At 43.4% G+C, this 72,089-nt stretch overlaps 1 protein-coding gene across 1 annotated transcript; it reads right to left on the reverse strand.

Annotated features, from left to right (window-relative positions):
- Positions 1-14,706: 14,706 nt before the first annotated feature.
- Positions 14,707-28,400, reverse strand: mgat3a (beta-1,4-mannosyl-glycoprotein 4-beta-N-acetylglucosaminyltransferase a). The gene is made up of 3 exons (XM_084184417.1): positions 28,218-28,400; positions 16,839-17,109; positions 14,707-16,728 (listed from the first exon to the last, which is right to left on the reverse strand). The coding sequence occupies exons 1-3, from the start codon at positions 28,241-28,243 to the stop codon at positions 15,412-15,414; spliced, it is 1,614 nt and encodes a 537-aa protein (XP_084040543.1). The 5' UTR covers positions 28,244-28,400; the 3' UTR covers positions 14,707-15,411.
- Positions 28,401-72,089: the final 43,689 nt, after the last annotated feature.

Here is a 72,089-nt window from a genome sequence, read left to right on the forward strand (position 1 = left end):
ACTTGGGAAGGTTGAACACCAGACGGGCTGCGGCATTCTGGATGAGTTGTAGGGGTTTAATGGCACAGGCAGGGAGCCCAGCCAACAGCGAGTTGCAGTAATCCAGACGGGAGATGACAAGTGCCTGGATTAGGACCTGTGCCGCTTCCTGTGTAAGGCAGGGTCTTACTCTCCGAATGTTGTAGAGCATGAACCTACAGGATCGGGTCACCGCCTTGATGTTAACGGAGAACGACAGGGTGTTGTCCAGGGTCACGCCAAGGCTCTTCGCACTCTGGGAGGAGGACACAACGGAGTTGTCAACCGTGATGGCGAGATCATGGAACGGCAGTCCTTCCCCGGCAGTCCTTCCCCTGTAGATGTTATAACCATGTATTTCTACCACTGTATCATCAAATATATTATCTAATTGAGTTTCAGAGAAAGTCAGAATATGAATGTCATATGTTACTAGAAAATTATTGATTTCATGAACCTTGTTTCTTAAGCTACATATGTTAACGTGGGCTATTTTTAGCACTTTTCTGGGATGCTTGATCATTTTCATTGCTTTACTGGGAAGCTTAGCAGAAGTAGACATGCTCATGTTATTTATGTTAGTGCACGGTGAGCTGCACACAGCGGACTTCCTACTAGGGCACACCACCTCAGTGCTAACAGTATAACTCTGGTTCATAGCCACAAAGCTGGGACTGAGAGACTGAAAAACAGCTTCTATCTCAAGGCCATCAGACAGTTAAAGAGCCATCACTAGCCGGCTTCCACCCGGTTACGCAACCCTGCACCTTAGAGGCTGCTGCCCTATATACATTGACTTGGAATCACTGGCCACTTTAATAATGGAACACTAGTCACTTTAATAATGTTTACATACTGCTTTTCTCATCTCATCTGTATATACTATATTCTATTCTACTGTATTTTTGTCAATGCCACTCCGACAATGCTCAATCTAATATTCATACAGTATATTTCTTAATTCCATTCTTTTACTTTAGATTTGTGTGTATTGTTGTGAATTGTTAGATACTAATGCACTGTTGGAACTAGGAACACAAGCATTTCGCTACACCCACAATAACATCTGCTAAATATGTGTATGTGACCAATAAAATTTGATTTGATTTGACATGGTTACTGCATACAATAGCTGTTGGATCAGCAGAGGCATTTAGGGCAGTAAGAGGGACATGAATTAGGTTACTTAAGTTGTGTCTTCCAACGCCCCTGGGATAATGTACATTTGCTGTAGCATTATGACAACTCAGCGACACAATGGTAGGGATTAACTGAGCTGGGCTTGGGTCATTGATAAGTAATTGTATCAACGCAGCCTTATAATGCTGTGAAAGGATCCAGGAAACCAAAGGATTTGGGTGGATCCCATCCTCCTGATAAACCAAGCTTTGTTTCCAGAAGGTATCAAAATTGTCAATAAATGTTACACCCACAGAGCTGCAATAGACTCGTAGCCAGTTATGGAGGGCTAAAAGTCTGCTGAAACGTTCAATGCCACGATTTAGGGAGTGTTTGAAGGGAGTGTTTGAATAAAACATTTGATAATGTCTATATAGGCCTTCTGTGACACTTTGAGCAATTATTTTCAATGATGTGTGTCATTGTTGATTTATGGCAAGGAGGTGTTTATTCTGCAGCACAAACAACAAAGTGAATGGGATAGGGCTATGAGTAACTTTTTTTTTTTTCATGATGTTATTGTTAATCCTTTCTTAGGGATAGTGGAGTATCAACTGTATACGACCCAATATCCAAAGCACCATGTTAAAAATGTCATATCAAGAATAAACATTTGGCTTTCTTCCTCAAATAATCCACCAGAAGTATTTCTTCAAATTCAGATTTTGCTTCTAGACTGCCATCTAGAGTTCAGGCATGGTAATAGGCATCCAGTCTCGCTCTACAGTACTTCATGAAAGACAGACTTAACCTAACCAGAGTCACTGGCAGTGTGGTATTTCTCTCTAGACCAGGGGTGTCAAACGTCCGGCCCGCGGGCCGGATCAGGCCCGCAAACGGGTTTAATCCGGCCTGCGAGATGATTTTGTAAAGTATAAAAATTAGCTGCAATTTTTCAATAAAATAAACTGCTGTTCCAATTGTGTCCACTGGATGGCGCAATAGCAATTGTGTTAAGCAAGCAAACTGTTTATACCGGGGCAGAGCAAATAGGTCAAGCAAGTGCAGCCAGTCCGGATGAGCTACTTTGTTTTGCCCGCGATATTTATTACGGCTTCTACTTTTAACATTATGTGCTTTGGCACCCTCATTGCCCCAATATGTCTCTGTCAAAAAAGAGAAAAGTGGACGCAGAGTGCAGAGTGTTCCAAGAAAAATTGTCATCCTTCTATTTATTCACGGAATTGAATGGGAAAGCTGTATGTTTGGTGTGTTCACAGCATGTTGCAGTGCTGAAAGAATATATCCTTCATCGCCACTATGTGAGTCTTCATGCCGACAAATATGACAACTTTCAAGGACAGCGGAGAAGAGAGAAGGTGAATGAACTGTTGGTGGGTCTGAAGAAACAGCAGTCTGTGTTTACTCACAGCCGAGACATCAGTGACGCTGCAGTGAAAGCTAGCTACCTCATTGCTAATGAAATCGCAGTGGCTTCAAAACCATTTAGTGAGGGTGAATTTGTAAAAACATGCATGATGAAGGCAGCAGAGATTGTGTGCCCTGAAAAGCACCAGGCTTTTGCAAATATCAGCCTGACAAGAAACACAGTTGCAGACAGGATTTCCGATCTTTCAGTGGATTTGGACAGCCAGTTGAAGCAAAAAGTAAAGTCATTTATTGCGTTTTCGGTTGCAATTGATGAAAGCACGGACATTACAGATGTTGCACAACTGGCCATTTTCATCCGCGGAGTTGATGACACATTGACCGTCACCGAGGAGTTCGTGGAGTTGGTGCCGATGACAGATACAAGGACAGCAGCTGATATTTTCACTGCACTCGTCGGCGCGCTGGACAGGGTCGGAGTGGACTGGTCCCGCGCTGTCAGCCTGGCTACAGATGGTGCGCCCTCAATTATCGGGAAAAAAGCAGGCGTTGTGACAAAGTTCAGAGAGAAAGTGCAATCTGCAAATGGAGGACGTGATTTTTGGACTTTTCACTGTATTTTGCACCAGGAGGCTTTGTGTTACAAGTCATTAAAGATGGATAACGTCATGAAGGTGGTCATCCAAACTGTTAATTTCATCCGATCCAGAAGCCTGAATCACCGTCAGTTTGACAGCCTTCTCAGAGAGAAAGACCACATCTATGGCCTGCCATACCACACTGAGGTAAGATGGTTAAGCCGAGGTGCTGTGCTGAGGCGTTTCTTTGATTTACGAGAAGAAATTGAACAGTTCATGGAAGAAAAGGGCAAACCAGTGTTAGAATTTAATTCCGCAGAATGGATGCAGGACCTTGCATTTATGGTGGATGTTACAGAGCACCTGAATAACTTGAACAAACAGCTGCAAGGGCGCAACAAAGTTGCCACGCAGTATTATGACAGCATACGTTCTTTCAAGTTGAAGCTGTCATTGTGGGAGATGCAACTCGCCGGTGGTGATGCAGCTCACTTCCCCTGTCTGAAAAATGTGTGCGCGACCCAACATGTGGCAGACATGAAGCGGTTCAAAGATAAAATAACGGGACTGTTAAGGGAGTTTGAGCAACGCTTTCAGATTTTTGGTGAACTGGAGAAAGACTTCAAAGTTTTTTGTTCGCCATTCACCGTGAATCCCTCTGATCTGCCCGTCAGCATCCAACTTGAAATAATAGACTTGCAGTGTGACTCGGATTTGAAGGGCAAATTTGCCGCAGCTGGCTTGGACACATTTTATCAGAATCTCTTGCCAGGTTACCCCAACTTGACAGCCCTCGCTGCAAAACTGTTGTGCATGTTTGGAACCACATATCTTTGTGAGCAAGTTCTCTGTAATGAGCATAAATAAAACAAAGCTGCGCTCAAGGCTCATGCACAAGCACTTGAATCACATCCTGAAGTTGGCTGCCACTCAGGATGTGACGCCTGATATTGATGCGCTGGTGAAAGCTAAAAGATGCCAGGTATCAGGAGTCAAATAAACTATGCAACCCCACTTAAAGTGCTGCATGAGACACCCTAATATAGTTCTGTGATCTGTGATATACTTCTGTGAATCACTGAGGCATTGTGTGTTGTTTGTCCTCAGAATTTCAAATAACTTGAGGTGTTTTATGATTAATAGTGATGTTGTGCTTTTGGACACACTGTCCTCAGGCTCCAGCTTTATGTTTATATGTTTTTATGTTGATGTGCTATTGTTTTTAATTTATTTTATTTTATTTGTATATTTAACCTATTCTTGACTCTGTGGTTCTTGCACTTGTTTGGGGAACAGGATTTCATTATTTGTATCTACATTTCTGCCTGAGAAATGACACCCTGATATAGTTCTGTGATCTGTGAAACAGTTATGTGAATCACTGAAGCATTGTGTGTTTGTGTGTTCTTTTTCTTTAGAATTTTCAAATAAACTTGAGGTGTTTTATGATTAATAGTGATGTTGTGCTTGTACTATTTTGGACACACTGTCCTCAGGCTCCAGCTTTATGTTTTATGTTGATAGTATTAAAACAAAGAAAACAATCTGAAGTTGTTGTTTTTAAGTTATATATACCATGATTTTACCGGTCCGGCCCACTTGGGAATAGATTTTCCTCCATGTGGCCCCTGAGCTAAAATGAGTTTGACACCCCTGCTCCAGACTCTAAATGTAACTTAATAATGCCTTTCCTGATAATCACTTGTTGGCATGAAACAAGTTGGTGAAACAAATAGTGTCCTTAATTAATACCTGTGTCTTTACATGGTCGTTAGGCAGGCACAGTGTAATTACAGTGTAGTAAAAAATAATAATAACATGTTTTATTGTCACATACACCAGATAGGTGCATTGAAATGTGTTGTTTTACAGGGTCAGCCATATTAGTACGGCACCCCTGGAGCAAATTGGTGTTAAGTGCTCAAGGACACATCGACAGATTTTTCACCTTGTCAGCTCAAGTATTCAAATCAGCAACCTATCAGTTACTGGCCCAACAATCGAACTTCGGCATATCTATTTATTATTGCCATCGAGATGTTAGCTATTAAAATCAGATCCAACAATAATATCAAGGGATTAGAAATCCAGGGCTTAAAAACAAAGGTGTCATTGTACGCTGATGATTCATGTTTTCTTTTAAATCCACAACTTGAATCCCTCCACAGCCTCATAGAGGATCTAGATACATTTTCTAACCTCTCTGGATTACAAACAAATTATGAAAAATGTACTAAATTACATATTGGATCACTAAAAAATACCATTTTTACATTACCATGTAGTTTACCAATAAAATGGTCTGATGGTGATGTGGATATACTCGGAATACATATCCCAAATGAAATAAATGATCTCACTCCAATACATTTTAATAGAAAGTTAGCAAAAATAGATAAGATCTTGCTACCAAATATATTGGAGTGAGATCATTTATTTCATTTGGGATATGTATACCTGTCAATTTGTGGAAAAATCACCCAGATTAACTCTATAGTATTATCCCAGTTTACCTATTTGCTTATGGTCTTGCCCTACGCCTAGTGAACATTTTTTTAAATTATATGAGAAAAAATTATTCCATTTTATTTGGAACGGCAAGCCAGACAAAATTAAACGGGCCTATTTATATAATGACTATGAATTAGGAGGACATAAATGATTAAATATTAAAGCATTAGACCTATCACTAAAAGCTTCAGTCATACAAAAGTTATACTTAAATCCAAACTGGTTCTCTAGCAAATTAGTAAGATTGTCAACCAATGTTCAAGAATGGCCTTTTTCCCTTTATTCAGATTACAACCTCTCACTTTCAGTTATTTGAAAAGGAAATCATCTCCCAAATATCACTATTTCTAAAACAAACCATAGAAAGTTGGTTGCAATTTCAATTTAATCCTACAGAAACGACAGAACAAATAATGCAACAAATATTGTGGTTAAACTCAAATATACTAATTGATAAAAAAAAAACATTATTTTTTGGTGGAGTTATGTCGCACATGCAGCTAACAAAAACATATGGAAATGTCTGCTCTACCCAAAATTACAACCAAATAATTGCAGCATTACCGCAAAAATGGAAGAGAAAAGTGGAAGGGGGAAAAAGTAAGGAACTTGTCTGTCGGCCCTGCATTACAGAACATAATTGGTTAAAGACAATTGTGATAAATAAAAAAGTATACCAGTTTCATTTAAGCACCAAAGGATTGACAGCCGTCCCATATAGATTGCAAAATAGTTGGGAAGAGATTTTTGACGTACCGATTCCATGGCATAGTGTTTATGAACTGATACGCAAACGTATAATTTTTCGATGTTGTCAAGGTGTGCTGTAGGTGCAGTGGCGGAATCAAACGCAGGACGCAGACGGATAATCCAACAGACTTGTATTAAGCCGAAACACGGCAAACGGACAACACTTGCCCGAAGGCGAAATACGCACGAAGGCGACAAAGAAACAAAACAGCGCACAAACAGGTGCGTAAACTCCAGCGCAGTGGAGAGAAGCTCAACCGAGCGAAAACACGTCTGACACAATCAATAATACACAACACCTGACAAACACAACGGGAACTAAATAGGACACTAATGACACTAAATGAAAACAGGTGTGACAACACTCAGACAAAAGCAAACGAACATGAAACATACAACGGTGGCAGCTAGTATTCCGGAGACAACGAACGCCGAAGCCTGCCCGAACAAGGGAGAGAGGCAGCCTCGGCCGAAACCGTGACAGTACCCACCCCTTGACGCGCGGCTCCAGACGTGCGCTGACTCCGGCCTCGGGGACGACCCGGAGGACACGTCAGGAGAGACGGGTCCAAAATGTCTCTCCTCGGCACCCAGCACCGCTCCTCCGGACCGTACCCCTCCCACTCCACTAGATACTGGAGACCCCCCATCCGACGTCTCGAATCCAAGATGGACCTCACGGAGTACGCCGGTGCCCCCTCGATGTCCAATGGGGGCGGAGGAGTCTCCCTGATCTCACTGTCTTGGAGTGGGCCAGCTACCACCGGCCTGAGAAGGGACACATGGAACGAGGGGTTAATACTTTTATATTCAACAGGTAGCTGTAATTTATAACACACCTCGTTCAACCTCCCCAGGAATTTAAATGGCCCTACAAACCGCCGACCCAGTTTCCGACAGGGCAGGCGGAGGGGCAGGTTCCTGGTAGAGAGCCAGACTCGATCACCAGGTGCGTACACCGGTCCCTCACTGCGGTGGAGATCAGCGCTCGCCTTATGACGTCGGAGGGCCCGCTGCAGGTGGACGTGTGCAGCGTTCCATGTCTCCTCTGAGCGCCTCACCCACTCATCCACCGCAGGAGCCTCGATCTGGCTCTGCTGCCAGGGTGCCAGAACCGGCTGGTAACCTAACACACATTGGAAAGGGGTTAGGTTAGTGGAGGAATGGCGTAGGGAATTCTGGGCCATTTCGGCCCAGGGAACGTACCTTGCCCACTCCTCCGGCCGGTCCTGGCAGTATGTTCTAAGAAACCTGCCCACATCCTGGTTTACACGTTCCACCTGCCCATTACTCTCCGGGTGGTAACCCGAGGTGAGGCTCACCGAGACCCCCAACCGCTCCATAAAGGCCCTCCAGACTCTGGAGGTAAATTGGGGACCCCGATCAGACTAAATATCCTCGGGTACCCCGTAGTGCCGGAACACATGGGTGAATAGGGCTTCGGCAGTTTGCAGGGCGGTAGGAAGGCCCGGCATGGGGAGCAAACGACAGGCCTTAGAAAACCGGTCCACAACGACCAGTATAGTGGTATTCCCCTGTGAAGGAGGAAGGTCAGTAAGGAAATCCACCGAGAGGTGGGACCATGGTCGTTGTGGCACGGGCAGGGGTAGTAACTTACCCCTAGGCAGATGTCTAGGCGCCTTACACTGGGCGCACACCGAGCAGGAGGAAACATAAACCCTCACATCCCTTGCCAACGTGGGCCACCAGTACTTGGCACTAAGACAGTGCACTGTCCGGCCGATACCCGGATGTCCAGAGGAGGGTGACGTGTGAGCCCAATAGATCAATCGATCCCGAACCTCGAGCGGAACGTACTTCCGACCCTCCGGGCACTGTGGTGGACTAGGGTCGGTGCGTAACGCCCGCTCGAGTTCAGCATCGACCTCCCACACTACTGGTGCCACCAGACACGACTCCGGCAGTATGGGAGTGGGCTCCACGGACCTCTCCTCCGTGTCATACCGCCGAGACAGCGCATCTGCCTTACCATTCTGTGACCCAGGGATGTACGTGATCTTAAAAGTAAACCTGGTCAAGAACATATTCCATCTTGCCTGGCGAGGGTTCAGCCTCCTCGCTGCCCGGATGTACTCCAGGTTACGGTGGTCCGTCAAAATGAGGAAAGGGTGTTGAGCCCCCTCAAGCCAGTGCCTCCACACCTTTAGGGCCTGTACCACGGCTAACAGCTCCCTGTCCCCTACATCATAGTTCCGCTCCGCCGGACTGAGCTTCTTAGAATAAAAGGCACAGGGGCGGAGTTTAGGTGGCGCGCCAGACCGTTGTGAAAGCACGGCTCCTAGACCGGCCTCTGACGCGTCCACCTCTACCTGGAACGGCAAAGAGGGATCCGGATGCGCCAGCACCGGGGCCGAGGTAAACAGGTCCTTCAGCCTCCCAAACGCCCTGTCCGCCTCGGCCGACCACTGCAGACCCCCCGGACCCCCCTTCAAAAGAGACGTGATGGGAGCTGCCACCTGTCCAAAACCCCGGATAAACCTCCGGTAGTAATTCGCAAACCCCAAAAACTGCTGCACCTCCTTCACAGTGGTTGGTGTTTGCCAATTACGCACGGCCGACACCCGGTCTACCTCCATCTTCACCCCTGACGCAGACAACTGATACCCCAAAAAGGAGACAGACTCCTGGAAAAACAGACACTTCTCTGCCTTCACATACAGGTCGTGCTCCACCAGCCTCCGCAACACTCTACGCACCAGGGCCACATGCTCGACACGGGTAGGCGAGTACACGAGAATGTCATCAATGTACACAACCACCCCCTGCCCCTGCATGTCCCTGAAGATCTCATCCACGAATGATTGGAAAACTGACGGAGCGTTCATCAACCCGTATGGCATGACCAGATACTCGTAATGGCCCGAGGTGGTACTAAAGGCTGTCTTCCATTCATCGCCCTCCCTGATGCGCACCAAGTTGTACGCGCTCCTGAGATCTAATTTAGTGAAGAAACGCGCCCCATGCAACGACTCAGTCATGGTCGCAATCAGCGGGAGTGGATAACTGTACTTCACCGTAATCTGATTGAGACCACGGTAATCGATGCACGGGCGCAAACCACCATCCTTTTTCTTCACAAAAAAGAAACTCGAGGACGCAGGGGAAGTGGAAGGCCGTATGTATCCTTGTCTCAGAGATTCTTCTATGTAAGTCTCCATAGCTTTCTTCTCCTCTTGAGACAGAGGATACACATGGCTCCGTGGGAGCGCAGCTCCTGCCTGGAGGTCTATCGCACAATCTCCCTGCCTATGGGGCGGCAACTGCGTCGCCCTCACCTTACTAAACGCAATAGCCAAATCCCCATACTCAGGGGGAACGTGCAATGCGGGCACCTGGTTTGGACTCTCCACCGAGGTAGCCCCTACGGAAACGCCCAAACATCTACCCACACACTGAGCAGACCACTCCATCAGAGCCCTCTCCTGCCACGAAATGGATGGGTTATGGGTACTCAACCAGGGCATGCCCAGCACCACCGGATACGCAGAAGAGTCAATCAGAAATAGCTGAATCATCTCCTGATGACCCCCCTGCGCACACATCCTAAATGGCGCCGTGACCTCCCTGATCAAGCCCGTACCCAACGGACGGCTATCTAGGGCATGAACGGGGAAAGGAACATCAACAGGAAGAAGGGGAATCCCTAACGCTAAACAAAACTTTTTATCAATAAAATTCCCAGCCGCGCCTGAATCTACCAGCGCCTTATGCTGGGAATGAGGTGCTACCTGTGGAAAACGCACAGGCATACAAAAATGTGCAACAGAGAGCTCTGGGTGAGTGGGGCGCCTACTCACCTGGAGGGAATCCCCAGTGCGGGACCTGTCGTCCTCTCCCCTAGGAGGCCATCCCCAGCACCTAGCCGCGGTGTGTCCTCCCCGACCACAGTTGGTGCAAGGGATGGACCCCCTAGTAAGCCGACCCCTCCTCTCTCTAGCGCCAGCGCCCCCGAGCTCCATGGGGCACGGCTCGGAAGCGCTGGAGGGTGAAATGGACGGACCCCCCTCGGAACGCCCGCGGGTAGCTAGCAGGTTATCCAGCCTGATGGACATGTCGACCAACTGGTCGAACGTGAGGCTGGTGTCCCTACAGGCCAGCTCCCGACGGACGTCCTCTCGTAGACTACACCTGTAGTGATCGACGAGGGCCCGATCATTCCACCCTGCATCTGCCGCTAGAGTACGGAATTCGAGGGCGAACTCCTGAGCACTCCTCCTCCCCTGCCGGAGGAAGACCAGACGCTCCCCCGCCGCTTTCCCCTCCGGGGGATGGTCAAACACCGCCTTGAAGCGGCGGGAGAACTCGTTGTACGTTATGGTGTCCGCGTCGATCCTCCTCCACTCCGCGTTGGCCCATTCCAACGCCTTCCCGGACAGGCAGGAGATCAGGGCGAACACGCTCTCATGTCCCGAGGGCGCCGGATGCACGGTGGCCAGGTACAGCTCCACCTGGAGAAGGAAACCCTGGCACCCGGCCGCGGTCCCATCGTAAGCCCTCGGGAGCGAGAGTCGGACTCCTCGGGGTTCTGGTGCGGGAATAGGCTGACTGGCCGATGGTGCTGGCACGGAGGGTGGCGGTGGAGGCGTCCCCCAGCCTCGGATGGTGGTGATCACCTCCTGCAGTGCGGTCCCCATCTGCAGGATCTGGTCCCCTTGCTCCCGGACCCTGTCCTCCAGAGTCGCCTGGGCTGCTGCGGCTCCTGCTGATTCCATTGAGGTGTATTATTCTGTCAAGGTGTGCTGTAGGTGCAGTGGCGGAATCAAACGCAGGACGCAGACGGATAATCCAACAGACTTGTATTAAGCCGAAACACGGCAAACGGACAACACTTGCCCGAAGGCGAAATACGCACGAAGGCGACAAAGAAACAAAACAGCGCACAAACAGGTGCGTAAACTCCAGCGCAGTGGAGAGAAGCTCAACCGAGCGAAAACACGTCTGACACAATCAATAATACACAACACCTGACAAACACAACGGGAACTAAATAGGACACTAATGACACTAAATGAAAACAGGTGTGACAACACTCAGACAAAAGCAAACGAACATGAAACATACAACGGTGGCAGCTAGTATTCCGGAGACAACGAACGCCGAAGCCTGCCCGAACAAGGGAGAGAGGCAGCCTCGGCCGAAACCGTGACAGATGTAAATTATTATATATAATTCTTGCTACAAATAGAATGTTATTTATATGGGGGATACAATCTTCCCAGATCTGCAGATTTTGCTGCGAAGAGACAGAATCATTAAATAATTTGTTTTGGTACTGTCCATTTGTAGCTTGTTTTTGGACACAGGTCCAGGAATAGCTAAAGGATTAAATATTTACCTGGAGCTAACCCTGCATATAGCACTACTGGGTGATCTGAAAAGTCATAGTCAATCGATCAATAATATAATAATATGTTTATTTTCAATTTACAATCTGTAGAAACAATGAGAATATAAGGGTTCAGAACTTTTGTAAAACATCACTGTACAGTTGAAAATTATATGGCAAATAGAAATCGAATATGGATGGTGTTAAGAGAGATGGGTGGTGTTGAATGGAGTTGAAGGATGGGACTAATAACAACTAACAACAACTAATAACAACAAGATAACTAATGTAAAGCATACTGTGTCCATAATAAGTATATAGGTTATAGGTTGAGAGCTTTTGTGAAAGAGCACAGTTAGACAGATATGGCATACAGTGAGGGAAAAAAGTATTTGATCCCCTGCTGATTTTGTACGTTTGCCTACTGACAAAGAAATTATCAGTCTATAATTTTAATGCTAGGTTTATTTGAACAGTGAGAGACAGAATAACAACAAAGAAATCCAGAAAAACGCATGTCAAAAATGTTATAAATTGATTTGCATTTTAATGAGGGAAATAAGTATTTGACCCCCTCTCAATCAGAAAGATTTCTGGTTCCCAGGTGTCTTTTATACAGGAAACGAGCTGAGATTAGGAGCACACTCTTAAAGGGAGTGCTCCTAATCTCAGCTTGTTACCTGTATAAAAGACACCTGTCCACAGAATCAATCAATCAATCAGATTCCAAACTCTCCACCATGGCCAAGACCAAAGAGCTCTCCAAGGATGTCAGGGACAAGATTGTAGACCTACACAAGGCTGGAATGGGCTACAAGACCATCGCCAAGCAGCTTAGTGAGAAGGTGACAACAGTTGGTGCGATTATTCCCAAATGGAAGAAACACAAAATAACTGTCAATCTCCCTCGACCTGGGGCTCCATGCAAGATCTCACCTCGTGGAGTTGCAATGATCAAGAGAACGGTGAGGAATCAGCCCAGAAGTACACGGGAGGATCTTGTCAATGATCTCAAGGCAGCTGGGACCATAGTCACCAAGAAAACAATTGGTAACACACTACGCTGTGAAGGACTGAAATCCTGCAGCGCCCGCAAGGTCCCCCTGCTCAAGAAAGCACATATACAGGCCCGTCTGAAGTTTGCCAATGAACATCTGAATGATTCAGAGGAGAACTGGGTGAAAGTGTTGTAGTCAGATGAGACCAAAATCGAGCTCTTTGGCATCAACTCAACTCACCGTGTTTGGAGGAGGAGGAATGCTGCCTATGACCCCAAGAACACCATCCCCACCATCAAACATGGAGGTGGAAACATTATGTTTTGGGGGTGTTTTTCTGCTAAGGGGACAGGACAACTTCACCGCATCAAAGGGATGATGGACGGGGCCATGTACCGTCAAATCTTGGGTGAGAACCTCCTTCCCTCAGCCAGGGCATTGAAAATGGGTCGTGGATAGGTATTCCAGCATGACAATGACCCAAAACACACGGCCAAGGCAACAAAGGAGTGGCCTAGCCAGTCTCCAGACCTTAATCCCACAGAAAATCTGTGGAGGGAGCTGAAGGTTCGAGTTGCCAAACGTCAGCCTTGAAACCTTAATGACTTGGAGAAGATCTGCAAAGAGGAGTGGGACAAAATCCCTCCTGAGATATGTGCAATCCTGGTGGCCAACTACAAGAAACGTCTGACCTCTGTGATTGCCAACAAGGGTTTTGCCACCAAGTACTAAGTCATGTTTTGCAGAGGGGTCAAATACTTATTTCCCTCATTAAAATGCAAATCAATTTATAAAATTTTTGACATTCGTTTTTCTGGATTTTTTATTTATTTATTTAAACAATCTGGTAATGAAGTTAGAACACAGAAGCTGTACCTCATAGTTGCACAAAAATTATTGGACACCATCCAGAAATTATAAATTACAAAAGACCATGCAGATGTCTAAATCCCCCTAAAAAAGCAAAGTCAACAACATCCAAGGCCTTTTTTTGTTAATGTAAACATGCTGCAGCATTGAACAACCGTGTAGTCTCTATAGTTTGGATGCCATTCTCTAAGATTCCTGAGATTCTGGCCTTTAAATGTAGCCACTGTGGTAAGTCCCCCTTTTCATCCTGTGGACTCCAGATAGAAAAGTTATCGAAAAGTGGCACCTTTACAATAATTTCGAACAAGATAGATAAAATAAACATTCCACACACACACACACACACACACACACACACACACACACATAAATAAGGCAGAATAAGTTTAAGGGTTGAGAGCACAAATAGTCAAAACAGTGATTGAGGAATGAGAGGTGTTGAGAAAGTTCAGAGGAGGTAGTTTTAAAGGCCATGAGAGAATGTGTGCAAACTGCAAGTCAGAGCATCAATCAACATGCATCAGATTCCCAAGAGAATCATCATCAATAACCAATAAATGATTATTATCCCCTTATTCCCAAAGTCATTCTCCCAAGCCAAAGTAGCGCTAATGCTAATTATTAACAAAAGTGTCCACATTGACATGTGGTCAGGATCATGGCTTCAAATAATAGAGTCTAAGATTTAACAACAGTAAACAGCAGTCTTAACCTTCCTAATATTGTATATTTATCTGGAGATAAATAGACAGTGCTTGACTTCGACTGAAATAGATTCCGGTACTAATTTTGTATGCTGGCACTGTTTATATTTAGGTGCAGGAGCTCCACAATACTTTTGAGCTAATATTCTATCAGAGGAATAGGAGCTCAAGCAGTAGAACATTTGAGGTGCTGGGACTCAGCTCTGGTGAGCTCCTGCCCAAGCCAAGCACTGTGAATAGAGGCATGTAACTACAAATATGCTAATAATTAGCTAAAAAAAGTAATACATGACTTATTTTTGTGCACTTTTGTCTGTCTTTATGTTGTCCTGTTACTGCTGTTACTGCTAGTAGGTTTGGATTCATGTAGCTACTCAACAAAACAATGTCTACAGTGCGAAACAAGAATGAACTAAGATATTCATAACATCATTCATTTTTGTTTGTATTGTTGACTCACTGGTTTCCATTGAATAAGCCTCTCAGTCTACTCTATTGTCATTCAGGCAGAAACAAATGACTTGCGTCATATCGAAGGCTGATCCGATTGATGGCAGACAGTCTGTTGTTTTTTAACTAAGCAATAGCATTGCGATAAACTCTCCATTACATTAATCGTTGTCGTTGGTATACATCCTATTTACAGGGGATATGTCCCTAGGAGCTGTAGGAATATTATTCTCATGTTTTCTTTAAATGGTGAAGAATTACAATCCATTTTTAAGGACAAAACCAAGGAAACCATTATGTTTGCTTATAAATGTAAAGTTGACTGTCTAGAACAGATTGAATTACCAGACGTGATGTGAATCACTAGACCATAGCAGAATAAATTGATTTTGTTTCTCGAGAAATGTCTCCCTCAATGAACAATGGATTCAGATTACAAAAATGTCTAAAAGCATTGTGACAATTGTTTGGCAGGATCATATGCTTTTTGGCCTCACATTCATTCACTTGTACACCATAAATGATCAGTTTGCAAGAAGGCTATGAGATAGTTGTGTAGTCAAAGTAAGCGACGGCTAAAATAAGCCTATATTGCTTTAGTGAGGGATACCTGGATTTGTATTAAACAATATAAAACAGACTTAAACAAAATAATCCTCACCGGTTTTCTACCAGATTCAGGCATATGGGTTATCAAGTACGTAGCGATACAGCTGAAAGTTCTTTAATAGATATTTGGGTGCGTACATAGGCTCTTTAGGGTCTGTGGGTGGGTACTCCCCCACCGAGCCATCGAACCATCCCCCAGTCCGGATCAAGCCCTTGATGTAGTTCAGGTCTCGTTTTTCCACATAGTCTCCCCAGCGGGGGAAGTCTCCATTCTGGGCAGAGATGAGCTTTTGGGAGATTCCCTCTGGTCTGAAGCACCAGGAACAGTGCCAGCCTGCGTAGTGGACGGGACTCCCAATGGACCACTGCACCAGGATGTGTCCACTCTTCCTCTGGTAGTTCCGGAAACCTGGCATGGAGAAGTATTCCCTACGCCTCAGCGATATCCCGTCTCCATTGTAGACAGCGAAGAGCATGGCGATGGTGCAGGCGGAGATGACGTCCAGCGTCCCGGGCTGCCTCCAGAAGAAACCATACAGGGACTTTCTCATGTGGATGGACACAGGTTCCGTCCAGCCGTCGTAGAGTTTGAGGAAAAGGATGCCCTCGCGGGCCGGGATCTCGTCTGCGTCGTTGATGAGGAAGACATCATCCGGCCTGGCGCCTTGCACCCTGGACATCCCGTCACGGCTTAGAAATGTTCGTAGGTAGTCGTCAGCGATCCACCCGTTCTGCTGGCCGCCTTTAGGGAAGTGATCGAGGAAGACGTAGAGGATCTTGTGGTGCACATAGTCGTAGGTCCCATTGAGCAGAAGGCGCAGGAAGTGCAGTGGCTTGGAATTTCCGTAGGCCGTGAAGTTTGACTCACACACCAGGAAGAGGTCCACTGTGTCGGCCAACTCGTGAAAGCGGGCGTGGAGGAGGTCAAACTCGTGGTTGATATTTATGGCATTGATGACCCTCCGAGGAACCTTTCTGGGTGTCAGATGCCTCTTAGTGGGCAGGTTGGAGTGTTGCACCATGGTGGGGATGCCACAGTGAGGGCCGTGCCAGCCTGGGCGACACATACACTTCACCAGCCTCTTTCCCCAAGCTGATTTCCCTTGGGCTGACTTGGGTTCCTCTTGGTGTGCATGCAGGATCTTACGCTGGCCCTCTCCGGCTGCCTGGACCTTTTGTCCTAAGTGGTCTTTGAGAGAAGTCATTTCTGTCCCCTCTCTGAAGCAATATGCTCCAGACTTGGTGTGCACAAAGAACGGGGTGGGGTCATCGCGAAGATGGAAGCTCCGTTTGTGAAGTTCCCCCCATGGTCCTTTGGGGTCTGGGAGAGTGGCCATCATTCTGTTTACATTCCCTGAGTCAGGCTGCTCCTTGCCCCACGGGCCCTGAGTGGGAGAACAATAGGAGTAAAATGAAACATATCAATGACAATGTCATATAGACCCAAAACAATGTATAGGGAAAGTCGTGTCATCTGCCCCCTCACCTCACCCACCTTTGCATTCCCCTGGTCCTCCCGGTATTCCCCTGGTTCCCACAGGCCAGTGTCTGAGGGTACAGGCCCAGGGAGAGGCCACCTCTCTGGGTGAGCATTGTGTGAAGGGTTCCCCGTCCCTCTCCAGAGGAAGCTCAGGGCATTGACAGAGGAGGCATGCAGCTCTCTCAGCATAGGCTTGTAGTGGAGGGCCTTGTAGTAGTGCAGCTGGGAGAGGATATACAGAACCAACGCGCAGCAGAAAAATAATTTGTGCCTTCCCATCTTCATCCTGAAAAACAAACACACATACACAACTCTTTAGCTATTGCAAAATTAAGTTGCTAACAACCTGTTGTTGTACTCGCGTGTCTGTTGTCATCAACCAGAAACTTTTTTTAGTATTTTTTAAAACTTCATTACTCAAAATGACAGTGCCAAAGCAGACATTACTTTTCAGTGTGAAAGAGGCTTAATCTATGTTGGTTGGTGATACAGATGTGATACGGATTTGCACACCTCCTTGCACTTTGAAAAGCGACCATGTCGAGGTGAGTGAAATAAGTAAACAGCAGATATATGTTTGGTGTTGTCAATGTTTGATGCTGTGAAACTTGGGGAATAGCTCACAGATTACCAAGTCATGTCATGATAACTTGGTTGGTACAGGCGAGCACATCAGCGGTGGAGCTCGAATGATTGCGCGCTGTCTCATGGAAATAGTTGCAGTGTTTAGCTGTATATAGTTTGCTAACTAGTTGGTTTTTCTGTATTGTTTTTACCTATGTAATTCATATGGAAACGGCCCAAGTTGTTAGCTATAGCTAGCTAGCTAACTAGTTAGTCTGTCAGGCAAGAAAAGTTGTGTGTAGTGGTACATTTGGGCAGCGCTCACGAAGCGTCAACCTCAGCTGTCACTTTCACTAGCTAGCCATACAGACAACCAGCTAACTATCCACCGAAATGAAGGCTAGAGTAATAGGTGTTTATGTTTGGGCTTAGGTTATGGTTTGTCATGTTTGCTAGGTGAAGATATTCATAGGCTATACATTGCCTCGTTTTCCTATTATTTGACAGCTTAGCTGTTGTGTTAGGGTAGTAGATGCCCCCGCAGTGGAGCTCATATGATGAGTTGGATATTTGTTTACATAGCCAGCTAACAAGTTGCTTGTTTTGTCCTGTTTCTACCGATGCAATTCATTTGGAAACTGTCACAGCTTCTTAACTAATCAGCTAACATTGGCGAACTCTGTAGTTAGTCTGTCAGGCAAGAAACCAAGTGTTGATAGGAGTGAGTGAGTGTGTGTGTGTGGAATGGGAGGTGTGTCACACAATTGATTATGGAAACCCCTTATTAGGAAGAGAATATGTGAATGGCTAAGAAAAAGAGGGAGAGGAAGGAAGAGAGAGACAGTGAGAGAGAGATTATGTTCCTGACTACAATTGTATCCTATTTGTTGCTCCTCTCTCCCTGTTACTCTGTTCCTCTAGGTCAGTGAAAGCATTCAAAATGCAGCTTGTGCATTCATTTTGTGATATGGCTACAGTGGCAGGAAGAGGGGAGCCCAGAGTGTGGCACCAGGGCGTGTGGACTGAGTTGCAACTAATTTGAGGTGAAGTTTGAAGGGCACAAGAGAGGGTGTGTGGTGTGCATCCGGAGTGGACGCAGGGCAAAGGGTGGGAGATGTGTAGAAACCTCCTTTGGGTGCTCTACATGTTCTGTGCCACTTTGCAGGATGGGGCCATGCTTCCAGAAATTCCATGACATGTTGTAGGCTAAATGCAAACACAAAGGTGACAGTGTGAAAAATGAATTTGTCCTACAAATCTTTTATTGTCTCTGAACAGTTGTTGTGTTTTGTGTCTTCTCTCTGTATTTGTCTCTATCTAATACTTGTTGCATCACTGAATTGTTGTCAAAGTAAGCTACTATTTCTACATTTTGTGTCAGGCCTGGTCTGTACTAAATCTTAATGAGAGAGGTTACCTACATTTTGAAAAAGTCTCTGAATAGTTGTTTGCATTTTTACATTGTTACAGAGGTAAGACTTGTTGTCAATCCAATAGCCTATTTTGTGTGGGTTTTGAAATACTTTCTGAATATTTTCCTCTGGTCATATTTTGGATACTTTTTTTATTTATATGTAAATAATATTTATATATATTTATATTATACTTGGTACATCTTAAGTGAGTAATTTAGTCAAATTTAATACAATTTAAAACTCTAGGTTTTTTGTTGTTGTGTTGAGTGTTAATCATTTTTTGATAGTGAGTGTCTTGACAAAATGAGTGTTATTCCTATTGACATGAATGTGGTGTCATATTAAAGAAGAGGTTGTGCTCTTTAAAACTAAGTTAACTTGTAATTGTCATTTGTTCTTTGTTTTTGAGCTATGTCTGTTTATTTGAAATGTGTGAGAAAATGAGCTTTATATAGAAAATTCTCAGCAATCTACAGAAGCATTCTAGAATTCTATTGGGGTCTAAAGGGTTAAGACACTGTGGAGCCGGCACGAAATATGGGTCTGAAAACATACCTCAATGCAGGGATGGTATATGACACTGTACCCCAAATGTTACCTTTATCCACACTGATACATCGAAAACATTGAAAACTGCTATTTTCGTCCTCATGCTAGCTAGCAATAGTCACCGCAGCCATTTTGGAATGGAACAACAAAGGAGCTGATTGGCTGATACTGCCATTCCAAAATGGCTGCGGTGGCTACTGCTAGCTAGCATGAGGACGAAAAGGGCAGCTTTCTGGGAACAGTCAAATAAATCGAGCTAGCTTACTAGCAGATTTACACCAATCATGTCAATGTTTTGTTCCCCGAGCCACTTAGTTATCACTTTTGCCTTATGGCAAGGTGCTCCATCATGCTGGAAAAGGCATTGGTCATCATCAAACTGTTCTTGGATGGTTGGGAGAAGTTGCTCTCGGAGGATATGTTGGTGCCGTTCTTTAGGTTAAAAAATTGTGAGTGAGCCCACTCCCTTGGCTGAGAAGCAACCCCACACATTAATGGTCTGAGGATGCTTTACTGTTGGCATGACACAGGACTGATGGTAGCGCTCACCTTGTCTTCTCCGGACAAGGTGTTTTCCGGATGCCCCAAACAATCGGAAAATGACTTTACCCCAGGCTTCAGCAGTCCAATCCTTGTACCTTTTGCAGAATATCAGTCTGTCCCTGATGTTTTTCCTGGAGAGAAGTGGCTTCTTTGCTGCCCTTCTTGACACCAGGCCATCCTCCAAAAGTCTTCGCCTCACTGTGCGTGCAGATGCACTCACATCTGCCTACTGCCATTCCTGAGCAAGCTCTGCACTGGTGGTGCCCCGATCCCGCAGCTGAATCAACTTTAGGAGACGGTCCTGGCGCTTGCTGGACTTTCTTGGGCGCCCTGACGCCTTCTTCACAACAATTGAACCTCTCTCCTTGAAGTTCTTGATGATCCGATAAATGGTTGATTTAGGTACAATCTTACTATCAGCAATATCTGTGAAGCCAAAAATAGAACTGTTTGGCCATAATGACCATTGTTATGTTTGGAGGAAAAAGGGGGTAGCTTGCAAGCCCAAGAACACCATCCCAATCGTGAAGCACGGGGGTGGCAGCATCATGCTCTGGGGGTGCTGTGCTGCAGGAGGGACTGGTGCACTTCAGAAAATAGATGGCATCATGAGGAAGGAAAATTATGTGGATATATTGAAGCAACATCTCAAGACATCAGTCAGGAAGTTAAAGCTTGGTGGCAAATGGGTCTTCCAAATGGACAATGACCCCAAGCATACTTCCAAAGTTGTGGCAAAATGGCTTAAGGAGAACAAAGTCAAGGTATTGGTGTGGCCATCACAAATTCCTGACCTCAATCCTATAGAAAATGTGTGGGCAGAACTGACAAAGCGTGTGCGAGCAAGGAGGCCTACAAACCTGACTCAGTTACACCAGCCCTGTCAGGAGGAATGGGCCAAAATTCACCCAACTTATTGTGGGAAGCTTGTGGAAGGCTAGCCGAAACGCTTGACCCAAGTTAAACAATTTAAAGGCAATGCTACCAAATACTAAGTCAGTGTATGTAAACTTCTGACCCACTGGGAATGTGATGAAAGAAATAAAAGCTGAAGTAAATCATTCTCTCTACTATTATTCTGACATTTCACATTCTTAAAATAAAGTGGTGATCCTAACTAATTCTTACTAGGATTAAATGTCAGGAATAGTGAAACATTGAGTTGAAACGTATTTGGCTAAGGTGTATGTAAACTAACGACTTCAACTGTATCTACATAAGGTCTAATAAAAACTTGGCTTAAAGAAACACAAAAGAGAGACCTAGATTTGAATTCTCTTTATTTGTCAACCATTGTTCAAAAATTAGACTGGTGATGAAAGCATCAGGAAAAACCAGAAGAAACCAAACAGGAAACGAACAGAAACCCTTGGTATAACTTGGCAATGAACGTCTTTGGCATAGCAGCTTCTTTCAGTATTTTTTCTATGCTAGATGCCTCTGAGTTGTAAGAGCTTAAAGAAATTGGCCTTGGATAATCCAAATCTTTCTTGTAATTGATTGAATGACAGTAGTACACGTTCAAAATTCATGATGCTACTTTGGAACCAGGACATAAAGGCATTGTCATTGTAAATTCCCTTACCGTGCCCTTCTGTAACTGAGCTTTGTAGGATGTAAAACAGGGGTGACCACATATACTCACAAAGAACCAAAGGAAGGCAATTGGCTTGTATTACGAAAATGTATTACATTTGGACAAATTGCCTTTGGGCTTAATTTTGAGATATATAGAAATATAACTTTTTAGAATGGATTCAAATGTAAGGCATATAACTCAAAATAACCCTAACAGTATGGTGTAAAAACTCAACAATACAATTCAGAAAAAAAAACCAATCAATGTGGTATCATACAGTGGCTTGCGAAAGTATTCACCGTCCCTTGGCATTTTTCCTATTTTGTTGCCTTACAACCTGGAATTAAAATGGATTTTTGGAGGGTTTGTATCATTTGATTTACACATAATGCCTACCACTTTGAAGATGCAAAATATTTTTTCTTGTGTGCATAACTATTCACCCTCCCAAAGTCAATACTTTGTAGAGGCACCTTTTGCAGCAATTACAGCTGCAAGTCTCTTGGGGTATGTCTCTATAAGCTTGGCACATCTAGCCACTGGGATTTTTGCCCATTCTTCAAGGCAAAACTGCTCCAAAGATTCTCAGTTGGATTGAGGTCTGGGCTTTGTCTAGGCCATTCCAAGACATTTAAATGTTTCCCCTTAAACCACTCGAGTGTTGCTTTAGCAGTATGCTTAGGGTCATTGTCCTGCTGGAAGGTGAACATCTGTGTCCCAGTCTCAAATCTCTGGAAGAGTGAAACAGGTTTCCCTCAAGAATTTTCCTCTATTTAGCGCCATCCATCATTACTTCAATTCTGACCAGTTTCCCAGTTCCTGCCGCTGAAAAACATCCCCGCAGCATGATGCTGCCACCACCATGCTTCACTGTGGGGATGGTGTTCTCGGGGTGATGAGAGGTGTTGGGTTTGCGCCAGACATAGCGTTTTCCTTGATGGCCAAAAAGCTCAATTTTAGTCTAATCTGACCAGAGTACCTTATTCCATATGTTTGGGGAGTCTCCCACATGCCTTTTGGCGAACACCAAACGTGTTTGCTTATTTTTTTCTTTAAGCAATGGCTTTTTTCTGGCCACTCTTCCATAAAGCCCAGCTCTGTGGAGTGTATGGCTTAAAGTGGTCCTATGGACAGGTACTCCAATCTCTGCTGTGGAGCTTTGCAGTTCCTTCAGGGTTATCTTTGGTCTCTGATTAATGCCCTCCTTGCCTGGTCCGTGAGTTTTGGTGGGTGGCCCTCTCTTGACAGGTTTGTTGTGGTGCCATATTCTTTCCATTTTTTAACAATGGATTTAATGGTGCTCCGTGGGATGTTCAAAGTTTCTGATATTTTTTTATAACCCAACCCTGATCTGTACTTCTCCACAACTTTGTCCCTGACCTGTTTGGAGAGCTCCTTGGTCTTCATGGTGCCGCTTGCTTGGTGGTGCCCCTTGCTTAGTGGTGTTGCAGACTCTGGGGCCTTTCAGAACAGGTGTATATATTCTGAGATCATGTGACAGATCATGTGACACTTAGATTGCACACAGGTGGACTTTATTTAACTAATTATGTGACTTCTGAAGGTAATTGGTTGCACCAGATCTTATTTAGGGGCTTCATAGCAAAGGGGGTGAATACATATGCACACACCACTTTCCCGTTATTTATTTTTTAGAATCTTTTGAAACAAATTATTTTTTCCATTTCACTTCACCAATTTGGACTATTTTGTGTATGTCCATTTCCTGAAATCCAAATAAAAATCCATTTAAATTACAGGTTGTAATGCAACATAATAGGAAAAACACCAAGGGGGATGAATACTTTTGCAAGGCACTGTACATGAAAACTAGAATTCATAAACCCATAGTGAACTCAATAATTCAGCATTAGAAAAAACAAACATTCAATAAAGTAAAAATCGGTTACAACCATTAAAAACCTGGGGCACTCCTTATTATTATTCAGAGCTCTTAAATGTAAAAAGTATTTTACTTCATTGCAGGTCTTCGTCCCTCAACAGGATTAGATGAACAAGAGCAAGCGCGGTCCTTACACTTCTCTGTATCTGTGTATGGGTGTGTGTGAGTTCTGGGAGCGGGAGTTCCAACACGGCTTCGATCCTCCTCCATGCACAAGGATAGTCTGCTGTCCATTGTTTAAGTGAAGGCAGTTGTGCAGCCTAGTAATACATCTTCATATGAGGTAGTCTTAGACCTCCAGCTTTTATAGGGTGAGCATAAAACAGTCAATTTGACTCTTGAGGTCTATCCATTTCAAATACATTTGGAGAGCAGGCCATTTATTTTATTTAAAAAGTTGGATGGAATTTAAACTGGCAAGGCCTGGAATAAATACATCAACCTTGGTAATATATTCATTTTAATTTTGTTGACCCTACCTGACATAGAAATAGGGAGAGATCTCCATCTCTGAACATCAGATTCAATGCTATCTATTAAAGGAGAGTAATTGATTGTATATGCCTCCTCCAGATTGCATGGCATCAGTACACCTAGCTATTCCATTTCCACTTAAATGTACTTTCTAAGCTTGAAAAGTCTTAATTAGAAATGGGCATTTACAAAAAAATACATACTTACATGGAAAGATAAAGCTAATGATTGAAGCATCATTAACTGGAATATAATAATTGTAATATTAATTGTAGTAATTGCAGTAGGAATAACAACAGTAATAATCTGAACAATAATATTGTTAAAAAGCTGAATGAATTTACCCCATTTCACTTTCCGTTGAGTCTTTAATATTTTCAATCAAAAGGGCAAGCATACATTTTAATTAATTATTGTCTCTACTACAACAATCACTCCTGTATTGCATGCCTAGATATACATTTCAAAAGTGTCTTTCAGAATATTGCGGGGTTAGCATCGTTGGATTTTGGAGCTTTATGAGAGGATATGAGAGTGTTTTGAAGCAGAGAGTGCATGCTAAAAGCAATGGCTTTAACTGGTAGCAGTAAAGGTTGGGCAACGAAACAATTCATAAAACCATTGGTTGATACAATGTCATTTCCAGGTAATACTTTCTCTTTATGTGTCCAGTTCCAGTTCCTCTTCATTCCCTCTTTGTTGGGTTACATTCATGCCCATCAAAGTCATTTGTGTTTCCTCTTCCTACTTGTCAATCATGTCCCCAGATCTTAGTTATAAACAGGTCTCCAAGCTGTGCAACGGGCTGGTGGGGCAGCAGAGAGAAGCAGCTGGTAGTCTTGCGTCTTTTGGTGTCAGATAATCTCCATTCTCAGGATCAGCAGCAGCAGTGTTGTTGTTGCAGTTGAGTGTAACGGGGAGGCTCTGCTGGCGGTATGTGGCGGGAGGCGGAGTAGCAGCGAGGGAGTGGTTGAGGGGGCAGGGGGAGGAGCTTGACGAAGAGCCAGGTGAACCTTGTTGCAGTCTGAGCGCTCTGATTCTTCGGTTTAAATGTCTGTCTCGTCAATCAAGTGGATGTTGTGGACCAAGTAATTGATGAGAAATTCTGGGTGTGCCATGAAGTCGTGGATGGAGGTCTTGGATTCTGACTTCTCAATGCCATCATGAAGTGGGCTACGGAATGTTTTCACCACTTGGATCTATGTTGAGTTTGGTATAATAATGGTCAAAGAAGGGGGGAAATGAGGAACGGAAAAGGGAGTAGATCTGACAAGTGGAGAGAGATTTAGCATTTAAAAAGCATCACAGTGGCAGATTTCTTTGGCTGAACTGACCTGAAAAAGGCGTTGGGAGGCGTACCTCTTTCTGTCCAATGAGGTTATTCCTAGATATAATTTTTGTCCTTTCGCTCAAGAGTTTGCACAGAGGCAAAAGGTCTCTATAGTCTCTTTAAAGGCAATCAATTACCTATGAGTTTGAAATGCCTCACTGACCTGATAAAACCTACTGTATGTGTACAAGATGTACATGTCCACTTGGGATTACTCTGTAACTAAAGTACATTGGGGAAAGTAAAACAAATGAAAACACAACTTAAATAATTACTTAAATAAAAGTTGCTGTTGTCATTTCAATATAAGACATTTAAAATTAATCAAACATGAATTGATGGATGTACAACATTGTCCGACACACACAGAAATTTGTAATGCTCTTTTCTCACACCCAAGGCGCAAAAAAATAAAATATATATATATAATAAATACAATCTAAAACACATAACATAGAACACAGACAACAAACAAAGCTATATACAGGTGTCATCAGATCCAGAGGACATGAGAGAACAGAATTAGCAAAGTTCCTTGAAAGCTTTTCTGAACAGCACAGTCTTGAGCTGTGCCTTAAAGGAGGACAGAGACTCTGCAGCCCTAATAGTGTCTGGAAGTGCGTAGGTTGATTGTCGCCAAACTTAGTAAGCTGTAATTTGGGACGAAAGTGTCTCTATCAATCCATCATTACCAGGAAATGTCCCATTTTGTAGATTATTGATGGCCTCCAACAGTTCACCTGGGGTCTTGTTTCTATCCACATTCATTTTCTCTGGTTCACTTATAATTGGTAAAATGGCCTTATTAAGGACTGTGGGACTGCGGAGGTAGCATATCCCCACCCTTTATAATGAAGCAGGGTGGTAGGTAACCTAGCAGTTAGAGCATTGGGCCAGTAACCAAAAGGCTGCTAGTTCGAATCCCCAAGCCAACAATGTACACAATATATGTCAATGTGTCATAGGGAGAGTTGGGATATGCAAAAAAAACGAAACATTCAATTAATATACACTTGTACATGAGTGAAATAGGACAAATATAAACACCCACTTAATATACTGTGCACACTTTACAGCTGTCAATTTACTACCTGGGAACACACCTCTTATCTAAAACCTGAAAGCACGATCTGAGAGTTTACATTGTAGTATTGGTAGGTTTAACATTACCTAAAACCATTCTGGGATTTTATTTGACCATACAAAGAGAAAAATACCTATTGCATGTGAATGGAAGTTCAACTCAATTGCACCTGGATGTTCTGTAAACAGATGGAGAAAAAGTGTAGTTAAAACTGGTCTCGGCGAATACTGAATGGAGGAGCAGCATGATAAGTTGGCCTGAAGAAACCTTTAGCCCTGCTGTATGGGAGCCCTTACTAAACCGCGGCAGGCGGAACTGCGTACATGCTGCATGTACGCACACACACACCTGATCCTCCGGTGAGCTGCTTCATTAAAACTGGTTGGGGCGGGCTACTTTCGCAGTCTCACAGTGCTCGTATTGTGTCTGTAAAAAACGATAACATTCCAACCCACACAGACACAAATGCAGAGGCTGCAGTGTGTTGAGCAATGGAAATAAGTCAATTTGCTCTGACACGTTCTTAGGTATTTGTCTATCAGAAACTGTCAACTGCACAAGGTTCCGTGGAAATCAGAAATGCAAACAGGCCAATTATGGTGGAACGTTACCAGAGTGACGTACTACTACAGTACCTTGGGAAAAAGGGAACAGGCTTAATATGGGCCCTGGTCAAAAGTAGTGCACTATAAAGGGAATAAGGTGCCATTAGGGATGCAGACTTAGAGGAAGTTCACAGCTACATAGTTTACATAAAAACAAATCATATAGGAGATATGAACCCTACCTCCACAATATAATGTGAGACTGACTGACCCACAGTATCAGTTTACGGATCATATTCATTTCCTGACCAATCGCTCTTTGCTCTCGTAAAAGTGACATCAATACACCCGCCATAAGCCACATGATCCAACACTTCAGAAGCATGTAAAATGCTATCAAACCACATGTAGCTTTGCCAAAAATATCCCCATGACAAATCCAAATCAGAAATCATGGTCTCACAGTGTAATGGGAATTTTCAGATGAACCAAAAGGAGAGCAGTCGTTTATAATATCCTGTATATTACAAGAATTCAGGGAGAACACCTCCAATGCAGAAGCAAAGAAAATATGTAACGTGGCAGCCCTTATACATTAATCACACAGCATATTCACCCAATGTTCCATAAACACCAGCCCGAGAGGCTTGTAGGAAGTCACAACATCATCTGCTACAGAATCACACAGTGTCATAGATAAATTATCAGTGTGTCCTCGAATCCAGTCTGGTGTCAAACTTTAACCATAACATTCAACACTGTCAAACTTTGATACTGACAGTTAAACAGATATGAAAATCAGTACTCAGTTACAACAGATAATCATAGACTAACAAGTGAAAACAACTTAATTAAACATGGTACTTAAACATATGGTTAACTCCTGTTTCCCTTCCCCCAAGGGAATGCATCTGTCTGTGTCTTCCCGCACATACAATCATGTTTTTTTTTACATCTCAAACCATATCCACAGTAAATCAAATACAGGAAAAATATTAATGAAATATGTCCTATTACACACAGCCCTTGAGTAATGCGACAGATGAAATGTGAAAATGTGACAATGCCTATCAGGGGTTGACATTAAGGGTTGCCCAAATACCCGGCGCAAGGGAAAGGAAGTTGAACTGAGCAGTCAGGCAAGTTGAGTTTGCTCTGTGGGTGACATTTTTGACTTGAGTATGTTGAAATACCCTTTAGCAATGACGCCTCAAAGCAGTTGCATGTAAGTACATAAAAGTGAAAATGAATATCAACAAATCTAGAGAGGTATCTTATTGATAATTAACACCAAACAGAATTAAAATCATTGAAATGTTCCCAAATACTATAAAAAGAGCGAGGGAGAAAGAAACAGAGATTGAGAGAGAGAGGGAGAGAAATTGAGACTAAAGGTAATGAAACATACCTCCCTTGCAGGCAAAGTCTAGCCATGCTGGTTTGTTGGCAAGTGAAGCCCAACTGTTATTTCAGAACAAGAACACCATCTTCTTCTTTTTTTTTTTTTTACATTGTGTGGAAGGTCTCCAACACTTCTTTAGTTACTCTACTTCCCTACTCTGCTATTTGAACTAGTCGGTAGAGCTTCCGTACAGCGGCAGGTGGTAGGTGGCATCAATAATGACTGATCCCATTCAGGCTATCAAACTGGATTTACAACAGTGCAAAGAGCGAAAGACAAAAAAAGAGAGAGAGAGAGAGAGAAATATAAAAGCAGGGTGGAGCCCTTTGTGGAGCAGTTACACTTCTTTCCAGTACTCTGCTTCTGGGGACTTCATGTCAGTTACAAGTTAGTGCACACACATGCACTGTACTCAAACAAACGAGCGCACACACACCTACACACTCACACAAAAACACACAGGCGCGCGCACACACACACACACAGATGCATGCACGCAATCATAGACACACAAGCACGCACAAACAAAGCAGACACGCATGAACGCACACAGGTGGACATTCGAAAACAAATAAACAACAGGTTTACATACCACACCGCATTCATTCTTACCAGTCTGCAGCACAAAGAATGCAGACTGTCTAAATTCACTGTTCACTGTGCTGCATATGATTTGTGAGAATGGGGCGATACGACAACAAGAAAGCAATGGGCTGACAAAGTACCCAGGCCTTCATTCTACCATACATGCATGTGGTAATGTTGTGCAACACTAAATAAGGAACAATTAACTTATTAATAACCTACTCTACACTTCCTCTCCACCATCCTCTCCTCTTACCTTCTGCTAGATGTTCTCAGGAGTGCCTGGCAGAGTTACCAGGGCAGAATCATAGGACCATGGAACCATAGGCCCACCAGACTGCAGGGGCATCTGTAATCTCCTCAATGCCCACTGCTAGCTGGGATCCTATTGCTCCTCCCACTAGCCTCCACTGATGGACATGCATCAAGCCAAACTCTGGATTAAATAATATCTCACAAGGGTTATAATTCTATGATAATCCTATGAAAAACACCAACAATAAAGCATGTAATACTACTGTACTACTGTTCCTATACTACTACTACTACTACTTTATAAACATATTATTTAACAATGGGAGAGAAATGTATGTTTGACACCGCTGAGTTGCCTGAGTGACTTCATTGACAAGTAACAATTGCCAAACTGTAGATATTCTCTTCAGAGAACAAGCACTTATAGCATGTGTCGCCACTTGCCAGGGCAGGTGCCCAGGGCAAATTTGAACAGTTAAGGGGCCTAGCCCTTCTAAAAATATGTACAACAGACCATGCATTACTATCGACCTACAGTGACAGCTTTTTATTCTTATAAGGAGATGTGATACAGTATTGAAAAAATGAAGTGATATGTTAGTGAATGTTAGTCTGTAACAGGAATTTCCAGGTGAACAAAAGGAGAGCAGTCGTTGATCATATCAATCAAACATCAATACAGTTTAATACAAGAGTTCAAGGAGACACCTCCAGAACAGAAACATAGAAAATGTATAACGGGCCTCTTGGACACAGGCCCTTTAGTCAGACAGTACCAAATGTTCTCTAAACATCAGCGCGAGAGGCTTGTACGAAGTCAAAACAAAAGACAGTGAATTTGCCAGCTGATACAGAATCACACAGTGTTCATAATGTCATCAATAGGGACAATAATAATCAGTGTGTCCTTTGGTGAAAATCATGTAAACATAAACTTACACATACTCTTACAACAAATACCAACACAACAACAAGGAATATTAAGTAAAAAATGTACATAATAAAACTGCATACTCAAGTCTATTCCAGTGCGGGGAAGCCAAGCCAGGAAAAATAAAACATATTACAACCTATGTGTTGTCGTGACGTGACTTTTTCATTATTGTGATGACTATAATTTATTGAATAATTACCTACTATGTTTAATTGTTACTAGATTAAATTAATCATGTAACAATTAACTCATTAGGAATTTGATCCACCACGGGAAAAGTTGTTTAACGAGTTACCGTTTCCCAAATTAACTCTAAAGATATCTAGATATCTCATCATTTAACAGTCATTTATTAATAATTTACCTCATATCAGTCTCATTCTGAAAGTCGTAGGGTCTTTAAGTCTGCACGAACCCGGGTCTTACTGATCATTCCGTACCACACAAATTTATTTAATTTTTTATTTACTAACAAATAAAAAATTATAACACAAGTGGTACTACGCTCACAGTAATCCTAATATCTTGCCCCGAACTGCCGCCCGTTTGGTAAGAAGTAATGCATGTATTCATGTATTGGAGGTCTTCGTCGTGTTTCTTTGTTGGACCCATGCCTTCGTGGAAAGGTGTCGATTGGGCCTTCTCTTTCGGATGGGCCTTAGATGTAAGGCTCTGATTGTCCACAAGAGGTCACAATGTCCTTCTTCTTAGTTGTCTGTTTACTTTCACTCGTTCTGGAAGTGGTCTTCTGAGGACGGCTAATCAGCCGTGTCGATGATCCCCTGTGGGATGATGAGAGCGGTGTAGTAGACGATGGTTTGAAGAGAGTAACAGGATGGTCCCACTTAAATTCACCTTCTTAGATAGAGTACTTAGAACAGCTACTCAGCCGTAACATTGATTGTTAGTGGAGGCAACTTTGTCGTCTTCACCTCCTGTTGATTTTCAGGGTGGGGACCTCACTGCAGCTTGAGGTCCGTCTAGTCTCCCTGGTCTGTAGCGTTTAAACAATGTTGGCTGGTCTGCTTTGTTAATTATTAACTCAATATTTTATGCACTCTGGTAAAGAGGGCATTTACTTCATGCGGATAATCTTTCTGAGCTCCCGTGGGTTTAGATTTTTGGGCGGTAATCTGTCCCTGTAACACAGAGACATTCAGATCGCCAATACTAGCAAACCATGTAGGATTTGGCACGAGGGTTCATAAAACCCCCCCTTGTCAATCCCTCCTTTGTTCTGCGGGAGAGAGAGGGAGATCTGTAGACTCTGTATTCCGATCTTGGGCTTCTCACGTGAAACCATCACATGAGAGTCATGACAGTATTGTGATAATTGCATTGTTTTCTCTATAACCTGTTAGTTCATATGCCTTGACACTGTGAAACACAGGCCTAAGGCAGAGACAATAAGAAGACACAGTGGCAGAATAAATTCAACCACACCTTTGTTTCATCACAAAACCAGTCCACAAAACATGTTGCAAGTAACAAACAGTTACATTACCTACAGCATGATCAAGCAAGTTAATGTTTCCGACATTTCTGGACTACTAAACAACCACTGATTTAGAACCACGGAGAGTTACCTTAAGTCGCAAAGAAAACAGATGTTGCCTCCACTATTCCAGCACCACTTCAACTTCAACATCATCTAATCATCTATGCTTAGTCTAATACAGTGACAACTAAAGATACCAAAAACTATTTAGTCCAATCAACGTAAGCTAAATATGATGTGGCTGTCCATGGTACTGATTTCTGTGTAGTTTGTAGAAAAACATGATGTTAACTCACTCTACTTGTAGAGAAACGCCAGTGCCATCCTCCTCTTTCATGTTGCCTAAACGGTCTATGTTGGCCTAGACTACCTGGCTAAAATGCTTGCTTGCTAGCCTAACTTAATTTCATGGGCAACGATGCGCCAGGCCATCTAGTTAACATTAGCCTACTACATCTAGCTACATGTTGAACTTCCATCCTCTCAGGCCAGCGGCACAATGTATGAATTTGTGGTTGGATCAGAATCGCCGTTATAATCATTGGCCAGTATGGGGAAATAAGTCCAAATCCCTATCTCCATGGCTAATTTAGGAAAGGGACAATTTTAGCTAGCTAACTAGCCACCGGAGGACAACGACACAATGAGATGCAACAATTAAAGTCGATGACGTTTGGCTTCTAATGTGATGTGATTGGTGTGAAGCCAAATCCAAACTGGCTTACCTTGACACTTTATCTGGTGCTCCAGGACCATTCACAGCTGAGCTCACTCAGTTTAGCTCAACGCTGATTGGCTATTATTTTATAATGCTCGCTAGCTTCCCTTGCATTCAATGCTACGGGCGGCAACAAAGTCATACTCTTTTTGACCAGACATCTACACTGAGAAGCAATGTTCCCTCTAAACTGTGCGCATGCGCAGCTCCCCTGGGACTGCCTCGCATAAGAAATATAAGCAGAAAAAATATAAGCACGCGCAGAGAAGCACGAGATTGAACTTCAATCAACTTTCTAGAGTTTTCCCCGTTAGTTAACACTATCAACGTTTCCCTTTACTGTGGGAATTGTGATCGAATCAACACAATATTAGCCACTTTCAATGCAACATACTGAAACAAAACTAACTATACAAGAAATGTTGTTGTAGACAGAATGCATCGGTAGGATTCTATTGCATTGACAGGAACATACTCTACACAGACCGGTGCGCCATAACCAATCAGCGCTGCAGTAGGGTTATATGCAATAGGCCTAAATGCAAATAAATTAAGACCATTTTGTCTTAAAGGGGCAGTGTTGTATTTTGAGAAAGGCTTGAATAAGCTAAGTAGCCAATAGGCAGAGGGTAGCATAATTTGTCTCTTTCTCTGTAATAATGGTATGGGAATAATGATGCATTTGATTTTGTAAATTGGTTTCTTGCATCAAACAACACAACAACATTTTCAGTCACCTCCTTGTCTGAAGGACAAGTGGATAAGCAGGTTAATGTCAAGCCCTGCATGTTTTTTTCCCCAAAAGTCTCATGGAATGTAGGTCTACATTAACACCACACATTGGCTGCTACTGTAGGCTGAACGATATAACAGCTATTTCCATGTTAAAATGTTATGGAATGCATTTTCTCCATTGTTTTTGATGGTATGCCACTTTGGTAGGCCTACCTTATGATCAAATAGCCACAGTAGCTTACTTGACCACTGTTAAAACTAATTTAAAGTGGGTACAGCCTCAGTGTTCACAGTAAACACGCGCCGGAAGTTGCATAGAATTTTCACAACGTTCAAGTTTGCGCTTAGCAGACCTGAAATTTGCTCAGTGATTTTTTTGAGGGAACATTGTCAAATGCTCAATCGCGCTTGTTTCCCACCAGGAATGGAACTTAAGGATTTTGGGCACTGGCCAGTCGGGCTAGTAGACCACCATTTTTACTACCCCAGCTGCCCTGGTGCAAAATATGTTCCCTGAGAAAAGACAACATTTCACTAGCCAGCGGTCTAGTTCGGCACATTTTCAACTAGCCCGGTCCGGCTAGCTTAATTTCAATCCCTGTTCCCCACCATTCGTTCATTTTTGTAGAGCACAGCAGCTGTTGTCGAACAAACGTGGTTATGAACAAATGATTCTCTTCCTCAATAGTGTGCAGTGAATTCTACTAGATGAAAAGCAGAAATTAGTATGACATCCGGGCATTTAAAGTATACTTGGTTTTCCTAATGTGACATACTATAAAACTAAATTTCTCCGCAAACTCAAACGGCCTACTATTTAGGATGCAAGTATTGGTATTCGAACACGACCTGTATGTTGGGTTAACTATATGCCCAAATGTTAAGCCAACTCACAATCCTATTGTGCTGGTTGCCTTACAATTGTATGTTGAATCAACAAACTCTGCTCGAAGTGAGCTGAATTTGAACAAGCTTGTTGAGTAAAATTACAAACGTGTGCTGAAAACCACTCCCATCATTATAATAAGCATGCTCTGTTTCAGATGTTTTTTTTTTCAATACCTATTTTTGCATGTACGTTGATGCATGTACTAATCCAACCTGTTTGTAGTTGTACTTTTTGCACCTGTTACTGAGATGGCTGTTCCAGTTAAATGTTCCTACTCCGGCGGTCATTCTCAATGCAAGTTCAAATTGTTGGATATCCCCACTCTGGCTGGATTCCCATAGGAAATATACACTTCACTTTGCAAGCATTGAGGTTGAGTCAATGTACACTTTTAAGGCAAGCAGCTGCAATAGGATTGTGAGTTTGCTCAACAAAATGGCATTGAGGTTGATTCAATGTACAATTTTAAGGCAGCCAGCTGCAATAGGATTGTGAGTTTGCTCAAAATGTGATTAACACATTTTTTTTACAGGGTAGGTGTAACCCCCCCAAACCCCCCCCAACGACTTGCGACTTCGCTCAAGGACATGGCTAGGCCTAGTAATAATTAACATTAAAGTCAGAAAGGCACTTACCCATCTGGCAATTCAGAAAGTTTTGGTTACCCAAAGATTATGATCACTTTGTTGTGTTAATTAACTATTTACACGCAGAAGAGCCCTATATTGCCTGCCTTTCACCTACACATAGGAGAGGATCCAGAAAGATCAGTGTTGAAATTAATTGTATTTTGGGAGTCATCAGTCAAACATCCCAGAGCAGGCTCAACTTCCCTGACTGCCATAAATGCCATAACTTCAATGTTTTTCACTTAAATAATGGAGAGGAACCTGAAAGATCCATTTTTAGGCTACTGGAATTCTTTTTTTGCAGTTTGGTTGTTTAAAATACAATAACCTGCCCGTAGGGCAACCCCTACTGTCAATCCCTGCTAGGCTAGGTGTAGCCTACAATGTGTCCTCCAATGCAATCTCGTTGATAGATGTAATGTAATGAAATACAGTACATACCTCAAAATAATATACATCCCAACACAGGAAGGATTGTAAGGTCACACACACAGACACAGACAGACAGACAGACAGACAGACAGACGCACGCACGCACACACACACACATTCACACACACAGACCATTCACATGCGTGACTACATTATGATGATTCAAAACAGTCAGCAGACGTAGGCTGCGTGTGGGTTTGCACTCAAACTGTAAAACAGAATAGATATTTAGTTGTAGTTTTCTTACGCTGAATTATGTAATTATTCAGATATCAGACGGAACTTGTGATTTCAGCGTATTCTGCACGCCACTGGAAAATTCACTTCAAAGCTCTGCTTCCATCTAGTGGAGATAAGGGAATATTTTAGTTGTGAATCATGAAAAACGATTAGTTACCGGAGTGTAACTCCAGTTCTATGAGTGGAGCGGAGCCCCATAGGGGAGCTCTGCTCCTAGTGGTTTACCCTCTGCCCTACGGCAGCAGCAGCCTGAGACAAAATTATGCACACAGGAGTACAGGTGTCCCTATAAGAGGGGATGCCTCCCCTCAATCAGCATCCCGAGATATTTATCTTCAGCGAGACTAGAGAGGGTGGGCAGGGCCTTAAGTCTTATTTTTTATTTTATTTTTTTAAGTCCTATGGGGCTCCGCTCCACTCATAGAACTGGAGTTACACTCCGGTAACTAATCGTTCTACATCGTGGAGCTCCGCCCCATAGGGGAGCTCTGCTCCTAGTGGTTTAAGGCGGAGCGTAGCGCTCCAAAATGTACTCCCTGCCGAGCCTAACACTTCCCATCGAAACGAGAAAGTCAGGCCTAGCAATGGCTGCAACCGAGTCCGCAGTACTGCAACTAAAAAACCCTACGGGCGTCACAATATACTGCGTCATCGGTTAAAGACCCGCCCCACCTAGTCCAATGGCAATGCCAATGACTAGTGGGCAGATCACCAGAATAGAAGCCATACTAATCTGTACTAGCAGATAGATGTGCCTCAATATCCTGTGAAAACACTACCGACCACTAATGGAATGACACCAAGTGTCACTCTACATTGTAAACGCGGTAGACCGCCTCACTCACTCAATGGAATCCCAGAGATTAGTGGGCAGGAACAAAAACATGAGTCATACTAACTGAACAAGCAGATAGATGACCTCACATTCTGTTAATCAACGCATGCCTCTACTGTACTGACCCTGTCAGTCAGGATTCATGCCACAAAATATGTTTTCCTATCCAAAGCGGACCTGATGGAAACCCTGTCCATAGTCCTGCTTTTCCTTCTCTTTCTTGCTCAAGATCTCCCTTCAGCCACGCTGAGTACAGATCGAGCCAGAGAATTAGAAGACATATCTAAGAGATAGAAACGGATAAATGGAGACGGCGTCGACCAGGATGCTGCTCTACAGATATCCTCTACTCCTTTTCCTCTGAAAAGGGCAGTAGAAGCCGCTACTCCACGAGTGGAGTGAGCTCTGATACCCTGAGGCAATTGCCGTCCCGCTGCCTCATAAGCTGTCTCAATGCCTTCACAAAGCCAATGAGACAACCTCTGTTTTGAAAGTGGTCTACCTAGTGCAGCCGCACCGTGACACACAAACAACTGAGGCGATGACCTAATCGCTGCTGTGCACTCGACGTAACACGCCAAAGCGCGTACCGGGCACAGGCGATGGAGCTTTTCCTCACTCCTCTCTCTATGAGGAGGAGGAGAAAAAGCCCACAGCTCCACGGTCTGTGACCTATATGAACTCTTAATAACCTTCGGCACAAATGCCGGGTTAGGACGTAACACTGCTCTGCTCAGGTCACCATTGATGGCCAAGCAGTCAGGTCTCGTCGAAAGAGCACACAAATCACTGACCCACTTAGCTGTAGTCAAAGCGAGCAACAGTGCTGTCTTTATAGACAGCATCTTGAGGGGTATTTGATTCAATGGCTCGAACGGCGACTTACATAACGCTTCGAGTACCAAATCCAAATCCCACTGAGGAAGCGTGACTCTAGGTGTTGGCCTAAGTCGCCGCGTTCCTAATAGGAAGCGTTTCACTAGAGGGTGGCTAAAGACATTGTCTCTGCCAAAACCCTCATGACAAGCTGAAATCGCTGCTGCAAACACTCTAATCGTGGCAGGCGATTTTTGCTTATCAAACATGAGCTGTAGAAAAGAGAGAATACTCTCCACCTGACAGCTCATGGGGTCTACACCTTGTGTGATACACCATTGTGAAAACACGTTCCATCTACTGGCATACAGTGGGGAAAAAAAGTATTTAGTCAGCCACCAATTGTGCAAGTTCTCCCACTTAAAAAGATGAGAGAGGTCTGTAATTTTCATCATATGTACACGTCAACTATAACAGACAAATTGAGAAAAGAAAATCCAGAAAATCACATTGTAGGATTTTTTATGAATTTATTTGCAAATTATGGTGGAAAATAAGTATTTGGTCACCTACAAACAAGCAAGATTTCTGGCTCTCACAGACCTGTAACTTCTTCTTTAAGAGGTTCCTCTGTCCTCCACTCGTTACCTGTATTAATGGCACCTGTTTGAACTTGTTATCAGTATAAAAGACACCTGTCCACAACCTCAAACAGTCACACTCCAAACTCCACTATGGCCAAGACCAAAGAGCTGTCAAAGGACACCAGAAACAAAATTGTAGACCTGCACCAGGCTGGGAAGACTGAATCTGCAATAGGTAAGCAGCTTGGTTTGAAGAAATCAACTGTGGGAGCAATTATTAGGAAATGGAAGACATACAAGACCACTGATAATCTCCCTTGATCTGGGGCTCCACGCAAGATCTCACCCAGTGGGGTCAAAATGATCACAAGAACGGTGAGCAAAAATCCCAGAACCACACGGGGGGACCTAGTGAATGACCTGCAGAGAGCTGGGACCAAAGTAACAAAGCCTACCATCAGTAACACACTACGCCGCCAGGGACTCAAATCCTGCAGTGCCAGACGTGTACCCCTGCTTAAGCCAGTACATGTCCAGGCCCGTCTGAAGTTTGCTAGAGTGCATTTGGATGATCCAGAAGAGGATTGGGAGAATGTCATATGGTCAGATGAAACCAAAATAGAACTTTTTGGTAAAAACTCAACTTGTCGTGTTTGGAGGACAAAGAATGCTGAGTTGCATCCAAAGAACACCATACCTACTGTGAAGCATGAGGGTGGAAACATCATGCTTTGGGGCTGTTTTTCTGCAAAGGGACCAGGACGACTGATCCGTGTAAAGGAAAGAATGAATGGGGCCATGTATCGTGAGATTTTGAGTGAAAACCTCCTTCCATCAGCAAGGGCATTGAAGATGAAACGTGGCTGGGTCTTTCAGCATGACAATGATCCCAAACACACCGCCCGGGCAACGAAGGAGTGGCTTTGTAAGAAGCATTTCAAGGTCCTGGAGTGGCCTAGCCAGTCTCCAGATCTCAACCCCATAAAACATCTTTGGAGGGAGTTGAAAGTCCGTGTTGCCCAGCGACAGCTCCAAAACATCACTGCTCTAGAGGAGATCTGCATAGAGGAATGGGCCAAAATACCAGCAACAGTGTGTGAAAACCTTGTGAAGACTTACAGAAAACGTTTGACCTGTGTCATTGCCAACAAAGGGTATATAACAAATTATTGAGAAACTTTTGTTATTGACCAAATAGTTATTTTCCACCATAATTTGCAAATAAATTCATAAAAAATCCTACAATGTGATTTTCTGGATTTTTTTTCCTCATTTTGTCCGTCATGTTTGACGTGTACCTATGATGAAAATTACAGGCCTCTCTCATCTTTTTAAGTGGGAGAACTTGCACAATTGGTGGCTGACTAAATACTTTTTTTCCCCACTGTACATCTTAGAAGTGAAACTGGCACGTGAACCCTGTATGGTCCTGATCACTGCATCAGATAACCCACGGCGCTCTAGCCTGTCCCTCTCAGCAGCCAGGCCTTCAGTGGTTGGCCGATTATGGGCAATTTCCCTATCGTGCCAGCCACCTGAAACAACGCGTCCCGTCGATGTGGAATTGGCCAAGGTGGCGCAATCAACATCTGACTCATCTCCGCAAACCAAGGAGCCCCCGGGCGATCGGGCGCTATCAGTATCACTGACAGCCCCCCTGACCTCACCCTGGCTAGCAGTGGGAGAATGCAGGACAGCGGAGGGAATGCATACAGGAGAACTCTCGGTCACGGTTGGTGCGCAAAGGCGTCCCTTCCCCGTGGCGATTCGTCCTGTTCCCTCAGAGAGAACCACAGAGGACATTGCGCGTTCACGCGTGACGCGAATAGGTCCACCTCGGCTCTCCCGAATTGTTCCCAAATCTGGAGAACAATGTCTGGATGCAGACACCACTCGTCGTCTCGAGGGCCCCCTCTTGACATGAGGTCTGCTCCTACATTCAAGTAGCCCGGAATGTGTGCTGCTCTCAATGAGCGAAGGTGCTCGTGAGCCCACAGCCACAATTCCTCTGCCGCCCGATGGAGAGCAGGAGACCTGACTCCTCCCTGGCGATTTATGTGGGCTACTGTGGTCCGGTTGTCTGACCAGACCAGCACATCGCGACCCCGAAGGGTAGACGCGAAGTGGGTCAGAACCAGTCGAACCGTTTCCAACTCCAGGAGGTTGATGTGACGACCTGATTGAGGCCACACACCTCCTATCGCTTGTGTCTGACATGTCCCTCCCCATCCTGTCAGGGATGCATCCGTGAATACTGGGATGTGAGAGGACAACTTTCCTATCGGGACTCCGTGCGTGAGAACGCGCGAGTTTCTCCAATAGTTTAGGTCTGCACTGAGCGAGAGGGGAACCACCACCAACCGATGACGTTGACGCAATGGGTCTAGTCTTAGTTGGGCGAACCATCGCTGCATCCTGCGCATATGCAGTAGTCCCAGCGGAACCACAGAGTGGGCTGACGACATGAGACCCAAAAGTGACATGATCGACAGCGCCGTCACCGTGTGATTCGGACGACACTTCCTTAGGGCAAGCAACAAGGCTACCCTTCGGGGGTCCGAGATTCAGGCCCTCATCCTCACAGTGTCTAGCTGTATCCCCAGGTAGACAATCTGATGGGCCAGGGCGCGCTCTTTTTCCAATTCACAGCAAACCCCAGACTTGTGAGATGCATCACTGTCTGTGTTGTGTGAGTGATCGCCAGCTCTGCTGACGGGGCGAGAACCAGTAGGTTGTCCAGGTAGGCTAGTAGCCTTATTCCCTGACGACACAACGGTTCCAATGCCGCCTCCACACACTTGGAAAATGTGCGAGGTGCCAGGGCGTACCCAAATGGCATCCTCGTGTATTCGTACGCCACCCCTTGAAAGGCGAACCGCAGAAACTTCCTGTGACGCGGCTGAACCAGCACATGAAAGTACGCGTCCTTTAGGTCTATGCTCGTACAAAAGTCCCCTCTCTGGACACATTCCAGCAGACGTTTTGTCGTTAGCATTCGGAAGGGCCGTTTGGTTATGCTCTCGTTGAGAATGCGTAAATCCAAAATCGGCCTCACTCCCCCCGTCTTTTTGGGCACTAGGAAATAAGGCGAATATAGCCCTTTGTTCCTTTGCTCCCGGGGAACTACTGTCACCGCCTCCTTCGCCAAAAGTTCCGTAATCTCTGTCATCAGAGCGGCCACTTTGTCTGGCGTTTTCATCACCGTCTCCACCACTCCCCTGAACGGGGGTGGGGTCCGGTGGAATTGGAGGGCATAACCCTTCTGCAACGTCTGTTCTAGCCAGCGTGAGAGAGTGCAGCTTCTTCGCCACTGCCAGCAATGCCAGAGAAAGCGGCTGGGCGCGAAGCTGTGGTGCATCCAGTAGGAAGGACCTGTATTCCTCTATGGCCCTTACCGCCACTGTTCCCCAACATTGAAGTGGTGGAACAGCCCAAGGTGGGCCTCCCGTGAAAGGGAGAAGAACTATCGATGCGTTCTGAGAAAGGAAGAGGAGTAGGGACGTCGGTTAAACCCGTAACCGTCGTATTCCTGCCCTCCTTGAACGCATCGCGGGTCTGAATTGCGCTGACCGAGGCCACAGCCTGCGGCAGGGCACCATCCCCAGCAAGCGATTGCGTCATCTTAGGTGACTGCAATTCGCTATCAGAGCCCTTCACTACAGTACTCCTAGAAGTCTGTAGTATGAGGTCTCTATGAGGTAAAACAAGGCGGCGCCTTGATACCTTCTTGACTTTCACCTTCTGTGTGTGTTCAACACTGCACCCCTGGTGGGTTGATTCACGCTCAGTGTGGTGAGTACTGGCTCGTTCTGTCAGGGGAGCTGATACTTTGGTTATACCCATAACGCTAGTAATCCTGCCCTCTGTGAACGTAGCATGGGTCTGAATCGCATTAACCGAGACCTTGGTCTGCGATAATGTGCCGTCCCCAGATAGTTGCTGTGTTACAATGCCTGGGGGCGCCGATACTCTGGGCCCCTTGGTGACCGCGGTAATCGGGCCCTCCGTGAACGCAGCATGGGTCTGGCTCGTACTAGTGGAGACCTTAGTCTGTGCTAGTGCGCCATCCCCAAATAGCGGCTGCGTCCTCATGTCAGAATCTGACCGGGACTGCTGACTTCTATGTAAAGCACTTCTTATACGTGAAGTGTGATGTGACGACCTGATTGAGGTCTTCTGGGTACCTACTCTTAGTGCCTGTTCAGCAACGCACCCTCGGTGGGCTGAACGGCTCTTAGAGTGGTAAGGAAGAGAGGGTGAGATTTGAACGCTCTCGGACGTATTATGGAAAAGAGGCTCTTTTTTGACAAAGTCAGGTGGAGCCAACTCTTTATTAAACACATCAACAAAGGCATTAACATCAACACCCATCCCTTCAACCGAAGGGTGGGGGGGAACAGTGGGCACGTTCGACACCATCGATGCGTCCTCCATCCTCTCCCCCGCGTCCCGTCACGTACGCCTCCTCTTGCCTCCCTTGGAGGGCCAGGTCGGCGTCCTCGTCACCTCCCTCGCCGGCTGTAGTGGGGCTACCGAAGCTGCTGGGAGGGCCGGGCCCGTTCCCTTGCTGCTCGTGGCCGCCGGATGACGCCGATTACGCTGCCTCGTCGTAGACCCCGGTGGAGGTAGATGGCCTTTGGGGAGGAGGGGGGCCGAGTCGTCCTGCCAACGGCAGGTGCTTGGCCAACTGCTTCTTCTCTTCCTCTAACTTAGAGAAACGCTCCGTCGCCTCTTTGACTGCGACCCCAAAGAGGCCGTCGTCAGAGAGGGGGGCGTTCAAGAGAGACGTCCTGTCTGCCTCTTTCATGGATGTCAATGACAACCAGAGGTGTCGTTCCCCGACCACCGAAGTGGCCATGGATCTCCCCGCGCAGACTGCGGACGCCTGTGTCAGGTGGAGTATGGCGCCAGAAATTCTGGACGCCTCCTCCACCTCCTCCGGTGCCATCTCTGTCTTACCCGTGGTTAAACGGGACAGAGAGGCCGCCAAGAGGGCAATGTTGTTAGCTGCTGCTACAGCTTGGGCTCCCAACCCAAAATACTTCTCTAACAGCTGTGCTGTGAGTCGGTCCTTCTGGGATGGCAACGTGGCCTTCTTGGAAGAGGGCCAAGGGCTCGAACCCGGTACGAGATACGCCGCCATGGCGCTCTCTAACCTGGGGATTCCCTGACCCTGAAACCTTCCTTCCACTCTCGTGAATGGGAGATACGCTTTTACAGGCGAACGCGCCGCTAAAGGTGCCTCCCACGAGCCCTCAACGTACCTAGCCAAAGAAGGCATGGCAGGAGCCACTGGCTCTGCCGCCTTCCTTGGCCTGGAATAAGGACCGCCCTCCATCATATCAACCTCCGGTGCGGAGGGAAGAGGGGGCAGCCTTATTACCAGCCGTTGAGCAGCTCTCTCATTGAGACCCGGAAAGTCCGATCTCAGAGATGCTGCAGCGAAAGAGAGAGCTTCTGATCTCTCAGAGCTCGTATCCCCTTCGCTATAGGGACTACAAGCCCTTTCGCTCTCCAAAGGAAAGGGGGGCTTGAAAGTATGAGGGACGGGGTCCGACTGTTCCATTGGAATGCCAGACCCTTCCTCAAAGTCCCTATCTTCCCCCGAGTCTGCGCCGTCGGACGACGCCTCTGAAGGGTTACCCTAACCCTAACCCTTCAGAGGCTAGTATCGACAGCACATCCTCAAGGGGGATGTCCTCCCTGAAAAACGCCCAACGCTGCTTCCTCTCCTTTAAAGAAAGGAGGGCGCAGGAGGCGCAATTCGGGGGACTGCAGACGCCTTCCTTGACATGCTGGGATCCCAAACACACGAAACATAGGTCGTGGTGGTCACCGGCCGCCATGGAAGTGCATCTGCACTGAGCTCTGAAAATAGCTTTTGGGGGTGGAAAATCTCCCGGTGTGCTCATTTAGACGACATTGATGACTGGAATATCAACGGCGTTTTCGTCCTGAGTCTTCGTGCTTCGTCTCTTCTTGGCTCTACAGTCTAGTCATCCAGTCGCTGAAGAAAAAGGGAGGCTGATTGAGGGGAGGCATCCCCTCTTATAGGGACACCTGTACTCCTATTGGCTGTAGGTGTGTGCATAATTTTGTCTTAGGCTGCTCCTGCCGTAGGGCAGAGGGTAAACCACTAGGAGCAGAGCTCCCCTATGGGGCGGAGCTCCACGATATAGAACTGAACAAAGAAACCGTGAAGATTTTGTGACTTTAAGGTTATTGATTTCCCTAATGGGTTTACAACTTATTATAGCTCAATAGTTCACACCGATAAAATTACATTGTCTGCGTTATGGACAGCAGGCTACTCAAAAGATCAATGCGAACGCACAACATGAACACTTGGGTTTTGAATATTGAAGTCACAAAGGCAATATCGCCATAGAAATAGAATTCTAAATCTAGTGGCATGAACTGCATTCTTAAATAGGTTTATCAATCACTTTTCTGACATCCGCAGATCTTGTTATCTGTAGACTACACGTTTTCTGTTGTGGATTCATATATTTTAAGTACCTTTTTAAAGGGGGATTTCACCCTGAATCTGGGAATCTGGGCTTGTTTTCATCATGTCCGAGGCATTTCTAGGACAGTGAGATGTGTTTCACACATAATTGCCTAGGAGGAAGGCAGGTCAGGCTTCCCCGCTGAATGATACACTCTACTTATTTTTCTTGTTCTTCTTTGGAGTTTTATGGCGGTTGGCACTCAATATGTTGCATTACCGCCACCAACTGGACTATAATATAAATCCATTATAGTTGATACAAAATATATATATATATATATATATAAAATATATATATATTTATATACAAAAAAAAAAAAAAACCTTCCAACTAACCCTACACTCATTGAAAACCCACTAACACATTCCACTACTTTGACCCTATCTGCTCCTACACCATGCTGTTGTGGAAAACTCAATCCAAAGATTAGGCAGAGACTAATTTAAAGTATAATAGTGAATATTTAATACAAGCAGCTGTAAGGTAGATCTGTCTCTGATCTCAGTCAGGGAAGGAGCTCGAAGAATAAATGGTTACATGTCCCTTATTTAGTAGTGGGAGGTGATAATACAATCATATTGTTACACAACAGTTATTTTATACAAGCAACAGTTCCAGAACACAATGGTCTTCTGTTAGGGTGCAGAGATACCAGGAGTCTATGAAATGCATAACATCATAGTTTAACACAGAACAGAGCATAAACCTTGAGCAGTTACAACAGCTCACCCCAATTCTTCCACCACAATGACAAAGGCCTGGGAGGATGGGACACCACCACTCAACACACCCTTTAAATTTTCTAAAGTCAAATCTCGTATACCCAAATACTTCTCTGCAGCTACCACCACAACATTTATTTTCTGTGATTTTCGTTCCATTTCTGCGGTACAGTTGATGACCATTGCTATGAACGCTAAGAAGCCAACCTTACTGAAGCATATATCACTCGTAGGCCTATCCATCTGTGCTGGCAAAGATCTACTACTCACAGGCAATGTTCCAACCCCCATCAACATGGGCACCCCTACAGTTGACACACACAACTTTATCCACCGAATCTAAACAATCCTCTATCCCATGCCCTCCTGCACACTTCCCACATCTTGCAATCTCCTTCCTACAAACTGCTGAGACATGACCATAAACGTTGCACCTGAAACAGCAGAGTGGACTCGGCACAAAAGCTCGAACACGATAACTGATATATCCTAACATGACTTTATCGGGAAAGACACGGAGTCAAAACTAAAAAAGACTGACAGTGACTCCTCTGTTTCTACACCAGGTCTGCGTCGCACCAAACGGCAGGCATTACAAACACACTTAACGCTACACCAGAAATAACTCATTTCAATGGTGTCCTTGCAAAACAAGAAACAGATCTTGACCCAAGTTACGTGACACGGAGTGCCTGCTCCCTCTGGTCAGAAGAAACGCAAATAAATATCAACAAGTCCACTACAGGTTACCTTCACTGATTCAACTGCAAAGAACTCCTGGATTACTTCATGGAGCAACAAAAAGTGTTTATTTTAATAACAGACAAGATGTCTGCAAAAATCTTTGGGTAAATCACATTATCTGGTGTAACAATCTGTAGCTACTGTTCTCTGTACTTGTGTGTCTCTACACCTGAGACACACTCGGACACACTGAACTGTAGTACACCGTTCATACAATTGTTTTTGTATGTTACTTTTATCATATAACATTATTGTTGAATACCCAGTTCTCTTTTTGAGTTAGCTTTAAATAGTGAACACACCCATGTATTTAAAATTTTGACAAATAAACATTATTTGGATGTATCTCAATGTCTAGCATCTGTTTGATGCTAGAGAGCCCTGTACAGCTTATATACGTAAATATCTTCTCTGAATCCATAAAGGCAGACACATTTAGAAGATGTATTTATTTGATGGTGGTTCTACATGGTCTTATGCTGAGCCACACTGGCTGCGTTTACACAGGCAGCCCAATTCTGATATTATTTCGATTAATTGGTCTAAATCACATCAGATCTTTTGCAGAACTGATCGGATTGGTCAAAGATCAGAATTGGGCTGCCTGTGTAAACACAGCCATAGTCCTTTATCCAGCTTCGGTACACTGGCAATGGTATTCGGCATTGTGGGCTGGGGAAGCTGAGACTCTTTGTGCTTATGGCCAATGGTCTTGTCCTGTCTGCGGTGAATGGCCAGCTAGATAAGACTCTGCCAAAGTGTTGTAGGGCTTTCACCAACTGTTTGGTCCTCTTGCAGCAGATTTGCTGGTACTGCATGTCTCCTGGAAAGACATGGTTGTGGTGTTAGGATTTTACACTTTTTGTGGAAGGGCAACACGCCTTTGTTGGTAAAGGTATCAACCGAATGGGACCGGCTAGCGTATTGTTTAGGGACAATGAGGGACACTGGGAGCCGCTTTTGAGAGGAAAGATCAGTCAACAAAGTGAATGCGCTGGATGGCTAAAGAAGGTGTGAAAAGTCTTAGGAGGGCAGTTCTTACACAGTAGGAATTTGTGTGTATGGATGATTGAGGAGAAATGGTACCTCTCAATCGCTCTCATACACAACAATACATTTACTGTCTCTAAGCACAACCTTGCACAACCAAAACCCCTTTCCTCATCTCGAAGACCTGTCTGTAAACCTCCCCCAGCCCATTGACAGATAATTGTCTTTGTATTGTGTTTTGAGAATCTGCAGAGATAAGAATGAGGTGGTTGTGTCATTACTGTTGTAGTCTTGATTGTATACCTTTCAGTGTCCCTTGCTGGTTTTTGTCCCACAATCTTGTTGCGCTCCATAACCGCAAGGTGTGTCCGCTCCCTCATGCTCGTGTACCCAAAAATGCCGACCACTTTGGGGTATTTTTTAGCAGGGCACTGTGGAATGACTCCAGCTAACCTGAGTTTTACAATGAAAAAAAGGAGAAAATCACATTGTATGATTTTTAAGTAATTAATTTGCATTTTATTGCATGACATAAGTATTTGATCACCTACCAACCAGTAAGAATTCCGGCTCTCACAGACCTGTTAGTTTTTCTTTAAGAAGCCCTCCTGTTCTCCACTCATTACCTGAATTAACTGCACCTGTTTGAACTCGTTACCTGTATAAAAGACACCTGTCCACACACTCAATAAAACACACCCCAACCTCTCCACAATGGCCAAGACCAGAGAGCTGTGTAAGGACATCAGGGATAACATTGTAGACCTGCACAAGGCTGGGATGAGCTACAGGACAATAGGCAAGCAGCTTGGTGAGAAGGCAACAACTGTTGACGCAATTACTAGAAAATGGAAGAAGTTCAAGATGACGGTCAATCACCCTCGGTCTGGGGCTCCATGTAAGATCTCACCTCGTGGGGCATCAATGATCATGAGGAAGGTGAGGGATCAGCCCAGAACTACACGGCAGGACCTGGTCAATGACCTGAAGAGAGCTGGGACCACAGTCTCAAAAAAAACATTAGTAACACACTACGCCGTCATGGATTAAAATCCTGCAGCGCACGCAAGGTCCCCCTGCTCAAGCCAGCGCATGTCCAGGCCCGTCTGAAGTTTGCCAATGACCATCTGGATGATCCAGAGGAGGAATGGGAGAAGGTAATGTGGTCTGATGAGACAAAAATAGAGCTTTTTGGTCTAAACTCCACTCGCCGTGTTTGGAGGAAGAAGAAGGATGAGTACAACCCCAAGAACACCATCCCAACCGTGAAGCATGGAGGTGGAAACATCATTCTTTGGGGATGCTTTTCTGCAAAGGGGACAGGACGACTGCACCATATTGAGGGAAGGATGGATGGGGCCATGTATCGCGAGATCTTGGCCAACAACCTCCTTCCCTCAGTAAGAGCATTGAAGATGGGTCGTGGCTGGGTCTTCCAGCATGACAACGACCCAAAACACACAGCCAGGGCAACTAAGGAGTGGCTCCGTAAGATGCATCTCAAGGTCCTGGAGTGGCCTTGCCAGTCTCCAGACCTGAACCCAATAGAAAATCTTTGGAGGGAGCTGAAAGTCCGTATTGCCCAGCGACAGCCCCAAAACCTGAAGGATCTGGAGAAGGTCTGTATGGAGGAGTGGGCCAAAATCCCTGCTGCAGTGTGTGCAAACCTGGTCAAGACCTACAGGAAACATATGATCTCTGTAATTGCAAACAAAGGTTTCTGTACCAAATATAAGTTCTGCTTTTCTGATGTATCAAATACTTATGTCATGCAATAAAATGCAAATTAATTACTTAAAAATCATACAGTTACAGATAACGCGAAGATATGTAATTGACAATATCGTCGTAAGCAACACGAAATGGGATATACATTATATGAAAGAGGCGTATAAAGCATGCGATTTAATGAGCGCACGATGGCAAGGAAATATAAGTAATAAGGAGAAAAAGTCAGCTAACGAAGTTAAGTAATTGAATGGGACAACATGGGCTATCTTATGAACAAAGATCAGAAAGTAATTTGAATCTGAGGGGTGCATAATAAGTTGTAAAAATGGATGTGATAATTTGATATAAGTTAGTGGTATGGAGATTGTGATGCTTTTTTAGAGAGTAGTGGAAAAGTCTATTTTTTTGTAATTCTTTGATGTGAGTACCTAGACGTTTCTAACGTTATATATGTATTAACTTGCTCACCCAAACGTAGACGTACGTCATGGGTGGGGAAGTAATTAATATGGGTTTTCTACGTTTGTACTGTTGTGGGATCATGTGGTAGAGATAAGGTTTTCTATGGGGTTGAGATCTGGAGACTGGCTAGGCCACTCCACGACCTTGAAATGCTTATTACGAAGCCACTCCTTCGTTGCCCGGGCGGTGTGTTTGGGATCATTGTCATGCTGAAAGACCCAGCCACGTTTCATCTTCAGTGCCCTTGCTGATGGAAGGAGGTTTTCACTCAAAATCTCACGATACATGGCCCCATTCATTCTTTCCTTTACACGGATCAGTCGTCCTGGTCCCTTTGCAGAAAAACAGCCCCAAAGCATGATGTTTCCACCCCCATGCTTCACAGTAGGTATGGTGTTCTTTGGATGCAACTCAGCATTCTTTGTCCTCCAAACACGACGAGTTGAGTTTTTACCAAAAAGTTCTATTTTGGTTTCATCTGACCAAATGACATTCTCCCAATCCTCTTCTGGATCATCCAAATGCACTCTAGCAAACTTCAGACGGGCCTGGACATGTACTGGCTTAAGCAGGGGGACACGTCTGGCACTGCAGGATTTGAGTCCCTGGCGTCGTAGTGTGTTACTGATGGTAGGCTTTGTTACTTTAGTCTCAGCTCTCTGCATGTCATTCACTAGGTCCCCCCCGTGTGGTTCTGGGATTTTTGATCACCGTTCTTGTGATCATTTTGACCCCACGGGGCGAGATCTTGCGTGGAGCCCCAGATCGAGGGAAATTATCAGTGGTCTTGTATGTCTTCCATTTCCTAATAATTGCTCCCACAGTTGATTTCTTCAAACCAAGCTGCTTACCTATTGCATATTCAGTCTTCCCAGCCTGTTGCAGGTCTACAATTTTTTTCTGGTGTCCTTTGACAGCTCTTTGTTCTTGGCCATAGTGGAGTTTGGAGTGTGGCTGTTTGAGGTTGTGGACAGGTGTCTTTTATACTGATAACAAGTTCAAACAGGTGCCATTAATACAGGTAACGAGTGGAGGACAGAGGAGCCTCTTAAAGAAGAAATTACAGGTCTGTGAGAGCCAGAAATCTTGCTTGTTTGTAGGTGACCAAATACTTATTTTTCACCATAATTTGCAAATAAATTCATTTAAAATCCTACAATGTGATTTTCTGGAAAAAAAAATCTCAATTTGTCTGTCATAGTTGACGTGTACCTATGATGAAAATTACAGGCCTCTCTCATCTTTTTAAGTGGGAGAACTTGCACAATTGGTGGCTGACTAAATACTTTTCCCCCCCACTGTACATAGAAAATGACACTGCCGCTGCATTTGTGTAAAGTGTGTAGAATCCTTAACAGTCCAGGAACAGCATACAAAACCCAAAGGGAGTTCAGTTACCCATTTAATCTTCCTGCATTGTTAACCTGTTTGGGTGTTGAATTAAAAGCCACCACTCACTGAAAGCTAACACGTGCTTCAACTGCCTTTTTTACTTGTGGTTTTCCTACATAGACTGCAGTCTGGATACTTTCACTATAACCCCCTGTTTTGCATTCTGGGCATGGTTGTGTAGGGTTACAGTTGGGCATAAGCAAAACAGGTGTAAAAAACGGATTATTATCTACTTATATGACTGAAATACCATGAAGTTATTTTTAATCCAACAAGAAATGGTCTATCCGAATGGAGACCTCTCCATTCCATTGTGAACCAAATCACATAACTAAGAGAAATTTGTCCTCACTGCAGTCTCATGAGCGAGAGAAATCTGGACAGTGGACTGCTATGTCTGCAGCTTTGCTGTAATCCAATCACTCCAGCTCTTACTGTTTCCCCCTATTTCCACTTCTAACTGGAACATTTTAAAGGATGAGTGACAGTTTTGTATGATGCATGAATATTTACTAGTAGCTGTGTTTATTGTCTACATTTCATAACATTACACTGTAGGCTATAGACCAATTAATCTGTTCATTGAAATAAATAATCTCACGTTTCGTAGTACTGTTGTTCTATTGTTACACCATGATGCCTTTGGGGTTGGAGTACAATGTTGTCTCATCCACCAGCTAATGCTAGCAGTGCTGCTGGTCAGTGAAACGTGAGTATGAAGACATCAGGTTCTTCAAGTCGTGGGAAGTACTCTGTCTTTGTAAGAGCTGACACGTAATGGTCTTTGTTGACATGGCTCCTGGCACTACTCATGCATAATCAGAAGTTGGTTGGAAGGTCAGCCACTCTATGATGTTTTTGTGAAAAGGACCTTTGACCTTCTGAGATTGAATTGACTACACATAAGCTAGACTCTCTCTTTCCACTTGTCTTTGGGGAATAGAAGTAGAACATTGAGGTGTGTAGGACTGTATGTTTCCAAAGTAATGTCTTATTCGATTACACTGTACTGATGATGACTTCCTGTCATCAAAAATATGATTGTAATGATATATAGGTTAACACATTATTTTAAGAGTCCATAATAAACCATTTAATAGGAATAATATAAGGCATTTACAAACTGCTTGCTCACCATTTATTAATCACAACTCCCACATTTGTACATTTTTGTAAGCTAGTTATTCACACATCTATATATTTCCTTAAACGTCCTGTGATGTGTGCTTATTATTTTACCAGGTACTGCAGGAATGTCTACCAATGGCATGCCCATCTTTTTGTGAGAAATTGCACTGGTCACTCAAAACATTTATAAAGTATTCATAAAGTAAAAATAGCGCTCACTTTAGATTAGGGAAAATACTTGACTAATGAATGATAAATGGTTTATAAATATGGGAGTAATGATTAATAAATGGTGAAAACACAATATATAAATGCCTTATAAATGATGTATTACAGACCCTTAAAATAAAGTGTTACCATATATACTGTATACATTTTAGTCATTTAGCAGACGCTCTTATCCAGAGCGACTTACAGTTTAGTGAGTGCATACATTTTTCATACTGGCCCCCCGTGGGAATCGAACCCACAACCCTGGCGTTGCAAGCGCCATGCTCTACCAACTGAGCTACACGGGGCACATCATGTAGATAGACAGTAATGCACATTAGTTTAATATATCACTCTCTCAAACCCTTCATGGGAAAGCATGTTTTGCTGTTACATAAATACACCAGGCCCAAAATGTACTGTATGTCATCACTTCAGTCACCCACGTTATTTGATACATCCTGAGATGAAACGTCGCTCTTCGATCTTGCTAAGATAACAATAAAGAATTGCATGACCTGTTTTCATATCTCGTTCCATGTCACTTTTATATGGAGCCCGAAGGCAGCATATTAACAATAGTTATTAAATCATCAAAGTTTATTGAAATGTATGATGATATGTTAATGTCTGACAGACAGGTAATATTGTCAAGTCAGGCCCTTTTTGTACAGTTGTAATCTGATCTGTGCGTACACAATCTACCGTGCACACTAACAGGAACACCTGTCAACCTCCTACTGTACTTCCTTTGTTTAATACCTGTTTCTATTGTGAAACCTGGAAGCAGGATCTGGGAGTCTACTCAACCTCATAGTGGTGCAACAGTACCTAAAACCAATCTGGGATTTTATTTGACCATATAAAGGAAAAATTAGCTATTACATATGAATGCAAGTTCAACTCAATTGCACCTGGATGTTTTGCAGGCGATGGGTCGCTTAGTTGGGTTGTTTTCTTTGAAAACTGCTGGTTTATTGATGCTGGGTGCTGGTTTATTGATGCTTGGTTATTGAGATATGACCCAGCGGGTCAGTTCAGAAGACTAGAGGTGTTGCTTAGTAGGTGCGTGGCTTTCAGATTGTTTTGGCCACCCGTGAGAGTAAATGTCATTCCGGTTAATCTGTTCTGTTGTATTGTTATCACATATTAAGGTTGAACACTAATATTATTGTAGTTTTGATGAGGCTTACACAAGTGTATGAGTCTATGCATATCCCAATATTGGGATATGTAAATAATACATATCCCCACATTGTATCTCAATGTCGGGATATGTAAATAATAAAATTAGGAATTTTATATGAGAATATATAAAAATATTAAAGGAACATTTTTATTTGCATTGTACATGATGAACAAGTGACAAATAATTATCTAATAGGCCACGCCTCCTGAAAATAACCGCTGGTTTACATTAAAAAAGACCCAGCTGCCGTGTCAACCCAACTGATGGTTAAATTAACCCATGTTTGGGTAATCCAAACAACCCAACATGTTGGGTTATTCAATCAACCCAACTGGCTGGGTCAAAATAACCCAGCGTGTGTTCTGTCCAATATTTACCCAGCGCTGGGTTACCAAATAACCCAAATTGAGTTGTTTTAGGCACAGCATATTTTAGAGTGTAACCCTGCTGCTCTAGGAGTTTACTTAGACTTGTAAAGATAAAGAAGGGCATGCAGAACTGCGTACTATCTTCATTACAGCACACACCTTAGGATTGGGCCCCTATGCAGAGGATTAGTTCTGGTAAATATCACTATATGTCTTCCTCCTTACTGATCTCCACTGAATTAAATTCTGCTGATTGGTCCCACATGGAATTTGTGTAGGTGAGCGACTCAACGTTATGATATTTGAGGGTGGTACATCACAGGGTAATTCCTGGGTAGTGTGAATGATTGTTTACAACTGTGCAGAAAGGCAATTGAGGACGTGATTGACATCATAAAAGTCATCAAAGTTACACATTAAACATTGGTGTGTGACAAGGAAGTCTCGGCTTTATCCTCTGGAGAGAGAGCCCAGTGCCCTTTTGTACAATGAAACCTATTCTCTCCCACTCACCATGCTCAAATGTCACCCTCTTTTTTCTGTAACTCAGTGCACAGTGCACTACAATACTTTCCTTCTCCAATATGGAAGGGGGAAACCTCCCCCCTCCTCCCTTCCCCCTTCCCTTACCCACGTACCCGCCAACCTGCTGCTCTGCTCATTCCTTCTGCTCCAAACTGGAGAGTGACGGATAAAATGGGAAAAGGCGAACAGACAATGTGCGCTATGGGCCCTGGTCAAAATGTGTACACTATAAAGGGAATAGGGTACTATTTGGGATGCAGCCTTAGAGGAAGGTCACAGCTACATAGACCTATAGTCGTTTTGGTAATTTATTAAGATCCCCATTAGCTGTTGCTAAAGCAGCAGCTACTCTTCCTGGGGTCCACACAAAACATAAAACATGACATAATACAGAACATCAATAGACAGCTCAAGGAAAGAACTACATACATTTTAAAATGGCAGACATAGCCTACATATCAATACATACACAGAAAATATCTAGGTCAAATAGAGGAGAGGCGTTGTGATGTGAGGTGTTGCTTTATCTGTTTTTTGAAACCAAGTTTGATGTTAATTTGAGCAATATGAGATGGAAGGGAGTTCCATGCAATAATGGCTCTATATAATACTGTACGCTTTCTTGAATTTGTTCTGTTCTGGATTTGGGGACTGTGAAAAGACCCCTGGTGGCATGTCTGGTGGGGTAAGTGTGTGTGTCAGTGATGCAGTCAGTCTCTCCTCAACTCTTAGCCAAGAGAGAATGGCATGCATAGTTTTTATATTATCCCTCTGATTACAATGAAAAGCAAGCACCTGACCACATGACTAGACAATAATAATAATCAAGATAAGACAAAACTAGAACCTGCAGGACTTGCTTTTTGGAGCGTGGTGCCAAAAAAGCAGAGCATCTCTCTATTATGGCCAGACCTCTCCCCATCTTTACAACCACTGATTCTATGTTTGACCATGACAGTTTACAATATAAGGTAACACCAAGTAATTTAGTCTCCTCAACTCAGTACATTAAAACAGATCATATACAGTGGGGGAAAAAAGTATTTAGTCAGCCACCAATTGTGCAAGTTCTCCCACTTAAAAATATGAGAGAGGCCTGTAATTTTCATCATAGGTACACGTCAACTATGACAGACAAATTGAGGAAAGAAAATCCAGAAAATCACATTGTAGGATTTTTAATGAATTTATTTGCAAATTATGGTGGAAAATAAGTATTTGGTCACCTACAAACAGGCTCTCACAGACCTGTAAATTCTTCTTTAAGAGGCTCCTCTGTCCTCCACTCGTTACCTGTATTAATGGCACCTGTTTGAACTTGTTATCAGTATAAAAGACACCTGTCCACAACCTCAAACAGTCACACTCCAAACTCCACTATGGCCAAGACCAAAGAGCTGTCAAAGGACACCAGAAACAAAATTGTAGACCTGCACCAGGCTGGGAAGACTGAATCTGCAATAGGTAAGCAGCTTGGTTTGAAGAAATCAACTGTGGGAGCAATTATTAGGAAATGGAAGACATACAAGACCACTGATAATCTCCCTCGATCTGGGGCTCCATGCAAGATCTCACCCCGTGGGGTCAAAATGATCACAAGAACGGTGAGCAAAAATCCCAGAACCACACGGGGGGACCTAGTGAATGACCTGCAGAGAGCTGGGACCAAAGTAACAAAGCCTACCATCAGTAACACACTACGCCGCCAGGGACTGAAATCCTGCAGTGCCAGACGTGTCCCCCTGCTTAAGCCAGTACATGTCCAGGCCCGTCTGAAGTTTGCTAGAGTGCATTTGGATGATCCAGAAGAAGATTGGGAGAATGTCATATGGTCAGATGAAACCAAAATATAACTTTTTGGTAAAAACTCAACTCGTCGTGTTTGTAGGACAAAGAATGCTGAGTTGCATCCAAAGAACACCATACCTACTGTGAATCATGGGGGTGGAAACATCATGCTTTGGGTCTGTTTTTCTGCAAAGGGGCCAGGACGACTGATCCGTGTAAAGGAAAGAATGAATGGGGCCATGTATCGTGAGATTTTGAGTGAAAACCTCCTTCCATCAGCAAGGGCATTGAAGATGAAACGTGGCTGGGTCTTTCAGCATGACAATGATCCCAAAAACACAGCCCGGGCAACGAAGGAGTGGCTTCGTAAGAAGCATTTCAAGGTCCTGGAGTGGCCTAGCTAGTCTCCAGATCTCAACACCATAGAAAATCTTTGGAGGGAGTTGAAAGTCCGTGTTGCCCAGCGACAGCCCCAAAACATCATTGCTCTAGAGGAGATCTGCATGGAGGAATGGGCCAAAATACCAGCAACAGTGTGTGAAAACCTTGTGAAGACTTACAGAAAATGTCTGACCTGTGTCATTGCCAACAAAATGTATATAACAAAGTATTGAGAAACTTTTGTTATTGACCAAATACTTATTTTCCACCATAATTTGCAAATAAATGCATTAAAAATCCTACAATGTGATTTTCTGGATTTTTTTTCCTCATTTTGTCTGTCATAGTTGACGTGTACCTATGATGAAAATTACAGGCCTCTCTCATCTTTTTAAGTGGGAGAACTTGCACAATTGGTGGCTGACTAAATACTTTTTTTCCCCACTGTATATATATATATATATGAACCCCACCTCCTGGTCCACAATATACTGAGAGAATGACCCACAGTACCCGTTTACGGATACTCTTTCATAAAACTACAATACAGAGTCATATTAACTTCTGACTGATCGTTCTTTGCTCTCATAAAAGTGACATCCGTACACCCGCCATACGCCACATGATCCAACCCTTCAGCAGCATGCATTATGCTAGCTAACCACAAGTAGCTAGCCAAAAATATCCCCATGACAAATCATAAATCATGCTCTCACAGCCCTTGTTAATGTGAAAATGTGACAGAGTGCCTTATTTAACCGTCAGTTTGGTTGACCCAGCAGCAGTTGGGTTGACCGCAATGGAGTTGGCATGATAGCACAAACAGAACTGGGACCAGGAAGTCTAGGTTTTACACACCAATATCAGACTGTACAACCAGTAACAAAGATGTCTCTGATGTGATTGTATGTTGAAATACCCTTTAGCAATGGCCCCTCAAAGCAGTTTCATATGAGTACATGAAAATAAAAGTTAATAGAAATAAACCTACAGAGTTGGCTAATTTAATAATTTACACTAAACAAACATGTAACTCAAAATACAATGCATTCAAACATTACCATATACAGAAAAACAGAACGTGTGCAGGTAAAGTCTAGCCATGAGGCATTCTTTTTTCAACATCGCCAATACTTGTGCTACTCCGCTGTTTGAACTTGTTGGTAGAGCTTCCATACAGTGGCAGGTGGCCTCAACAATGACTGGTATGACAATAACCACCAGACTACCAAACTGAATTTACAACAGTGAACACACAGAGAGAGAGAGAGAGAGGGCTGGCTCATGACATAAGCGGTCGCTTAGGAACCCCCGGCTGCTAGGGGGCCCTGACCCAAATTATTATTATTCGTTTTTTTAGGAACTCAGTCGGGGTCTCAACTTACTGTTGAGCGTTACAATAGTAGAATACACAAAGTGCAAGTTCAAAATCTGGTTGTGCATCAGCAGTTTTTCTCTTCTTTTGTCAGTCCCTGACAGTCACTTAATTTGCCATGTCAGCTAACAATTTTAGATATGTAAATTAGTCTAGCCAGTTATCTCAAATAACTGGACGAATACCAACCGGGCACGCAGGGCACGTGCCCAGGGGCCCTGACCTCCAGGGTGCCTCCATTGATTTTGTTTGTCACTCTCACTCAGATATCATTAACATGGCACAAGTAATGGCAGTAGATAGCTACTGTACTGTACTGGTGGCAAAAGGGTGTCAGCAAATATAATTAACTTATTCATGTATGACAAAGCTCTGACGCAGTTGTCAAGTCAACACATAAGCATTTCAAAGAGCTCTCAGTTAAGGCGAGCTCATCAATATAAGCTCCCTGCCCATTCAGCCTATCTTTTCAAACTTCCTCGTACTTAGCCATGAGAGAAAACAATTTTTGTAAAATGTTGAGCATTTCTATCCAAAACAAATATTATGGGTGATATTTTAGTCACTCAAAACCAGTGTTGGAGGTAATACGTTACAAAGTAATGCGTTAGAGTACTCAAATTACTTTTATGTGGTAATGAGTAACTTAACGCGTTCGTTTTTCAATTTAAGTAATCAGATACTTAGTTACTTAAAGGAGAAAAACATAATAATAAAATACAAACTGTGACTCGGGGATAAAGCGCCTGTCAACTGTGAAGAACTCAACTTCAAATATCAAGAAGTTCCTTCAGGCCAAGCACAGCTCCACAAGACTGCTGGAGAAAGACCCACGCCAGCCGAATGATGTTGATGCTGAGGATGACGGTGCCAAAACTGCAAAAACTAGATTTCTGTTTGGCTAAACCTATCACTGAGATAACTAAATGAATATGTATGCATCTTTGATGATTGTATGTAATTCCTTTGATTGCATGCCATTCATTTCAATGCATTATGTTTAGGATTTATCTGAGAGTTTGCATTCATGGTCAGCAGTTTTAATTTTCATGTCAATATTTAAAGTCGGGCTTGGTGTGACTTAATAGTCTGTATTCAGTGGCTTTAATATATACATTTCATTTCATAAAGCTGCCTAAATGGTGTTTTTGATTTACGGACGATGTCCCTTTGATGTGTTTGATTTATCAAGATAGAATTCCGTTGTGATGCAACACTTTTCTTTGCATTCATCAGACATTTGGATAGTTTAATATGGAATTTCGGAAGAACACTTGGACATAGGCTATTATTTATACATTTATCTTTAGTATCATAATGTGTATACATTTCTTCTCCTTCACACATTTTCTTTGGAACAGTTACATTTCAATATAGGCTGCTGAACTACAAAGGCCAGATAATAAAGCTATAAAAAGATAATACCTTGTTTATTGCGAAATACACAGTTCAATTGATTAAAACAACTATTAGGAAATCCAGGGGCGCAACTTTGGTTTTAAAAGTGGGGGGACATACATTATTATTATTATTTTAGTTTTTTATCCAGTCGGATAAACACTCCAAACAAACTCGGAGGCGCACCCATGGTCCAAAAGCACGCCATCGTATCTTTTGGTATCACATTCCAATGATAGAACTGGGGGACAAAAATGCAATTTCAGGACATGTCCCCCCGTCCCCAGTGAAAGTTGCGCCCCTGAGGAAATCTGACAGCGATCTTGGTCTTGAGTTCTCCCATGATGTCCGGTGCTTCTTGAGCTCTCCCAAGATGTCCACTAACAGCACTGAGTACTTAGTAGGCAAGCCACCCACTACTGGGCATAACAATGAACAATACGCGCAAGGCATTTTCAGAGGGTTTTCTGTTTTTGGTAACGCAAAAGTAATGTAACGACTAACGATTTCCTTTCCAAAGGACAGTGCCTTGCAAAAATATTCATCCTCCATGGTGTTTTTCCTATTTTGTTGCATTACAACCTGTAATTTAAATTGATTTTTATTTGCATTGCATGTAATGGACATACACAAAGTAGTCCAAATTGGCGAAGTCAAATGAAAAAAATAATTTGTTTCAAAAGATTCTAAAAAATAAAGAACGGAAAAGTGGTGCGTGCATATGTATTCACCCCCTTTGCTATGAAGCTCCTAAATAAGATCTGGTACAACCAATTACCTTCAGAAGTCACATAACTAGTTAAATAAAGTCCACCTGTGTGCAATCTAAGTGTTACATGATCTGTCACATGATCTCAGTATATAAACACCTGTTCTGAAAGGCCCCAGAGTCTGCAACACCACTAAGCAAGGGGCACCACCAAGCAAGTGGCACCATGAAGACCAAGGAGCTCTCCAAACAGGTCAGGGACAAAGTTGTGGAGAAGTACAGATCAGAGTTGGGTTATAAAGAAATATCAGAAAACTTTGAACATCCCACGGAGCACCATTAAATTCATTGTTAAAAAATGTAAAGAATATGGCACAACAACAAACCTGCCAAGAGAGGGCCGCCCTCCAAAACTCATGGACAAGGCAAGGAGGGCATTAATCAGAGAGGCAACAAAGAGACCAAAGATAACCCTGAAGGAGCTGCAAAGCTCCACAGCGGAGATTGGAGTATCTGTCCATAGGACCACTTTAAGCCGTACACTCCACAGAGCTGGGCTTTACGGAAGAGTAGCCAGAAAATAGCCATTGCTTAAAGAAAAAATAAGCAAACACATTTGGTGTTCGCCAAAAGGCATGTGGGAAACTCCACAAACATATGGGAGAAGGTCAGATGAGACTAAAATTGAGCTTTTTGGCCAACAAGGAAAACGCTATGTCTGGCGCAAACCCAACACCTCTCATCACCCAGAGAACACCATCCCCACAGTGAAGCATGGTAGTGGCAGTATCATGCTGTGGGGATGTTTTTCATCGGCAGGGACTGGGAAACTGGTCAGAATGGAAGAAATGATGGATGGCGCTAAATACAGGGAAATGCTTGAGGGAAACCTGTATCAGTCTTCCAGAGATTTGAAACTGGGACGGAGGTTCAGCTTCCAGCAGTACAATGACCCTAAGCATACTGCTAAAGCAACACTCGAGTGGTTTAAGGGGAAACATTTAAATGTCTTGGAATGGCCTAGTCTAAGCCCAGACCTCAATCCAATTGACAATCTTTGGTATGACTTAACGATTGTAAAAATAGTTATGCACGCTCAAGTATTCAGTTTTTTTGTCTTATTTCTTGTTTGTTTCACAATATAAAAATATTTTGCATCTTCAAAGTGGTAGGCATGTTGTGTAAATCAAATGATATAAACTCCCCAAAAATCTATTTTAATTCCAGGTTGTAAGGCAACAAAATAGGAAAAATGCCAAGGGGGGTGAATACTTTCGCAAGCCACTGTAAGTAACGGTGTAATGTAACAAGTTACTTTTAATGGCAGTAACATTTTAACCTAACAAGTTACTTTTAAAAGTAAAGTTCCCCAACACTGCTTAAAAAAAAAGTATTTTACATGGGAATCAGAATGACTATTCGGGACCTTTAAAACTGCAACATTTTCTCTACGCAAAATGTGTAGAATTGCAGGAAATGTACTTTAAAACTGAACATTTTCTCTCCGCTGTCAAGAGGGGGGGGCAATAGTTTAATTTTTTTTCGTTTTACTTGCAATGACTGTGATATATTCATGTTTATATACCTTAGTTGAATGTACTCTGGATACATTTCTGTTAAATGATGAAAATGAACATACCAAAAAGAACTGCAAAGCACACTGGGTAATATGATTTGCCTTGTTTCGGGGCAGAGCTCATTAGAACAATACTCAGCATGCTTTGCAATTGTTAATTTGTACAGTGCATTCGGGAAGTATTCAGACCCTTTAGAAATGTTTGCAAATGTATTAAAAATAAAAATGAAAATAACATTTACAGAAGTATTCAGACCCTTTACTCAGTACTTTGTTGAAGCACCTTTGGCAGCGTTTGCAGCCTAGAGACTTCTTGGGTGTGACGCTACAAGCTTGGCACACCTGTATTCCGGGCTCTGGCTGGGCCACACAAGGCCATTCAGAGACTTGTCCCGAAGCCACTCCTGCGTTGTCTTCTATCGTGACATGACTTTCATTAATCTGATGACTGTTAATCTTTCGAATCAACTAACTATGTTTAATTGTTACTCGATTAAATGAATCATGTAACAATTAACTCATTAGGATTTGGGGCACCATGGAAGAAGTTGTTTAAAGAGTGACCATCTCCCGAATTAAACTCTAATGGTCTTTACCTATCAATATGTATATAACAGTCAACTTATTAATCATTACCTCTTATCATATCGTCATTCTGAATGGTAGTATACTTATTGGATCTGCAGGAACCCCAGCTTTACTTATGATTCAGCACAACACAAATTGGTTTAATAAAACAGAATAACATACACACTTTAATACATGAGAAAAAGTCCCTAGCGGACTAACAACAACCTGACTGCTTGGTTACCAAAAGAGCGAGGGGTAGAGAGCGAGAGAGAGAAAGAGAGACACAACACTTATCGTACATTTGGAGTCTACGCTCAAAGTAATAATTTATTATTATTATTATTATTATTACTTTGCACACGAACCACCGCCTGTTTGGAGTAAGAAATCATTCATGTATATAAGTGTTTGATTGCCTTCGTTCGCCTTAATTTCTGTCGGTCAAGCCTTCTTGAGAAGGGTTTGGCTGGTTCTCCGGTGGGTCACTTGTAAGGCTCTGATTGTCCACAAGAGGTCACAATGTCCTTCTTCTTAGTTGTCCTGGTCTGTAGTGGAGTCTCTCCAGAACAGCTACTTAGCTGTCCTAGTGATTGTCTGAGAGGGGAGCTTTCTTCTCCACCTCGTGTGGTTAGTCAGAGTTTGAACAACTTTACAGCTGCAGCCTGGCGATGTTCGGGTGTAGTCTGGGAAGTGATCTTCTTCACCTCGTGTTGAGGTTCAACGTTCCAACCATTTTCAGACGTGTAGTGACCGCCTCACGTCTTTCTGGTCTGATGTTAATTTGTCTTTCAAGTCTTTATGCACTCTTGGTAAAAGGGGCATTCCATCATGCTGACACGATCTCTGAGCTCACTCGGGGCGTGGCTACTTACTGGTGCAAAGCTTATATGAAAAACAATTATCTCATTAGAAAACTAAAATCACATTCCTATCTTAATGGAAATACTCATCAGTTTTCATATCTCATACACAACGTAAAGGATGAAAACCTGACACATACAGTGTGTATACTTTCCAAGGTACAATATTGTCTTGATACCATTCTTAATGACATCACAACATACTAATGACATGATTATTCTTTAGATCCCCACTGACCATTTGCCACATTCTTATGTTAGAAATTCTGTTCCAGTATTCACTTTTTTATGTATTTAGAGTTTCAGCGGGAAGACTGTCTGTTAACAAAGACATTCCTTTGGTTAATACTGGAGAGGGAGACCCTAGATCTCTTCTCCTTTAATTTACGACAGGGTGTGAGCTGTCAAACCGGCCCAGTCCCCTCCTCCCCTCTTCTATGGATGAGAGAGGCCTGGTTACTGTCAACCATTGCCAAGCTGATCTACCCATTGGATACTCACGGGACAGTCATGACACTTGGCTTTGTGCTTAGGGTCGTTGTACTGAGTTTTTAATCTTGATTTCATCAGAACAGAGAATCTTGTTTCTCACGGTCTGAGAGTCCTTTAGGTGCCTCTTGGCAAACTCCAAGCGGGCTGTCATGTGCCTTTTACTGAGGAGTGGCTTCCGTCTGGCCACTCTACCATAAAGGCCTGATTGGTGGAGCGCTGCAGAGACGGTTTCCCATCTCCACAGAGGAACTCTGGAGCTCTGTAAGAGTGACCAACGGGTTCTTGGTCACCTCCCTGACCAAGGCCCTTCTCCTCCGATTGCTCAGTTTGGCCGGACAATTCCTTCGACCTCATGGCTTGGTTTTTGCTCTGACATGCAGTGTCAACTGTGGGACTTTATATAGACAGGTGTGTGCTTTTCCAAATCATGTCCAATCAATTTAATTTACCACAGGTGGACTCCAATCAAGTTGTAGAAACATCTCAAGGATGATAACTGGAAACAGGATGCACCTGAGCTCAATTTAGTGTCTCATAGCAAAGGATCGGAATACTTATGTAAATAACGTATTTATGTTTTAAATTTTTTATACATTTGCAAACATTTCTAAAAACCTTTTGTAGCTTTGTCATTATGGGGTATTGTGTTTAGATTGCTGAGGATAACAAACATTTTTTTTTTTTTTTGAATAAGGCTGTAATGTAACAAAATATGTAAAAAGTGAAGGGGTCTAAATACTTTCCGAATGCACTATAATTTAACTCCAGAATCAACACTAGACATGTTGCAATTTGCTGTGGAGGCACGCAAGCATACACACGCACGCGCACACACATACGCACACGCACTCAACTTCTCCCTCATGCAGCACATTGAGCTCGGATCCAGCTCCACAAGGAGGCAAAAGGGGGCTTATCCCCCTCAGTTGAAACTTGTGCCCCCTCAGTTTGTCCCTATATAAAAATAGCAAAAAAGTTCAAATTATTGAGTGACAAGTTGGCGCAAAGTTTGTATCTCCGCTGCGCTGTGTCAGCACAATGGACAGAGCGCACTGTGGTGTGTGTAGAGGGGCTATGGAAAGCCACTGTGATGTTTAGGTATGACTCCTTTGAGTTTCCATAGAAAGTGGGGAAAAACAAGCTTCACTTAGTAGTCATTCACGCAATGTCGTCTGAGAATGCGCTGGAGGACTTTTTTTTTATGTCTGTGACTCACTCTACAAGTTCTTAAAGAAACCAACAGTGGCTGCCCTGTACACTGGAGAAACCTTAAAAAGGATACTGGATCAAAGGAGTTTTGACAGCATTGTGAAGTTCCTCTTAAATCGAATACACATTACAACACATAAGTAAGACTTGAGGCTACAGGGCTGTTGAAGGCGGTGACGGACACCGAATGTAGGTTTACAGCCACCATGGTGCACTGAATCCTCAGTCTTCTCGATCCTCCAAACAAATTACTCCAGGCAAAAGCAACAGATCTTCACACTAGAGTCAAAGTGGTCCACAGTGCGTTGGAGTGCGTCGAGAAGCTGAGGTATGACAGCGAGTTCAAAGCCATTTGGGCACAGTGCAGTGCCAGTGGCACTGACGCACAACCAGCTCCATGCAAACGACAAAGTTATATAAGTACAAATCTCCAGAAATACGTGGTGGACAGTACAGTAGGCAAACAGAACAGAGGATTAAAGACTGAGTGTAAAAGACTGCTCTTCAGCACGTTGGATGCGGTCATTGGTGAATTGTCAGAATGATTCAGTGAACGCAACAGCCAACTGTTGGAGGCCCAGACAGCCGACTTTCTATATGTGAAAATTATTAAACCATTCTCCTTTTGTTTACTGCGTTTGTTTACTGTTAATGTAACTAGCCTAAATATAGATTGTATCATGACTTTATCGATCTGATATTTTGTTTACTAGGCCTACTACTTGATAACACTGTTTTGTTCTGTTCGCATTCATTCGTTCACATTCGCAGTTGTGTTGGTATTCTAAGCCAAAGTGCTATTCAGTATTTTTGTTTGCATACATCAATAACTAGGCTACTACTTTCAACATTTAGTTTTCATTATTTTGGTAAGACAGCTGTGTACGCCTGCATTTACATAGGCTGTTTGTAATAGGTGAATTACCCTATCTATCTTATAGCCTATATTCATTACCAAAACGGCCTTACGCTGTCCATTGTGCTGATACAGCGCAGCGAAGATAGGTTAAGGATTTCACACCAACCTGTCACTTCAAAAGCGCTCAATGATCTCAGAGTCTCGGCATTTGAACTTTATGCTTATTGTGGTATTGCGTGATATAATCAGAATTAAAATAATTCCAATGCAAGAACCCAAAGAAATTGTGCCCCCTTGTCGATTTCAACTGCCCCCTTAGTCACTCTATCCTGGCGACGGGTCTGATTGTGCTCTGTTGTATTCTAACTGTGGTAGAGAAAGTAGACGGGAACACAGATGGATATGAAAGCACACATTCTGTACATACACGTGTATAATAAATGAACATCCATCAAGCCAAAATATGGATTAAATAATCTATCCCAAGGGTTATAATCCTATGATAATCCTATCAAAAACACCAACAATAAAGCATGTAATACTACTGTACTACTGTTCCTATGCTACTACTACTACTACTTTATAAACCCATTGTTTAGCAAGCACCAAACGATGGCACGAATGTTTGACACCTCTGAGTTGCCTGAGTGACTTGCATGACAAGTAACAATTGCTGAAATTGAGCACAATAACTCATGGCAATGTGTCACCACTTCCCAGGGCAGGTGTTAGCCAACAGGGTGCCCAGGACAAATTTGAACAGTTAAGGGGTCTAGCCCTTCTAAAAATATGTACAACAGACCATGCATTAATATCAACCATAAATTACTGCAGTCTATGGTTTTCTTACAGCAAATAATTCCGACCTTGAGAGTGCCATGTTGAAGCCATAGACATTCACTTCATTACTTGGTTAAGTCTAATGCGCTTGTGAGTGTTCATTGTCTGTTTGCAAGCACACTCTCCAACTTCATAGATGATTAATGTGCGGGTGGGTTTGCTGAGGACCAAGCCCTTTACCCTACCGTACCTAACCTTTTATGGGCTGACTGAGCCTTGACATGCTTAGGCACAGACAAACAGACCAAAAGCACACTATATAACATTTCCTATAATTTGTACAATAAATTACTGGCAGTACAGTAGCCAGTGGGTTACTGTAAATGTACAGTAAAATACTGGCAGCACAGAAGCCAGTAAATTACAGTAGATTTACAGGATCTTTACTGAAACACAAATTTACAGCACATTATTGTAACACCTGACTACAGCAACATGTTGTATTTCTAGAATTCACAGTGCATTACTATAAGTACAGTGGTTACTAAACTGTTGTAGATTTACAGTGTAGGTAACTTGTGCCAACTACAGTGAGGGAAAAAAGTATTTGATCCCCTGCTGATTTTGTACGTTTGCCCACTGACAAAGACATGATCAGTCTATAATTTTAATGGTAGGTTTATTTGAACAGTGAGAGACAGCAAAAAAATCCAGAAAAACACATGTCAAAAATGTTATAAATTGATTTGCATTTTAATTAGGGAAATAAGTATTTGACCCCTCTGCAAAACATGACTTAGTACTTGGTGGCAAAACCCTTGTTGGCAATCACAGAGGTCAGACGTTTCTTGTAGTTGGCCACCAGGTTTGCACACATCTCAGGAGGGATTTTGTTCCACTCCTCTTTGCAGATCTTCTCCAAGTCATTAAGGTTTTGAGGTTGATGTTTGGCAACTCGAACCTTCAGCTCCCTCCACAGATTAAGGTCTGGAGACTGGCTAGGCCACTCCAGGACCTTAATGTGCTTCTTCTTGAGCCACTCCTTTGTTGCCTTGGCCGTGTGTTTTGGGTCATTGTCATGCTGGAATACCCATCCACGACCCATTTTCAATGTCCTGGCTGAGGGAAGGAGGTTCTCACCCAAGATTTGAAGGTACATGGCCCCGTCCATCGTCCCTTTGATGTGGTGAAGTTGTCCTGTCCCCTTAGCAGAAAAACACCCCCAAAGCATAATGTTTCCACCTCCATGTTTGACGATGGGGATGGTGTTCTTGGGGTCATAGGCAGCATTCCTCCTCCTCCAAACACGGCGAGTTGAGTTGATGCCAAAGAGCTCCATTTTGGTCTCATCTGACCACAACACTTTCACCCAGTTCTCCTCTGAATTATTCAGTTGTTCATTGGCAAACTTGAGATGGGCCTGTATATGCGCTTTCTTGAGCAGGGGGACCTTGCGGGCACTGCAGGATTTCAGTCCTTCACGGTGTAGTGTGTTACCAATTGTTTTCTTGGTGACTATGGTCCCAGCTGCCTTGAGATCATCGACAAGATCCTCCCGTGTAGTTCTGGGCTGATTCCTCACTGTTCTCAAGATCTTGCATGGAGCCCCAGGCCGAGGGAGATTGACAGTTATTTTGTGTTTCTTCCATTTGGGAATAATCGCACCAACTGTTGTCACCTTCTCACCAAGCTGCTTGATGCTGGTCTTGTAGCCCATTCCAGCCTTGTGTAGGTCTACAATCTTGTCCCTGACATCCTTGGAGAGCTCTTTGGTCTTGGCCATGGTGGAGAGTTTGGAATCTGATTGATCGATTGCTTCTGTGGACAGGTGTCTTTTATACAGGTAACAAGCTGCTCCTAATCGCAGCTCGTTACCTGTATAAAAGACACCTGGGAGCTAGAAATCTTTCTGATTGAGAGGGGGTCAAATACTTATTTCCCTCATTAAAATGCAACATTTTTGACATGCGTTTTTCTGGATTTTTGTGTTGTTATTCTCTCTCACTGTTCAGATAAACCTACCATTGATCATTTCTTTGTCAGTGGGCAAACAGACAAAATCAGCAGGGGATCAAATACCTTTTTCCCTCACTGTATGTGCAGTATTTCTGTTGAAAGCATTTGATATAGGTATTTCAATACCTATTTTGTCATTTGTATTTCACTGGCCTGTAGTAGAGTTCGGAGAGTACGACCCTGCCTTACACAGGAAGCGGCACAGATCCTAATCCAGGCACTTGTCATCTCCCGTCTGGATTACTGCAACTCGCTGTTGGCTGGGCTCCCTGCCTGTGCCATTAAACCCCTACAACTCATCCAGAATGCCGCAGCCCGTCTGGTGTTCAACCTTCCCAAGTTCTCTCACGTCACCCCCCTCCTCCGCACACTCCACTGGCTTCCAGTTGAAGCTCGCATCCGTTACAAGACCATGGTGCTTGCCAATGGAGCAGTGAGGGGAACGGCACCTCCATACCTTCAGGCTCTGATCAGTCCCTACACCCAACCGAGGGCATTGCGTTCATCCACCTCTGGCCTGCTGGCTCCCCTTCCTCTGCGGAAGCATAGTTCCCGCTCAGCCCAGTCAAAACTGTTCGCTGCTCTGGCACCCCAATGGTGGAACAAGCTCCCTCACGACGTCACTCACCACCTTCCGGAGACATTTGAAACCCCACCTCTTTAAGGAATACCTGGGATAGGATGAAGTAATCCATCTAGCCCCCCCCCCCCCCCAAAAAAAAAAAAAATAAATAAATTGTAAAGTGGTTAACCCACTGGCTATAGGGTGAATGCACCAATTTGTAAGTCGCTCTGGATAAGAGCGTCTGCTAAATGACTTAAATGTAAATGTAAATGTAGTACAATTCATGTATTTTGTAACTGTTTTTTTGGAATACATGTATTTTGTGTTTTCTAACACAAGCCCACAAGCCCACTTAACTTTAACATTCTCAGTAATGGTAACATTCTTTTTACTTGCTATGACTGTGATATGTTCATGTTTATAATTTTTATATTTACATTTTGGTAATTTAGCAGACACTCTCCAGAGTGATCTACAGTCAGTGCATTAAGCTAAGGTTGACCAAAAAAAACATATCACAGTCATAGCAAGTAAAACGTTTCTGTAACTTGGGGCGGCAGGTAGCTTAGTGGGTAAGAGCGTTGTGCCAGTAACCGAAAGGTCGCTGGTTCTAATCCCCAAGCCGACTAGGTGAAAAATCTGTCAATGTGCCCTTAATCAAGGCACTTAACCCTAATTGCTCCTGTAAGTTGCTCTGGATAAGAGCGTCTGCTAAATGACGTAACTGTTACTGAGAATGTTTTTGTATTTACAGATACATTGGTCTTCAAAGTAGTTTGTATTTGTGAAAAGATACCTTTTGATGTATCTTTGCCCATCTCTGACTAGTGCAAAGTATGATACGGTAATATTCACAGTAACCTACCACTAACTTTCTCTAAGTTACTGTAATATCAGAGCAACAATACAGTACAATACTGTAAAATTAGCCTACTATACTTTTAAAAAGTAAATGCTACTGTTATTGTAATATTGGTATTTTACTGTAATTACATGGGATTGGTGCAAGCAGGTTGGCTGCTAGGTATTTGTATATTACAGCATATTTATAAATATTTGGTGTTTTATATCACTTGCACTTCTAGGCCTACACAAAGGCTTCCAAACTGGCCGTGATTACAGGGCAAAACAGACCAAAACAGCTTGGCAAAACAGTTGCTGCCACTCTGATCTGTCCCCTATACACATTAAATTGATAGGGAACTACTACCACATTTCAGTTACAGTTGAAGTCGGAAGTTTACATACACTTAGGTTGGAGTAATTAAAACTAGTTTTTCAACTACTCCACAAATTTCTTGTTAACAAACTATAGTTTTGGCAAGTTGGTTAGGACATCTACTTTGTGCATGACACAAGTAATCTTTTCAACAATTGTTTACAGACAGATTATTTAACTTATACTTCACTGTATCACAATTCCAGTGGGTTAGAAGTTTACATACACTAAGTTGACTGTGCCTTTAAAGAGCTTTGAAAATTCCAGAAAATGATGTCATGGCTTTAGAAGCTTCTGATAGGCTAATTGACATCATTTGAGTCAATTGGAAGTGTACCTGTGGATGTATTACAAGGCCTACCTTCAAACTCAGTGCCTCTTTGCTTGACATCATGGGAAAATCAAAAGAAATCAGCCAAGACCTCAGAAAAACTATTGTAAACCTCCACAAGTCTGGTTCATCCTTGGGAGCAATTTCCAAACACCTGAAGGTACCACGTTCATCTGTACAAACAATAGTACGCAAGTATAAACACCATGGAACCACGCAGCCGTCATACCGCTCAGGAATGAACATACTTTGGTGCGAAAAATGCAAATCAATCCCAGAACAACAGCAAAGGACCTTGTGAAGATGCTGGAGGAAACAGGTACAAAAGTATCTATATCTAAATTAAAACGAGTCCTATATCGACATAACCTGAAAGGCCGCTCAGCAAGGAAGAAGCCACTGCTCCAAAACCGCCATAAAAAAGCCAGACTACGGTTTGCAACTGCACATGGGGACTAAGATCGAACTTTTTGGAGAAATGTCCTCTGGAAGAACACCATCCCAAAAGTGAAGCACGGGGGTGGCAGCATCATGCTGTGGGGGTGCTTTGCTGCAGGAGGGACTGGTGCACTTCACAAAATAGATTGCATCATTAGGAAGGAAAATTATGTGGATATATTGAAGCAACATCTCAAGACATCAGTCAGGAAGTTAAAGCTTGGTCGCAAATGGGTCTTCCAAATGGACAATGACCCCAAGCATACGTCCAAAGTTGTGGCAAAATGGCTTAAGGACAACAAAGTCAAGGTATTGGAGTGGCCATCACAAAGCCCTGACCTCAATCCTATAGAAAATGTATGGGCAGAACTGAAAAAGCGTGTGCGAGCAAGGAGGCCTACAAACCTGACTCAGTTACACCATCTTTGTCAGCAATAATGGGCCAACATTCACCCAACTTATTGTGGGACGCTTGTGGAACGCTACCTGAAACATTTGACCCAAGTTAAACAATTTAAAGGCAATGCTACCAAATAATAATTGAGTGAATGTAAACTTCTGACCAACTGGGAATATGATTAAATAAATAAAAGCTAAAATAAATAATTCTCTCTACTATTATTCGGATATTTCACATTCTTAAAATAAAGTGGTGATCTTAACTGACCTAAGACAGGGAATTTTTAGAGGGGTTAAATGTCAGGAATTGTGAAAAACTGAGTTTAAATGTATTTGGCTAAGGTGTATGTAAACTTCCGACTTCAACTGTAAATTGGTACAGCACTCTCACTAACGTGTGCAACAAATATAGCCACTTTCAAAGCACGTCTCAAAATATGTTAATAAGCCAGAAACAACAATACTATGCACCCACCCCCCAAAATATTTTACATTTTAGTCATTTAGCAGACGCTCTTATCCAGAGCGACTTACAGTTTGTGAATACATATTTTTTTTATACTGGCCCCCCATGGGAATCGAACCCACAACCCTGGCGTTGCAAACGCCATGCTCTATCAACTGAGCTACATCCCTGCCGGCCATTCCCTCCCCTACCCTGGACGACACTGGGCCCATGAGTCTCCCGGTCACGGCCGGCTGCGACAGAGCCTGTATTTGAACCAGGATCTAGTGGCACAGTTAGCACTGCGATGCAGTGCCTTAGACCACTGCGCCACTCAGCGCCACTCAGGAGTTAACAAATATACAGTATGGTACTGTATACTGTGGGGTGGTACTGAATTACAGTAAATTACTGGCATCACAGTAGCCAGTAATTTACTGTAGATTTACAGGAAAGGGTTTTTAGATTCCAAAAATACGGTATGGTACTGTATTCTGTGGGGTGGTACTGAATTACAGTAAATAACTGGCAGCAGAGTAGCCAGTAAATTACTTTAGATTTACATAAGAAGGGTTTTAGATTGAAAAAATATGGTGTGGTACTGTATTCTGTGGGGTACAGCATTCTCACTAAAGGGTCCAACAAATATAGCCTCTTACAAAGCCCGCCTCAAAACATGTTAATGAGCCAGAGATGATTTCCCCGCCCACAACATTTTCCCACAATGCACCATAATTCACAGTAATACACTACTTTACTGTAAATTTGTATTGTAGATTGGAATGGCAGTGAGCCCACATAATGCTCTTTACAGTACTGTACTGTAATATAGAATTACATTTAAATGTACAGCAATTTGTTACATTGCAGGGTGAGGTCAGGTGCAGGGCAGGTTCACACAAAGACAGAAAGGAGAACAAGAGACCACAAGCTACTGAAGCTATTTGTCAACCTTGGCTGGTTCTTTCCTAGGCAGCCAGTGTGGTAACAAGGCACTGTTTCTGTAACACAATGGGCAAGATAGGGTCTATGGAAACTGTATATTGACGCCAATTACTTTTATTTATTTATTTATTTCACCTTTATTTAACCAGGTAAGCCAGTTGAGAACAAGTTCTCATTTACAACTGTGACCTGGCCAAGATAAAGCAAAGCAGTGCGATAAAAACAACAACACAGAGTTACATATGGGGTAAAACAAAACATAAAGTCAAAAATACAACAGAAAATATATATACAGTGTGTGCAAATGTTGCAAGTTATGGAAGTAAGGCAATAAATAGGCCATAGGGCAAAATAATTACAATTTAGTATTAACACTGGAATGATAGATGTGCAAGAGATG

The sequence above is a fragment of the Coregonus lavaretus genome, assembly GCF_964263955.1.
Source record: "Coregonus lavaretus genome assembly, chromosome: 2".
Lineage (NCBI taxonomy): Eukaryota > Metazoa > Chordata > Actinopteri > Salmoniformes > Salmonidae > Coregonus > Coregonus lavaretus.

Excerpts from the sequence above, each read along its gene's own strand:
- mgat3a (XM_084184417.1), bottom strand. The coding sequence starts at position 28,243 with ATGGCTAGACTTTGCCTGCAAGGGAG. Across the intron at positions 17,110-28,217 it reads AGACTTTGCCTGCAAGGGAG|GATGAAGATGGGAAGGCACA; the intron begins GTATGTTTCATT and ends TTTGTTTTTCAG. Across the intron at positions 16,729-16,838 it reads AGGACCAGGGGAATGCAAAG|GGCCCGTGGGGCAAGGAGCA; the intron begins GTGGGTGAGGTG and ends TCTCCCACTCAG.